The 69095-nt window shown below is 58.6% G+C and overlaps 3 protein-coding genes across 4 annotated transcripts; 1 reads left to right on the top strand and 2 right to left on the bottom strand.

The window, feature by feature from the left end:
• Nucleotides 1–17487: 17487 nt before the first annotated feature.
• Nucleotides 17488–26321, bottom strand: PLIN1 (perilipin 1; the record flags this gene model as incomplete). Its single annotated transcript, XM_084254123.1, has 8 exons — nt 17488–17793; nt 18536–18784; nt 19140–19334; nt 20630–20802; nt 21084–21348; nt 22411–22493; nt 23805–24009; nt 26277–26321. 8 exons carry the CDS (start codon nt 26319–26321, stop codon nt 17488–17490), a joined length of 1521 nt encoding a protein of 506 aa, XP_084110249.1.
• A 3991-nt stretch (nt 26322–30312) lies between these two features.
• PEX11A (peroxisomal biogenesis factor 11 alpha) lies at nt 30313–35166 on the bottom strand (the record flags this gene model as incomplete). Of its 2 annotated transcripts, none has more annotated exons than XM_084253746.1 (3): nt 35014–35166; nt 32543–32662; nt 30313–30787 (listed from the first exon to the last, which is right to left on the bottom strand). In XM_084253746.1, the coding sequence occupies exons 1-3, from the start codon at nt 35067–35069 to the stop codon at nt 30313–30315; spliced, it is 651 nt and encodes a 216-aa protein (XP_084109872.1). In that variant the 5' UTR covers nt 35070–35166. The 2 variants fall into 2 exon arrangements, with proteins under 2 accessions (XP_084109872.1, XP_084109871.1); XM_084253745.1 differs by having other exon boundaries at nt 30313–30884; nt 32547–32662.
• A 2912-nt stretch (nt 35167–38078) lies between these two features.
• On the top strand, nt 38079–63466 carry WDR93 (WD repeat domain 93; the record flags this gene model as incomplete). The annotated part of the gene is given in 16 exon segments (XM_084254122.1): nt 38079–38538; nt 39697–39891; nt 39893–39949; nt 44865–44943; nt 46559–46674; nt 47626–47664; nt 53215–53299; nt 54482–54653; nt 55388–55458; nt 55941–56027; nt 56627–56746; nt 56850–57063; nt 57937–58000; nt 59159–59315; nt 59606–59795; nt 63367–63466. Coding segments are annotated over 16 exon segments (2049 nt in total). The 5' UTR covers nt 38079–38235.
• Between the last annotated feature and the right edge of the window lie 5629 nt (nt 63467–69095).

Genomic DNA, 69095 nt, shown 5'->3' with positions numbered 1-69095 from the left:
CCTCCTCAACACTCCTTACTGCAGTATTTCTCCTCACTTTTTTCTCCTCACAGGCCTGTCTTCTCCTCAGAATCTGCTTCCCAACGTGTCATTTCTCCTCAGGTATTTCTCTTTAACACACCTCACTACAGTATTTCTCCTCAGATTGTTCTCCTCAGAGGCCTGTCTTCTCCTCAGAATCTGCTTCCCACGGGGTCATTTCTCCTCAGATATTCCTCCTCAACACTCCTTACTACAGTATTTCTCCTCAGATTGTTCTCCTCAGAGGCCTGTCTTCTCCTCAGAATCTGCTTCCCACGGGGTCATTTCTCCTCAGATATTCCTCCTCAACACTCCTTACTGCAGTATTTCTCCTCGGATTTTCTCCTCAGAGGCCTGTCTTCTCTTCAGAATCTGCTTTCCCACGTGTCATTTATTGGTTCGATTCCCAGCTAGCCAGGAAGAAACCCACATGGCGTGCAGACCTTTCCTGCCATGCCCGCTGCTCCCCTCAGCAGTGCTTTCACCAGTGCTTGTTCTGCTCCCCGCTTTATCTCTGGTGAATTCTCTCACCCTCCCACACCTCTGACTGTACCCCAGTTCTGGTATAAATAAATAAATCTTTAAAAAAAAAGATTTACCCCAAATGGGCCTTCCTAGTGGTGCAAGAGATTAAGATGCAACCTATAGGGCCTCCCCAGTGGCGCAGCAGTTGAGCGCTGGGTTGCAAAGCTGCCCGCAGCCTCTGCAGCATCGGTTCGATCCCCGGCTGCTCCCTGGCCACCAGAGGAGGGTCCCACATGGCGCGCAGACCTCTCCTGCCGCCCGCTGCTCCCCTCAGCAGTGTACTTCAATCTGCCTGCTCTGCTCCCCACTCTGGCTCTGGTGAATTCTCTCACCCTCCCGCGCTTCTGACTGTACCCAGTGCTTATATAAATAAATAAATAAATAAATAAATAAATAAATAAATAAATAAATAAATAAATAAATCTTAACAATAAAAAAAATGCTCTTTATAAAAAAAAAAGATGCAACCTATAAAGCTATCTGCAGCCACTTCAGCACAAGTTCCATCCCTGGCCAGGGAGCTAACCACATGGCACAGCAGATCCCTCCTGTCTCCCCGCCTTTCCCCTGAGAAGTGTATTTCACTCTGCCTGCTCTGTTCCCCACTCTGTCTCTGGTGAATCCTCTCACCCCCCACACCTCTGGCCTGTACCCCAGTTCTTGTATGCATAAGTAAATAAATAAATCTTTTAAAAAATAAAAGAATTATCCCCCCCCAATATGCCAGTTTGTGGATCAGGAAACGACAGGGAACTAAACAGTAGTATGGACTCACTCAAACAGGACTGACAGGAACCAGCTCATCTAGGCACGAATATTCTTCCCCAGATATGGCAACATGCAGCTCTAGCATCATGTCACTGCTCTGTTACCTCATTTTCCAGATCTGTCTGTTCCCTCTTATCTATACTTTGTCTTTCTCTTTCACTAGGTTATAGACAACCCCCCTCTTTTTCTCTGTAAGCCTTTTTTTTTTTTTTACCAAAACCTATCCCTTTGGCCCTTCGTCCCTCCCTGCTCCCTCTTAACCTCAAAAACCTGCTTTGGGTTATCAATGTTCACAGCTTTTTAATTATTTCACTTCATCACTTCATATCCACTTTGATTCCCTGTTTTACACATATAAGTAACATTGCCCAATATTTGTCTTTATAGTTCTGACTCGCTCTATTTCACCTAATTCTCTCAAGCTCCTTCCATTTTACCATAAAGGACACTCCTCTCTCCTCACACCTGAGGAGTATTCTGTGTGCTCTCTTTTTTTTTAAAGATTGATTGATTGATTGATTGATTGATTGATACAAGAACTGGGGAACAGGCCAGATGCAAGGGAGGGTGAGAGGATTCACCAGAGACAGAGTGGAGAACAGAACAGGCAGACTGACGAAATACACTAGGGCTGAGGGGAGCAGCGGGCATGATAGGAGAGGTCTGCCGCACCACGTGGGACCCTCGCTTACCGGCCGGGATTGAACTGGCGATGCCGAGGCTGTGAACAGCTTCACAGCACGGCCCTCAACTGCCTGTGCCACCAGGGGAGGCCCCATGTGCTCTTTAAGGCTTTACCCTCCTTCACAGACCTTGTTGATTGCCCAGGTAGTCTGCCTGTGTACTCTCCTTTCCTCTACGTTCATGGAGAAATCTGAGAGAAAGTGGAAGGCAAAGAGCCTTAAGACATGGGGTTCGGCCCTGGATTCATTACCCACGTAAGCCCTTTCTTTTACCTTTAGAATTCAGATGCCTTCATTATTTACAAGGGTTGTTGAAGTGTTGACTGAAGTCATCCACGTGAGAACACGTCACAAGCCCTGACTGACTAAAGAAACGAACCTTGTCTTTTCATGTGACTCTCACATTGCAGGGAATGTCCAGAGCTGCAGTAAGAAGTGAATCTAGTTTGAAGGAAATGTCAGGAACAGCCGCTTTGCTGAACACCAGTGGCTCAGAGCAGGCCCGGAGACCAGAGAACCTTCCTAAAGAGGCAAGTACTTCTGGACAGCACTCTAGACAAAAACGGGGTAAGAGAAAAGAATTGGGGTTTCATCCTCTGAGTCCTGTAGGAAGGTTAAGAATGAACTAGCTGTGTGGAGTGGACTTTGGATGTGCCCGGGCACATTCCCCCACAGCGGGAATGACAAACTCGAAAGTCAAAAGGTCAAAGAAAGGCCCAAACCTTTGCTTACAAGGATAAGGCAGAAGAACATTTCAAAGGCCTTTTCCAACCTGCCAACAGGCCAAAAGTGGAGCTCTAGGGAGCATGAGAGAGTGACGGAGAGAGAGCCAAGCCCAGGCCAGAGAGAGAATCCAAAGGACACAGGCAAATTATTCACTGGGGTAGGATTGTCAATAACTACAACAGGCGAGTATGGAGGAAGTGGGCATCCATGAGCAGTCACACCTCAGCACACACCAGAAGATACACACAGGGGAGAAGCCCTGTGTCTGCAGGGAGTGTGGGCGAGGTTTCGGCCGTAAGTCACACCTAATCACACACCAGAGGACACACAGGGGAGAAGCCCTGTGTCTACCAGGGTGAGTCGGTCATTTCCTGTGAATCACTTCCCAGCAGCCACAGAGGACAAAAGTAGCCGCCACTCGTTCTGTACTTCCCCTGGGGTTGGGGGCTTCTGAGGAAATCTACTGACCGGTCCACTCCCCAAGAGCCTAGTGGGGTCAGAAATCATCTGAACCACCCTCCACTCTCAAAACAAGAGATGAGGACAAGCAGGTACCTGAGTGGCCTGGCGGTCAGTGCCCTCCATGGTTGTGTCTGTTTTGTCTTGTTGCCTTTGCTCGAGTAAATTTTGTCTCCATACAAAGCTGACCCAGGTCACGTACCTCAGTGGTCCTTGGAAGCAGAGGGGATCGGGAGGGCCACGCAGAACTCACTCTCACCCAGGCTGCACACAAGCGCAACCCCTGGCAAGGTGTCTATCTGGAATCAGACTAAGCAGGTAACTGGAGAATCGGCTGCTGGGCCCAGGGAGAGCAATCCAGGACTGAGGCTCCCGGGGAGGGAAGTCCCTGTCCAGAGGGAAGTGGGGCCTTTTCTCTTGAAAGCGCCCTTGCCTCTGCGGACACCCTGCTCCCTCCCTCTGGGGCCTGTCCAGCTCCTGCCTCTGCAGCCTGGGGTGAAGCCCTGGTGTGTGGTGTGCTGTGCCTCCCTCCTGCCCCTCAGGGTCCGCATTGTGGGGCTCCGCACATGGACTCTGGACCCAAGCTGAGCCCTGTCCTGAGGAGGACAGGACAATCCAGCTCTGCTGTCCCGTTTGTAGCTATTCGAGGGGTGATGGCCAGTCTCTTCAACAGCACGGCCACAGCGGGTGGCTGGCAGTGCAGGCCACCCCGCCTTGTCCTCTCCCTGCAAAGCGCTCAGTGCCCACTTGCGGGCGGTCATCGCTGGTCAAGGGAGGGGCGGGGCCTGGGGGCCAAATGCATTGGGGGGTCGACACCCCACACTCTGACTCGACTCCCCTGGGGAGGAGGCGTGAGGTCAGGGATGCGCCTCCTCCCAGGCCACTGCCCTTCCACGGGGGTGCGAGGGCGACCTCACACCCCCCAACAAGGGCGGGCGGGCCGAGGAACCCCCTACGCGGACCCCCACCTGCCGCGACCGCCGGGGCGCGGGTCCTCCTGGCCGGCGGGCGCGGAGACCAACCGCGTCCACCCGGCGGAGCCCGCACGCAGCGCCCGCTCCGGAGGCTGTGGGAGGCCCCGGGGGTCCCAGCCCGCTCCCAGGGTCCCGGCGCTGCCCTCGCGGCCGCACCCCGCCCTCGGGCCGCCCTCCCGCCTCGCCGGCCTCCACGCCCCACGCGGTCACCTGCTTCCTGCGCGGGTCGGAAGGAGGGCGCCGGCGCTGCCCGCGAGGAGAGGACCCGCGCCCCGTGGCCCGCGGCTCCACAGCCGGGCCGGTGGGCGGGGCTCGAGTGGTGGGCGGGGCTCCTGTGGTGGGCGGGGCCAGGCGCTGCGGGAGGGGCGGGGCTTGGAGCATGGGGGGCCGCAGCGGCCCCGCGGGGTCCAGCCGGTTGTGGGCCCGGCGCGGGGACCCCACACTCCAGCTCCCAGGGCTGACGCGAGCCCCCGATGAAAGGCTTGCATGTGAAACCTGGCACCATAGAGAACATAGGCAAACACTCCATGACATGATGCTCAGAAACGTCTTTGAGGTAGCCTGGCTCGCACCAATCTGATATTTAGGGGTAGCGGACCCACAAGGTATTACACTCCCAGACATCAAAGAATACTACAAAGCTGTTATAATGAAAACATTATTGGAACAAAAACAGACACAGAGACCAATGGTGAACTAACCTACGACACAGGAGCTAAGATATACATTGGGACAAGAATAGCCTCTTCCATAAACGGTGCTGGGGAAACTGGATTGCAACATGCAAAAGAATGGAACTAGACCACTACCTCACACCATACACAAACCAACTCCAGTGGATGAAAGGCCTGCATGTGAAACCTGGCACCATAGAATACACAGAAGAGAACATAGGCAAACACTCCATGACATGATGCTCAGAAACGTCTTTGAGGTTTCTTCTCCAGAAGCAAGGAGACCAGGGAGAATGTACACAACTAGGGATACAGCTAGAGACGGTCATCAACACAGAGACACCCGCCGAATGGGGGAAAATAGCGGCACACCTATGACAGATTAGGGACTGAAACCAAAAGAGCTTACATGACTCAACAAAAACAAACAACCCAGTGCAAAAATGGAAATGCAAATCAAAACCACAATGATCTACCACCTCACTCCAGTGAGAAGGCTCCACGTTAAAAAGGAAAAACTGGAAACAAGAAATGCTGGAGAAGCAGAGGAGACAAAGGAGCCTCTGACAGTGCTGGTGGGAGCACAAACTGGTCCAGCCACTATGGGCAGATGTGTGGAGGGTCCTCAGAACACTGAAAACAGGTCTACATATGATCCAGCATTCCACTCCTAGGAATCTACCCAAGGACAGAAAAAAAAGGAAACCTAAACTCCTATGTTTATTGCAGCACTATTTACAGTAGCCATGATATGGAAACAACTCAAATGCCACAAAACAGATAAATGGATCAAAATGTTGTGATATAGTTACACCACGGAATATTACTCTGCAATCAAAAAGACAAATTCGGGCCTCCCCGGTGGCGCAGTGGTTGAGTGCTGGGTTGCGAGGCTGCCCGCAGCCTCTGCAGCACCAGTTCAATCCCCGGCTGCTCCCCGGCCACCGGAGGAGGGCCCCACATGGCGCGCAGACCTCTCCTGCCGCCTGCTGCTCCCCTCAGCAGTGTACTTCAGTCCTTCTGCCTGCTCTGCTCCCCGCTCTGGCTCTGGTGAGTTCTCTCACCCTCCCATGCTTCTGACTGTATCCAGTGCTTGTATGTATAAATAAATAAATAAATCTTAAAAAAAAAAAGACAAATTCATGCTGCTTGTGGTGATATGGATGGAGCTGGAAAGGATGATGCTAGCCACAATAAGGCAGGAGAAAGATAAATATCAGATTGGTGCGAGCCAGGCTACCCATGCTGTTTGACAGGGTCCAGGCAGGGGGAAAATTCCTGAAAGGTCGGGAAGCTCCGCAGCCAGTTCCAGCTACTTCCTTTCATTTGTTTATGGCAGTTTTCACAATCATGGAAATTTTCTATAAAGCTTTAAAATGACATTATAAGTATTGACGTTAATGCTTGTTTTGGTAATGCGCACTACAGCAGTACATTCCAACATGATTGGAATACATTCCAACATAATTGATATACATTCCAACATAATTGATAATGTGATGATTTCCAGTATTTCTCCATGTCCCCTGATTTGTAAATCACCTACCATGAGCAATGCTAAAATCTTCAACAAATCATGCTTGAAGGAACTATTGGAACCAAACCTGGTAGAAGTCCTCACAAGAGGAGGCACTGAGGCGCCCCAGAAACAAATTGGCCTGAAAAAAATGCACCACATACTGTTCCCACAGTAGGGGGACCCACTGTCCCAGCAAACTAGGAAGCTGCCTTCTGATCTTACAATGCCTGCTTGACCTTTATGTAGTTAACTAGCTTGGCCACATAAGTCATACTCTGTCTAGCTCTTGGTTCTAGTTCTGAGAAATTTACTTCACTTAAAGAAAAAATGTAATCAGGTTAATCATAGATGAGGAAATTTGAGTAAAGATTGTGCACTGTTAATAATTTAAAAATAACCTCTAGAGAATGTAAAAATATAATCGCATGATTGCATGACATAATGATAAAATAACAAATTTCTGATGTATAAATAAAACTCCGCTGAGGCTATCAGGAGGAGATACTAGTCACCTGATCAAGTGTCAGTGTCTCCTCATTCCCTCATTTCCGCTGCCGCCTTCCTTACCTTCGTGGACCCTGCCTTGGCTGGAGCTGGACTCCAGCATCAGATGGTTTCACTTACCTGTGAAATATAGAGAAACAGAACAAAAGGTAAAAAAAAAAGACAACCCTAGCAGGCTGACCAAGAGCTGAGGCATTCAGCAGGGAGGGGGAGGGAGGGGGTAAACAGAGGGGAGGGAAGAACACAAGGTGATGGGTCATGGGTGCTATGGTGGTGGGAGAATTATGGGGACCACCCCTGAGGGGAGAAACCAATAACTAGACAAAAATGAACTACTATGTAAGCAAAGATGAAAAGGGCCTCCTGGTGGTGCAGGCAGTTGAGTGCAGTGCTGTGAAGCTGTCTGCAGCCTCTGCAGTGGCGGTTCGATCCCCGCCAGCCACAGATGCCCACATGGCACAGCAGATCTCTCCTGTCTCCCCTGCTGCTCCCCTCAGCAGTGTATTGCAGTCAGTCTGCCTGTTCTGCTCCCTTCTCTGTCTCTGGTGACTCCTCTCACTCTCCCGCACATCTGGCCTATACCCTAGTTCTTGTATAAATAAATAAATCTTTAAAAAAAAAAAGAAGAGGGCCTCCCCGGTGGTGCAGCAGTTGAGAGCTGGGTTGCGAAGCTGCCCGCAGCCTCTGTAGTGCCAGTTCGATCCCCAGCTGCTCCCCGGCCACCGGCAAGGGTCCCACATGGCGCGCAGACCTCTCCTGCCGCCCGCTGCTCCCCTCAGCAGTGTACTTTGTCAGTCTGCCTGTTCTGTTCCCTGCTCTGGCTCTGGGAATTCTCTCACCCTCCCGCATTTCTGACTGTACCCAGTGCTTGTATAAATAAATAAATAAATCTTTTTAAAAAATAAAAATAAAAGTGAAGGTAAGTAAAGGACAGTGCACAGACACCAGTGGGCAGAAAGAGCTGCAAACACAAAAGGTTTGTGAAAAGAAACACCTGCACAGTCACAGGCAGGCAGGATAACTGCCTTGATCTCCAGGGCATTTTTTAAGTAGGACATACATCTTTACACTCAACTTTACATTCGGTCCATTGTAATGACAAAAATAATCAAAATCATTTCAGAGAATGGATGTGTGCTCTCCAATACTGAAAGAGAATTACTAAGAATTATATGCAAGAATCTAAACTTTAGAACTACATAAATAACTTTTTTTTAATCTATTCACAAAATGACACAAGTTCACTGAGAAAATTGTCAACAGAAAAAAATGAATAACAAAACAATCACCACGAATACCAACATCCTGAGGACCCTAGTCACTGCTTCTAGTATGTTTCCCACTTGTATAGATGAGATAGATCTAAACATTAACAATTAAAGGAGAGGTCTTATCCTGAATAATACTGCAGGCACTGCTGAGGCATCACTTTCTTATCAATTGTTCTAGATATTCAGGAATTCCCTCTGGTAGGTACAGCAGCTATGCCTGCTGTATGGGAATAATTACAGAAAAGTCTATTTTGAAATGCAGTGTCTTACAAGTAGCAATCCCCTTTGGGATTAGAGCTAGTTCTAAAACTATTAAGTAAATCATGTGCAACATTAAAGACAGCATCTGCATGTAACACAATGACACATTCAACTTTTGTTTCAATCTGAGGCTCCTTCCTTATGAAGGAGGAAACCCAACATCCATGGAGCTGTTCTGAGGATGGCCAGGGTCACCCACACTCCTCCCCTCCCCCTGGCCTTGAGGGGTTTACAGTTGAGCCTCATTTGACAATCTCCGACTCAGACAAAAATATGGAATCCAAAATCCCTGATCTTTCTCCATATTTGTATGATCTTAACACAAGTTCCTTGTCTCTTTTGGACCTTAGGATTTTCAACTACAGAGTAGGAATAATATCTCTATAGTGTCAACAATGAGTTCACAAAACTTAATTAATGAACTTGTTGCACAGGGTCAGGTAATGTCCAGCAGGTGCTCAACAAACATCGATTTCTTTCTCCTACCCTGAAGAGTTCAAAGAAGCATAAAAGGTTTTACAATGAAGGAGGTAATATCAGTTTAACAGATTCTAAATATTTAAAAGTAAGTAGGTTGTCCACAAAATGTCCACTTCCCAGGTGAATGAGTGATTGTGGCTTATTCACTCTCTAAAATAGGAGGGATCCTCTTAGTGCCAGGTATCAGTAAAGAAAAGATCTCAAGAGCTTAGGAAAGGGCCCTTCAGTGTCTCAGATGCTTCCCCACAGAGAAACTTTCTGTCCCCGTTGGTGATAGCACCCAGTTGACCCTGCTGTGGGAATCTCGGGTGTGTCCTTTAGTGATACAGAGATGGTCACAGGTTTCAATACACTGAATTGGTGAATACAAACCCATTTTTGAAAACCAAACATTGTACCCAAAGTGTGGCAGCCGTGTAGCTCTTGGTCATTCAAGGCTCAGGAAAGTCTGGATTCTATTCAAGGAACCTAAAGTTGCCTCCTGAGGCAGTTTCCAGGTGTCAAAGTTCCCTCTTCCAGGCTCTAAATGGACACATCGGCTGCACAACAGTAAGTGACGCCTCAGCCCTCAGATGTGGGCCCAGGACCAACATGGGCAGCCTCTCAGACCCCATGAGATATGCAGAGCCCCAGGCACCATGCAACCCACTGGGTCAGAACCTGCATCCCGGGGAGACTGGGACACGACACTGCCCTCCTGCCTGCTAGATCTGGGGAAGGGAAGAGGATGTCAGCCCCAGAAAAGTTTACAATACGTTCCCCAAATTATAAGGCTACAGAAATAAAACACACAGATCAATGGAACAGAACGGAGAACCCAGAAAACCCACCCCAGGGGTTGATCAGTTTGGGAGGGAGGAGCCAGGAGTAAACACGGGGGACACACTTTCATTCAGGGGTGCTGGGCACCCACAGGGTCACACTCAGGAATGACCTGACCCCCATGTTCCTCCAGGACACAAAATGACCCGCGCAGAGCTCTCCACAGCCAGCCCGCCCAGCCCTGGGTCCCCTGACTCACCGCTCTGCAGTCAGCCACGGGCAGGGAGATGTCCTCACCTTCCCCTCACTCTGGGGTGGTTCCTGAAGAAACCGGGTTCCCGCAGGCAAGAACTTCACCCTGAGTCCCGGGAAGCAAGTGCCAAGGCGAGCCCAGCAGCTGAAGAGGCAGGAGCCACGCGCAGGCGAGGGGCTGCAGGGCCGGGGAGCAGGGCTGCGGGTGCAGGGCCGGGAGCAGCAGCAGGTGCGTGGGGTGGGGCTGCAGGTGGTTGCAGCAGGGCTGCAGGGGCGGGGAGCAGGGCTGCAGGTGCAGGGGCGGGAGAAGCAGCAGGTGCGTGGGGTGGGGCTGCAGGTGGTTGCAGCAGGGCTGCAGAGGCGGGGAGCAGGGCTGTGGGTGCGGGGGTACAGGGTGGGGATGTGGGGGCAGAGGCCAGCGGAAAAGCCCCGGGGCGCTCACGGGCCGCGCCCGCCCGTCCTGCTGCGGCTGAAGTTTAGAAAATCAAACCAAAATGCAGGCGAATCTCCCACATCTCTGAAAATACTAACCCAAAATTTCCACAAGTCATTAAAACAGCAAATCGTGTCCACGTGCTTTAAACACATGCTCAGGAACACTGACCCGCGACCACAGAGGCCCCCAAAGCCCGCTGCTCACCCCACAGTGAGAGAAGGGGCGTCCCGCTCCGCCTGCCCGGCCTTTCCCTCCCGGCGCCTCCTCAGGACGCCCCGCGAGGCCGCACTTCCCCGCCTCGCCACCAGGCGGCGCGCGCTCCCCTCACCCCTGCGCGCTGCCCCCGGGGCTTCTCCTTCCTCAGCCTGCGGCCCGCTCCGGCGGGGCGGGCGCTCCCGGCTTCCGTCTCTGCCACTTCCGCCCCCACCGCCGCTCCGCGTCAGCGCGCAGGGGAGTGACGTCAACACGCAGGGGGCGGGGCGAGGCCGAGGAAGGAGAGGCTCGCGGGGGAATCCAGGGCCGGAGGGGCAGCGCGCGCCGCCTGGTGGCGCGGAGGGGCGGGGCGGCCGAGGCGGGGTAATGGTGGGCGGAGGCTCCAGGACCAGAGCCACGGCCGAGGGGCGGGTCAGCCGGGCCAGGGGGGACGCAGCCGCGGAGAGTGGGGGGAGGCCCTCGCAGAGGGGGAGCAAGAAGCGGGAGTGTGTGCTGGCGTGACGTCAGAGGCTTGAAGATGGGAGACAGAATGACGTGGAGGCAAGAACCCGCTGAAATCGGGATTCTCGCTCTTTTGGAGAAGAGAACAAATTGGCATCACCCTTCTGCTGGGGAACTTTGAATTGAGATATCAGAATCTGGAATATTATCTATATGTGTATGTATTAAAAGAAACAGTAATTCAGGGCCTCCCCTGGTGGCGCAGCGGTTGAGCGCTGGGCTGCGAAGCTGCCCGCGGCCTCTGCGGCGCCGGTTCGATCCCCGGCTGCTCCCCGGCCACCGGAGGAGGGTCCCGCATGGCGCGCAGACCTCTCCTGCTGCCCGCTGCTCCCCTCAGCAGTGTCCTTCGGTCCTTCTGCCTGCTCTGCTCCCCGCTCTGGCTCTGGTGAATCCTCTCACCCTCCCGCGCTTCTGACTGTACCCAGTGCTTGTATAAATAAATAAATAAATCCTTTTAAAAAAAAAAAGAAATAGTAATTCAATAGTAATTCCCAATAGTAATTGGGAAATGACCTAAGGAAATGATTTTGTTAGGGGGGAGAGGATGTCCTGAGCTAATCCCATGCCGGCTTTGTGGACTCCACCCCCACTCCAGTCCAAAGCCATCAGGACACTGGGAAAGACAAATCCCGTCACCGCCAAAGGGAGGGTGGCTGGGACCTGAGGGTGGAGTTGGGCAGCCAGGTTGGCTATAAAAACCAGACACGTGGGCCTTGGGGTGCTGCTCTCTCCCTCACCTCCTGGCTTCAAGGCTCCTGGCTGCGGCCAGCTCTCAGGTGCCATTTGGGATTCCTGATCCGCGGATCAGGTAGGACGCATTTAAAACTTTGTCTCCCACTTTTCTCCCTGAGTTGTCCATTTCCTCGTTTCCCCTTCCCTTGTCAATAAACCTTTTATTAACCTTTTGCGTGCACCTGCAGTAGAGCATTGGTAAGTCCTTTTAAGCACGCGGGTGAGGACCCACAGTCAGGCATCCCGTTTTGTATCAGGGCTGCCCTATAACATAATGACTATATAATTACCATTTAATTATTTAATAATTATTATTTAATGATTATTTAATAAGCATTTAATTGTTTAATAACCCCCTCTTCGCTCCTTGCTCTCCACCACGGCCTTTATTTTCTCAGCCCCCCGAATCAGTTGTGCCGCATAAGCATACCCACCTGGAGTCCTAGGGGTCGCCCGGCAGCCTGGACCAAGCCAGGCCCGGAAGCCTAGGGGGTCGGCCGGCAGCCCGGCCCCAGCACAGTCCGGAGGCCAAGGGGGTCGGCCGTCTGCCAGACGGACTGGGGCCGCAATGCAGCTCAAACTCCCGGCCTTCAGACCTGGCTGGTGTCACAATGCAGGTGGCCTGCCGCAATGCGGGTCCACCTGCTCAGCCCCCATGCTGGGCTGGAGCCGGCCAGCAGGTCGACCTCCTCAGCCCCCCCCCCCCCCCCCCCCGGGCTCGGCTGGGACCGGAGAGCAGGTCGACCTATTCAAATATTATTACTTGAATATTATTCAAATATTATTATATGATTCAATCATTATTATATAATTAAGTGATTATTAAATAACAATTATAAAATAATTAAACGATTAGGAAATAACTAAATGACTATTAAATGTTTATTAAATACTAATTATTAAATAATAATTGAATATTCAATTATTAAATGATTATTAAATAATATTTATTAAAGAATTTAATGATTGTTAAATGATTACTAAATAATAATTAAATGATTAAATGATTGTTGAATGTTTATTAGTAGTAATTAGTAAATAATAATTATGGTTAAATCATTAAATGATTAGTATTTAGTTGAATGATTATTAAATAATAATTATAAAATAATTGAATGCAGGTGGAAATCATCCCCCAGCTGAATTGGGGGGCTGAGATAATAAAGCCTGTGGCATAGAGCAAGGAGGGAAGAGAAACAACCGCTGGAAATAAGGTACCAGGAATGGGGAATGGCTGTAGGGGGCAGAGTGTCCAGGTGTTCGAGGGTCCAGGGGGTTTCTGGCGCGACCTACCCGCGGTTCTGAAGGTGTCGCTTTGGTGCCTGCGCAGTCGGAGGGGCGGGGTCTGGCTCGTCTGAGGCTGCACCTGGGGCTTCTCAGCTCAGCTGGGGCAGGTGCGGACTTTTCTCCATGAGGGATGCGGGGTGCCCAGGGCTTGCGTGCCTGTTGGGGTGTCTGGGGGTCTGATTTGCATTTCCTGGCCGTGGGCGTGTTCACCATCTGCCTGTGGCTAGAGGGGGGATGTCCTCCCAGAGAAGTGACCTCACCACTCTGCCTAGGGCGTGTTTGGGGCACAGGCTGCTTCTGGGGATTTGGGTGTGAGCAGAGGGTGCAGGTGACCCTCTACCCCCTGGCGAGTGTGACCAGGGCCAGGGGTGCTGAGAGCATTTGGGGAGTCCTGGGGATGCAGCAGCTGGAGATCCAGGGAGGGCGGGCGGGGTGTGTGAGCCCCTGCTCTGCTTGGAGCCACCCTGGCGTCTCAGGGTCGCAGGCCAGTTGGGGCCTTGAGGTGCACGGCCTCTGCTGAGAGTGGTCGGGCAGAGGGGCCCTGGCCTGGGGAGGCACCAGGACAGCCTGCTGGGCAGCAGCTGCCTGCGCAGGGAGGAGCTGGGGGTCAGGAGCCCCCACACCGTCCTGGGGGAAGGAGGACCCTGTCCTGAGCTCAGTCTCTCCATCGTGATCCCCATGGTGGCACCGTCTCTCCTGCAGCACAGGTCGTGCTCAGCTTCCCTGTGAGAACTGGGGACCATTTCAGGGCATGACATGGGCCTCCCGGGGGGCAGGGGGTGCAGATGGAGATCCCCAGCTCTGGAGATCCCCTGCAGGACGAGTCCACCCCCTCAGGCCAGGAGCAGCACACAGGGCGCAGCAGACCTCCCTGCTGCTCCCCTCAGCCGTTGATTTCAGTCCATCTGCCTGTTCTGCTCCCCACTCTGTCTCTGGTGAATCCTCTCACCCCTGCACCTCTGGCCTGCGCCCCAGCTCTTGTGTGCATAAAGAAAAAAATCTAAAAAAATAAAAGGGGAAGCGTGTAGCTAAAGAAGCATTTATTACGAATGTGAGGTTTTGTGTGAGCTGCTGGGGCGCATCTGATGCAGCTGCAAGTGACAGGTCCCTCAGGGAGGAGGCACAAGTTGGTCTCCCCCTCTCCGGCAGTTCCCCCCTGGTGTGACAGCCGTGTCTTCTCCCCTTCCCAGGAATTGAGGAAAGCAGCCTGGAGCTCGCCCATCCGGGCCCACCCCTCCCACTCCCCTTTGCAGACCCTCCCTCAGCCTCCTCTGTTTCCCCTTTGCATAAAGACCCTGCCCTCTGCCCAGAGCAGGACGGGGCCTGTCAGACATGAGGCTGCTGCCCTCCTCCTTTGTCCACAAATTCAACCACTTTCCTTTCCCCCAAACTCGGTTTCCTTTTATCGGTGGAGGGAAACTGAGGCCGCCGTCAGGACCAATGGGGCAGGCCAGAGACGGGAGTTGGATGCCACTTGGCTCTGCCAGCCCCAACTCTGACTTCCCAGAGATGGAGCAGTTGCCTGCAGTGCCGTGCCAGGCTACCCCCATCGCCTGGGCATCCTGGGGGTCTGCCTGACCCCCTTGCTCAAAGGGAGTGCCCTCTCTCGAGGAGGGAGAGTCCCAGCAGCTGTGGGGTGTTTCCTCTGGGGAACATGCCAAGTCCTCCCCGGGAGAGGCACAGCTCTTCTCTGCCCCCTGGATTCACCTTGGAGGAGATGGAACCGGGTAGAGAACCACGGTCCCCTGGCATTTGGTGTCAGTTCCCCGGGTGCACGCCGCGCCCCTTGCCTGCACACATTTGGGAGGAATCAGAGTCCCCGTCTGGGAGGGAGTCTAGTTCCCCTCCTTTTGGGAGGGAGTCTGTGAGTCTCCCTCAATTTGGGGCTCCCGTGGTGTGTCGGGCCTGGGGAAGTGGGAAGTGGGAAGCACTGGGTATTTCCGTTGGGTGTCTGGTATTTGGAGTCTCCTGTTCATTTCTGGAAGCCCGGGATGTGGTTAAGATGGTGAGCGGTGCCGTATTTGTCTCATCTGAAAGCCGCTTGGGGACAGTATTAACTGAGTTGGGACCTGTAGCTGCCAACCCATGTCTAGGAAGCAGCTCCTCTCCCTGTTTCCCTGCAGGAGCCCAGGAGCAGCTGACAGTGGGGACAGACAGGTGCTTTCCCAACCCTAAGGCCAGGCAGCGCTCCTTTTCCACACTGGCTGCCTCGGGCATGAGTTCCTTGGGACGATCCTCTTCTACAGTCTCACCTGACATCCAGGGCAAGCTCAGGTGCTTTGGCTCTGGGCAGCCTAGGACAACCCTGGCTCTGTGGACACTGGCAGGTGGCTGGGAGGGTTGGATTGTCCCAGGGAGAGCAGTGGGCCTGGACCGGGGCTTCTACTTCCCTTACCTGGTCCTCACTTTGTGCAAATAGCTTTGTGAATCTGAACGTTGGGCCTGTGTAAGGAATTCAAACAAGTATCTGGAATCGGGTCTTGGGTATTTAAAAGTTTGGCATTTTTCTTATTTTTACGTGTTTAGTCAGACAGCTGATGCAGTATCTACCAGTCCCTGTGAAAATGGGGTGCAGAGTCACTGAAGAGAGCGCGCTCCACTTGAAGGAGGCTCTTCTTCCTCTGACCTCGCTGGCCTCTTCGGATCACACTTGGGACCTCTGGGATCAGGCTCGCTTGGTTTTGTCAAGATTCCTTTGGACTTTCCAGTCAGCTATAAAGGAAGCTTGCCAGGCGGTTGCAAAATTTCTAAACTTCTTATTGGCCATTGGAAGTGACAGGTTTCATCAAAAATCTAAGTTTGTTATTTAAAATAGTCAATGCAGTTATCAGAAACTACAGTCGTTTTCTGTAAAGGAAAAGTAAGATCTTTTTGAAAGTGAGACCAAACTGCAAAGCGGGATCTTAATCTCTTTCCCTGCTGCTCCCCCCGGGCGGGGAGCGGGTGTCTCATCCTTCCGGGGACCGGGCAGGAGCCGGGCCTTCGCCATGGGAGTTTTCTGTGCGTGTCTTTGAGAAGCTTCCCGTCTTGGGCTCTGCAGGTTCTAAGAGAATTGGGGGCCTCCCTGGGGGCGCAAGGGGTTGAGACGCAACCTAGGAAGCTGTCCGCAGCCTCTGCAGCGCGAGTTCGATCCCCGGGGGGGGGGCTGCCCCCCCCATGGCGCCGCCGGCCTCTCCCGACCCCCGCGCCCCTCGCAGCGGGCGTCAGCCACACGCAGGGTGGGGGGACAGCGGCCCCGGGAGGGGTTCTAGGAGGGGCGCCACGAGGCAGGCCCGTCTTCCGCGGGGACTCGCGCAGGGGACCCTGGAACGGGGGCGCTACCAGGTTTGGTGACAAACCCGGCCGGCGCCGAGCGGGCTGTGGTCGGGGTCGGGGCCTCGGCCTGGCCCCGGGCTGCGGCGAAGCTGACCCCGGCGCTGGGGGGGGGGGGGGGCTGGTGCAGGGGCTGGGGGGGGGCGGGGGCGGGGCTGGGACAGGGGCTCGGGGCGGGGCGGGGACGGGGAGGGGGCGGGGCGGGACGGGGGTAGGGGCTGGGGGCGGGGCGGTGCTGGGGCAGGGGCGGGGCGGGCGGTGCTGGGACAGGGGCTGGGGCAGGGGCGGGGCGGGGGCTCGGGGGCTCGGGGGCGGGGGCGGGGCGGGGGTAGGGGCTCGGGGGCGGGGCGGTGCTGGGACAGGGGCAGGGGCGGGGCGGGGGCTCGGGGGCGGGGGCGGGGCGGGGCGGGGGCGGGGCGGGGGTAGGGGCTCGGGGGCGGGGCGGGCGGTGCTGGGACAGGGGCTGGGGCAGGGGCGGGGCGGGGGCTCGGGGGAGGGGTGGGGCGGGGGCGGGGCTGGGGTAGGGGCTCGGGGGCGGGGCGGGCGGTGCTGGGACAGGGGCTGGGGCAGGGGCGGGGCGGGGGCTCGGGGGCGGGGCGGGGCGGGGGCGGGGCTGGGGTAGGGGCTCGGGGGCGGGGCGGTGCTGGGACAGGGGCTCGGGGGCGGGGCGGGGGCTCGGGGGGCGGGGAGGGGCGGGGCTGGGGTAGGGGCTCGGGGCGGGGCGGGGGCGGGGCTGGGGCAGGGGCTCGGGGGCGGGGCGGGGCAGGGGCTCGGGGCGGGGCGGGGGCGGGGCTGGGGCAGGGGCTCGGGGGCGGGGCTGGGGCAGGGGCGCGGGGGCGGGGCGGGGCAGGGGCTCGGGGCGGGACCGGGGCGTGGCGGGGGCGGGGCTGGGGTAGGGGCTCGGGGCGGGGCTGGGCCGGGCCGGGCCGGGGGCGGGGCTGGGGTAGGGGCTCGGGGGCGGGGCGGGGCGGGGGCGGGGCGGGGGCGGGGCGGGGCCAGGGCGGGGCGGGGCCGGGGCTCGGGGCGGGGCGGGGGCTGGGGTAGGGGCTGGGGGCGGGGCGGGGCGCAGGGCGAGGCCAGGCTGCTCGGCGGCGTAAGCGCTTTATTGCGGGGCGCGGCCCGCGGGCTCAGCTCTTCTTGCGGGGCAGCGCGCGGGCCAGCACGGGCTCCAGGGCGCTCGGCCGGAAGAAGCTGTCGCTGACCCTGCGCCGCGGCTTCTCGCGGGGCGCGCCGGGCAGGCCGGGGCGCGGGGGGTCCCCGCGCTCCTCCGGGCCGAGGCTGCGGGCGCGCAGGCCGCCGCGGGGCTGGGGCGGGCGCGGCGGGGGCTCGGGGCTGGCCGGGCGCGCCCAGGACCCCCGGCGCTCGGGCTCGCGGGGCCGGTTCTCGATGTCCAGGAACTCGCTCTCGGGCTCCATCAGCGACAGCCTGGGGAGCTGCGGGGCGCGGTCAGGGGCGGCCCCCGGGCCCCGCGCCCCCGCCGGCCCACGGGAGGGCAGCCCGGCCGGGAGGGAGGTGCAGCCGCGACCCCAGAGGCTCCGCCGCCCCGGAGGTCCCGCCTTCCAGACGCCTGAAGATTCGGGTCCGGGGACCCTCCCGGGGTGCGCGGTCAGCGGCCTTTCTGACCCTCCCGTGGCCCCATGTTGCCCCAGGGAGGGTTCGGTCCCCTGCCCGGCTCTGCCCCGGCCCAGGGGTCCAGCCTGCCTGTCCGGCCCGCTGGCTGGCACTTGGGAGTGAGCCGCTGAGTAACCAGCGCCCCCACCTCCGCCTCTGGGGGGGCTCCTGTCCTGACCAGCGCCCTAGAGTCCGCCCAACCTGTCCCTTCCTCTGGGAAGAAAGGTCCAGGGACACCGCCTCTCCCCACCCAAGGGTAGTATTTGGTGTCCCTTGGGCTCTTCCCGTGGGGGACAGGTGGGGAATGACTGTGTGGCCACCTGGCAGCTTGCGGGCCTCCCTCACACCCCTGCCCAGCCTCGGCCCCTCAGATGGGCACCGAGGGTGAGGGCTGGGCCCTGGGGCCCCCAAATGGATGACAGGGGCCTCTCCTCCAGCCATTGGGCACGAGAGAGGCCTGTGGCCCAGCCCAGAGTTAGATGTTTCCGGGCCTCCGGGGATCAGAGAGGCCAGCCGGAGACGAGGTCGCAGCCACAGCCGGCCGGCTGGCCCCAGGGTACTCACCGGCACGTAATGCACCACGGTGTCCACCACGTTGTCAGTCACGCCCTTCAGTGCATCTGACAGGGACATGGCCCTGCCCTTAGGGATGGAGGCCACGGCACGGGCAGGCGTGAGATGTAGCACCCTCCCGGCAGTGCCCAGCACGGCAGCGGGCGCCCAAGTCACAACGGAGATGGTGCTCTGCAAGGCCTTCTGCAGGGTGTGTGCCACACTGCCCAGCAGGCCTCGTGGGCCAGGGCCGGCCGCCACCTGGGAGCAAACACAAGGTCAGAGTCCCTGCAGCGACCCCTGCCCGCCCCGACCTCCAAGCTGATGGGGGGAGCTTGGAGGGAGAGAGTGAGGGGAGAATGTGGGGATCAGCTCAAAACACCACAGGCCTGGCTCCACACTGGCTGTGTGATGCTGAGCGGGCCGCTCCCCTCACTGAACCCCAGCATCTTCATCTGCAAATGAGAACAGCCTGTGCCCTCCTAGCTGAGGGGCAGTCATGAGGGTCAGCTGAGAGCAGCATGGAAGGGAGCTGCTGCTAGCTGGGTGCTTGGGGGCGGGGTAAGCTTGTGCACCCCCGCCTGTCCTGAGGAACCCGTGGCTCCGGCTCCCTCACCTCACTGAGCTTGTCTTCCTCCAGCTCGGGCTCTGACTCCTCCTCCGTCTCCTCCCCCTCCGTGTCCGTGTGGTCATCGTGGTCTTCCTCCAGGGCAGCCGCCAGATTGTGCAGCCAGGGCACCCGCACCTCACTCTCCCGCCGCCGCTGCACCACCTGCATGGCAGCTGATGCACCCCACTGGGCCAGGCTGCTCTGCAGGACAGAAGGGGGACGCTGGCTTCACAGCCCTGGGAAGGCCCAGGGTAGGGCCTGGCGTGGGGCAAGGTGAGCAGGGCCTGGCCTAGCAGACTGTAATGAGAGCTCGTTATTGAGTGAGAAACACACAGGTACACGGGTCTGGGGGCAGCGTCCTGAGCTGTGTAGGCACATACCCGTGGAGCCGCTGCGGGTCACGGTACAGGACTTTGCCAACACCCCAGAGGACTCCATGTCCCCTCCCTCCCAGTCATACTCCCGAAGATGACGGCTCTCTGTCACCATGCATTGGCCTTGCCTACACTGGAACTTGGTGTAAATGGACTGAGACAACGAACAGTTTCTTTTGTGAAGAGCTTCTTTTGTTCTGCACCATCTTCTGAGATTCATTGTTACCGCATGTTGAACTTGGCCCTGCTTTTTCATTGCTGTGTAATGTTCCACTTGCAGAAGCATGCTACTGTATACCCATTCTACTTGTGGTGGACGTTTGTGTTACTTCCTGTTCTTGGCTAAGGGTCAAGCTGACAGGAACACCTGTCACCATTCTATTCTATGGGAAGGTGAAGCCTGAGGTTGGGCCCCTGCAGGCCAGGCTGGGTGCCTGGTCACTCAGCCCCCCTGGGCAACTGACCAGATACTCCCCTCTCCTATTCCCACTGGAATCACAGAGGAGGTGTTCAGCAAAATTTGCGGGATTGGAGGAGCCAGACCTAATGATGCTTTTGAAAGCATTATTTGAATGATGCCTGGAGAGCGGGTCTCTTGTTTGCTGACCTGCATGCTTTAATACTTTAATCTCCTTTTTGGCCTCAGTTTCTCACTACAGTTTTGTATGGGGTATGGCCAGCCTATCTCTGCTGAAATCCCCAGAGTGTGGGCATGCAGCGCAGAGAGTTGGTCTCACCGGGGCCTAGAAAAGGCAGATTTGTTGGGGTGCAGTGGGATGCACGTTAGAAGGCTCTAAAAGGAAACCTGGGGACAGTCAGTGACAGGCCCAGCTGGGGTGGTCTACCCAACAGAAGAGGGTCTGTGTCTTGCTTTTTAAGGCAGATGGGGTCCCTGCTCCCTCATCAGTGGGAGGGCCCACTGGGATGGGCTCAGGGGCGGGGAGAGACAGATGCCTGCCCTGGGGTGGCGGCCTGTCCTTTCTCCTCGCCTGCAACTGGGAGGGCACCCCGTCCATCCAGGCTGGAAGAAAGGATGTTCCCAGGACAGGGGCGGGGGTGGGGGGTGGGGGCAGAGGGTAAAGCCAGCAGCCCGAAGGCTACAAGGTGGGGTCAGATACGCACCAGGGGTGCCACCCCCGGGATCCACATGGCTAGGGCATGGCCCTGCTTCAGCACCCGGGCTGTGGTCTGGAAAGTGTGCTGAGAGAGGGTGTTGGCCAGGGTGCCCACCCTGCTCACGAGGCTCGGCTTGGCCTTGGGCGGCTGCTGGCCGTGCTGGTGTCCTGGAGCAGGGACTGGGCAGGGATTGGGGGACAAGAGAGAAGAGCGGATGAGAGGTGGAAAGCAGTGACCCAGTTCCCCCGCAAGCTGCCTGGTGATTTGGGCACCTCATTTTCCCACATACAGTGGGGAGAGTGGGCAAGGTGGGGCAGACCCCCCCCCAAAAGCCCCACAGGCCTTCCCTGTGCCAGAGCAGTGGTTGAGAGCACTTCGACTGCCTCTGGCTATCGCCCAGCTAGCGAGGGAAGCCAGCGCACCCCCCAGAGAGGGCCTGTCAGCCCCTGAGGGCAGGTACCTGATTCTCCCTTGGCTGGGGGGAGGAGGAACCCCACCACCTTCTCCACACCGCCCAGGGCCAGGTCAGCCCCGCCAGAGGCCAGGCGGCCAGCGCGCGTGCTGGCGGCATATTCGGCAGTGTCTCTGGCCACACCCCAGGCGAGCTCGCAACCGGCCAGGGCTGCCCCCAGGACCTTGTCGGAAGTGCTGGCAATGGGCACGCTGATGCTGTTCCTGGCGCTGCGGAGCCGGGAGGAGATGGTGTCCTTCAGCTCAGAGGCGATCTGGGGGGGGGGGGGTGGCAAGGGGTCAGGGCATGGGGCTACCCTCGGAGGGCCCCAGGCCCTGAGCCCAGCCTCTAGGAAGTCCTCGTTTAAAGATCCAGGGGACGGGGCCAATATGTGGGCACCTGGGTTAACTGGGCTCTGAAGCGAAAGGGCCCCAGCCCTCCCTGTGCCAAACACAGGACGCCTGGCTCCTTCACGCCCTGTGTCTGCCTGGTAGGGACCCAGCCAGCCCGGAGGACTCCCCAGAGGCAGCCCTGGTGATGCCTGTCCCGTCACCCTGGTTCCTCGGCCGGCCCCTTTGTCCTTCCTCTGGGACTGCCCGCATGCCTGTCCGCCCGTACAGGACCCAGGGATGCGGCGAGTGCCCTGCACGAGCTCTGCATGGAGCCATCTGTCTTTTCCGATTAGCCCCGGAGCTCATTTGTGACCACGCCATTGCACTTCCAGGAAAGTGGGGGGCGGGGAGCACAGGCCTGGAGCCAGAGCAAGTTGCTGGTCTTCTCCTCTGTAAAGTCTACTCCAGAGGCTCAGCAAGTGGGGAGCGAGAGGCTCTGGGGCCCCCGTTATGGCCCTGGTGCGGGGGCGGCCCCATGAAGGGGGTGGGTGTGGGTAGATGTGGCCAGTGAGCTGAGAGGGCGCTTCTCCGAGGCCTGGCTGGCCCCCGCCATAGCAGCTGTCGTGGCTGTGGCCAGGTGAGGGGCCTGCTCAGTCTCGTGGCCCAGAAAGGGTTGATCTTGCATACCTGGGACTGCAGTCCTGGGTCGGATGACCTTAGGGGACCGGGGTCACCAAGGGGTGCAGCATGACCCGAGAGTGCCCCGGGCCTGGCATCAGGAGCCGTGGGGTCCACCCCAGCTCCTGCTTGAGTCTGCTCTGGGCCTGTGCCCGCTGGTCCCAGGAAGCCTGGCTTCATTTGGCTCCACGGGGAGAGGAGGCAGCTTGGAGAGCTGGCAGGGAGCACCAAAGACCCCCCCCCCTTGACGCCCAAACGCCCCACTCCATCCTCCTGAGAGGCAGCGACAGCAGTGTGGGGAGCGTTCTGGAGAGGAAGGGGCTCACCTTCTCGGGAGGGTACTGCAGGGCCGGGATCTTTTCCTCCAGGTGGTCCAGGCCGCGGCAGGCCAGGTCGTTGGCAGCCGTGACTGGAAAGAAGGGGCCGGTGAGGTGCACCCCACCCCACCCCACAGTGAGCCCTCACCAGCGCCCATCCCCGGTGACTGCCAGAGACCAGGCCAGGGCCCTCTGTGGGGACATCGCACGCAGGCCCAGCACGCCCCTGGGGTGCGGCTCTGGGCTGGAGAGTCGCCAGCCCCTGAGCAGCAAACCCCTCGTTGCAACACGTGGATCGAGTGTGCGACCTTGCGGTGTTGTCAAGAGAAGTGAGGGCGTCCAACAGCAGACACTGGTCTCCCTCTTGCCGCCCCTCTCGGGGAGCCTTCTGACTCAAGTGAGGAGGGGTGCGGAGGTCTGGGGAGCCAGCTACAGGCCCTGCGCTGCTGAATCTAATCATCCCCAAGCCACCCCCGGCTGGCCGAGTCTAGGGCCTTCCCTTTGACCTCCAGGACTTAGCAGCTGACCGGGGCAGGTGGGGCGAGGGTCAGAGGAGATGCCAGGGCCGGTCCTGCCGGAGAACCCTGCTCCCAAGGACAGTCATGTCTCCTCTTCCAGACTCTCTCCAGATAGCTGCTGCTTATTATTATTACTATTATTTTCACAAAATCCTCGAGCGGCAGAAAGCCCAGATGATTTGGCATCTTGTGAGGGGGCCCAGGGGCCTCAGGAGCCTGAGGGCCGGGAGACGGCCAGCCGTGATTGTCTGGGCAGCCTCGTGGCAGGCCCTGGCCTTCTTGTTGCTGCTGGAATGACCATCAGCCCTGTTGAGGGCTGTGCCTCTGAGGCTGGTATCAGATGGGCAGAAAAGCTCTACCCCTGCAGGTGTGGTGAGGGCTCCACCGCCGTCCTCGCCTCCTGGCTCCCTGCTGCCCCTGCGGGTCATGGCCAGTACCGCTAGTTGCTGCGCCCGGAGGGCTGGCCTGCCCCCTACACCCCTCCTGGTCCTGCCAGACCAGCCCTGCAGCCCCCTGCCTCTGTGCCTGCTCTGCCAGTTCCTGCTGGGGTTTGGAGCAGAAGTGGGTGTGCCATGGGCCTCCTGCCCACCACTGCCCAGCATCCCCCTGCCAGCGCTGTGGCCCACCACTACCGTGCCCGGGAACTCCAGCAGGCTGAGTGCGGCCTCCATGGAGAGGCGAGCTCTAGGCCTAGGTCGGTCTCCACGCCTACATCTGGCTATTGCTCCAGAGAGGGGCGATGGGAGTGAGGAAGGCAGCAGGCAGACAGCAGACAGACAGACAGGCTGACAGGCAGCGAGCTCCCGGACCGACTGACAAGACGGGCAGACCGTGCAGCCGTGAGCCGAGGGCACAGGGGCCGCCTCCGAGGGCCGCGGGACTCACACTGGGTGGACAGCCTGCGGACTACGGGCTCCATGCCCCAGGCGGCCAGGCTGCTGGCACCCTGCACGCCCTTCTCGTAGGCATTGCACACCGAGGCCACCAGGGGGTGGGCGTCCTTGGTGCTGGTGTAGGTTTTCTGCAGGCACTCGCAGGTTCCGCTCACCGCCGGCAGCTGCAGCACCCGCTGAAGTACGTTCTCCTGCTCCTGGCAAAGAAGGCAGACGGGCGTTCGCTCTCACCGCCCTCTCCCGCCTCCCGGGGAGGCGGCTCAGGGGTCTCACGGCCCGTAGCGAGACCAACCTGGGCCCAAGTAACCTGGGAGGAACCCGGGCCAGAGGCCTCTGGACGCCCCATAGACACAGGCCAGCCCGTCACATCCCCTGGTCACCACCCAGGCTCTGCAGCACGTCTAAGGCAGACCCTGTCCTCAGGGGCCAAGCCAGACAGCACCCCTTCTGCCCCCTCCCCGGGGTTCCCGGAAGGAGGCACGCGTGTCGGGACTGGCCCAGATGCCAGTCCTCCTTGGCTGGGCGGCTTCAGCTATGCCTTTCCCTGTCTTTCTGGGGCACTGTGCCCCTGACTGCGCCCAGGGGCCCCCACCTAGCACCCCCTCCCCTCCTGCAGCCCTTTCTGTCTGGGGAGCTTGTCTCTTCAGACAACCTTGCGCTGCTTTTCTGCCCCCAACTCTCCTCCTCGCCTGGGGAGCTGCCGGCCCCACGCGGGGTCGTCCACGCCTCCGTCCCGTCCCCGGGAGCAGCGGGAGCTGGTCCCCTGTGGCCCCAGTCTCTCTCCCAGGACTACCCTCTCAGTGTCCCGGCAGGGCCTGGAGCCCCACGCAGAAAGGTCAGCTGAATGACCAGGTCACGGTCAGGGCTGCCCCGGTGGGCGGTGTCCCTTTAGTCCAGCTCGCAGAGTCATGAGGGCGCGGGGCTGCAGCAGCAGGAGAGTCCCGCGGCCCCCACCTGCCCCACCTGTGGCTCATGCTTGGTTGCCTCCTGGAAGGAGCTCGCTCCTCGGTGTGGCCTGTGCCCTTGTAGGACTGCACTGCTAAGCAGAACCCCTGCCCCCCCAGTCTACATGGAGGAGTCTGTCAGCATGGGGGGGCTTTGCACAGCTCAGAGTCGGCCTGAATCCCTTTAAAGGCCACTTCTCCCTGCAAAATAGCCCGTCCCCACCTTAGTTTACAAAGGGGTCCCACCCCGCCCTGCCCACATCCCCCACCCAGCTGGACGTGGCCTGGGTGAACTGACTCCATGTGTGGGCTGAGCACGCTGGGGTCGAGGACTGTCCCTGCTTGCTCCTGGGCCCCGTAGCCTGACGGGTTGTGCCTTTCAACTCTGGCTGCGTCCCCGTGAGGACACTCAGGCGTGCAGTGAGAGGAGGTGGACTCCAGGCACACTGAGGGCAGCAGACAGGGGTCCCACCTCCAGGCCCCTGTCTGGGTGCGCTGAGGACAGGCCCTGGCTGAAAGGGACAGCGGGACTCAGAGGTGACAGTGACCTACCCAGTGACACCCCTGGTTAGCGCCTGAGCCAGGAGATCCCGGGCCTGAAATGGTCTTTCAGGGATTTGCTTTGAAATGGCACCAGACAGGGAGGAGGGGGTGAGCTTGCAGCCCACCTGGACGTGCTTTATGGCTAGTGAGAGGTAGAGAGAAAACTCCTCGGGCCCACTCCAGTCTCCAGGGCACGCCACGACCCCTTGGGGGACTATGGGTGCCGCAGACGTGGGCACTGGCCGGGGAAGCTGCCATCTTTCCTCTCCTTGTCCTGCAGGCGAGTGTGAAACCTGAACTAGAAGAGGATTATGGGGCTGGTTGAGGCCGTGTCAGAGCGGGAGGGGGCCCTGGATGGAGCTCCCCCCTGCTGGGATCGCCCTTTCCTGCCTCTGTCCGCACAAGCCGTAATCACCGGCCTTCCAGGGCAGAGGCCGCGGGGGTCTGCCCCTTCGGGTTCACTCTGTGAGCTGTGACTCTGGATGCACCTGAGTCCAAGCTGACCCTGAAGGTGCCAGGAGGTGCCAAACACACCTAAGTTGTCAGACCTGCCGCAGGGCACAGTGGGCCCAGCCAGACACACAGCCCTGGGCACGCAGGCCCTCTGACCCGCTCCACGAAGGCCACGCGGGCAGGTGCACGCCACTCCCAGAGGCCTGCTCGCATAGCCCGAGCCCCCAGGGCCCGAGCCCCACGGTCCCCCCAGGCACGTGGCTGTGGGCTTGAGCAACCGCAGTTCAGAAGCCAGTGCCTCTCTCTCGTCTCCCTGCCGGCCAGTCTCTGTCCTTTGCCTGAGGTGCCTGTTTTTAAAAGGCGCCGCGTCTCCTCCCCAGAACCTCTGACGACCCCGTGCGCAGAGGTAGTGACAGGAGCGTGACCGAGACACAGGTCGTGAGCTTTGGGTACAGCGGGGGCAGGGCCTGTCCCTGTTCCGGCCTCCCTCGCTGCCAGCAGGCACCGAGACACCAGGTACTTACCGGGAACTCTCCATCCAGCAAGGCCGGGCCCTTGTTCAGCGCCATCCTGCTCTTCACGCTGCAAGCAGAGGGTGGGTCTGTCAGCAAGCCCAGCAGCAGAGGGCTAGTCCCCACCGACCCTGGCCACACACCCTGGGCAGCCTGGGAGCCTACGGGCCCAAACAGGGGTCTGGGGCGGAGGGTGAGTGTCTCCGGGGAGCAGCCTCCCCGCAGCGTTCCGTAGGGATCGGCTGCCCCGCGGCCTATCGTCGAGACTGATGTTTCCCGTGGGGCTCAGGGGAAGACAGGAAAACTGAAGGCAGCTAGAAGCGGGAAGGCTCTTAGATGAAGTCAGGAGGCCCCAGGTGAGGGTTTGAAAGAGACTGAAAGAACATTTCAGGGTTAGTTTTTGTTGATGGAAAAGGTGCGGGCCGAGTCCTGTGAATGAGCGTTTCTGCCAGTCCGTCCCCCTCGCCCCTCCGGGAGCGGCATCTGCACGGCCTCGGGAAGAGCTAGTGACCGGAGTGTCCACTCTGCCCTCCTGTCATTCGCCTTGCTCAGGGCTTTCCCTGCAGCCTCTCGGTCCTCAGTAAGGTACCCAGATATCCCCGCCCTCAACTTCTCCCCTCAAGTCTCAGAAACAAACCGGGAAAGCCGGGTGCCCAGGCCCCTGCACTCACCCTGGCTGATGCCGCCTCAGTTGCTCGGAGCCCAACCGCAGAGCGTCTCCTCCGGCCGAGACAGTGCTGGCTGCTGGGGGTAGTCTTGGGCAATGCCCCTAAGGCCTCCCAGCTGAGGCGGGCAGAGAGGAAGGGAGAGCCGGGTCCCGTTGCCCTGGCTGCTTGACCCAGGGTCCCCTGGGCATATCCTGGCTTCTGTGAGGAGATGAAGCCAAGTAGGAGGTGGATCACAGCCCTAAGGAGACACAGGCCTGGAGGAGCTACTGTCCCGGAGCCGTGAATGCCGCTGTGACGTGCCTCTGGCCCCCATCTCTCAAAAACTGTTTTCCAGGGGGTGAAGACACACCTATGAAGCGATCCGCAGCCTCTACAGCACGAGTTCAATCCCTGGCCGGCCAGGGAGCAGCCCACAGGACGCAGCAGACCTCTCCTGTCTCCCCGCTGCTCCCCTCAGCAGTGGATTTCAGTCAGTCTGCCTGCCCTGTTCCCCTCGGTCTCCAGTGAATCCTCTCACCCCCCACACCTCTGGCCTGTACCCCAGTTCTCGTATGCATAAATAAATCAATCTTTAAAAAAAAAAAAAACAAACCTGTTTTCCAGAAAGGAGGTGTTGATACGTCCCATATAATTCTGTAACCTTGGACACTTTTCTAGAAGATTCTGAGGTACTCTTTTCCAGTTTCCCTCAAGCCTTATTACTTGGAATCGAGTGAATTTCGAGCAGGAAGATTCGCCCCCACACAGGAGCAATCCCGCCTGAATGGGGCACTTAGGTACCTGGGGAGGGAGGCTGCCAGCCCCCCAACACGCTGGCCCGAGGGCCTACCCCAGCCCTGGGCAACTCCCAGAGTCCAAGACAGGGATTGTGCTTTATCTGGTCTAAGACGCCAGCGGGATGTGGAGGGGGAGGGTGTTGGGGGGGGCTCCAGGTTTTGTTCTCTCGAGTCTCTGAGTCTGAGGAAGTGCCGGTGTTGACCGGCAGCCGTCCCTGATCCACAGCGGCCTCAACTGAGGGCTGTGGCCTCCACCTCCTCAGGCGGGCCCCATGTTCTCATCCCCGGCTGCAGTGATGATGGGGACTGCGGGGTTGGCCAGTTTCCAGACTGCCTCTGCCTCTTCACTACAGCAGACAGGTGGACACCCTTATTTTCCTTGCTGTTGGCAGAACGACGCCTGCCGTTGGCGCTCCGCTAAGTGGAACCTGTGGCAACAGGAGAGGGGCAGGGCCGCCTCAGTCCTGCACCTGTGGTATAACAAAGCCAGGCGTAAAGCGGGCGTCTCCCAGGAGGAGTAAATGCACAGGCGTCTGATAGCCCCTGACCGGGCTGGCCGTTCCCGCTGCAAGGCAGCAGTGGACAGGAGCGCGTGCATTCAAAGAAGCGGCCTCTGCCCTCACTTCAAGGTTCATGACAGACAACCCAGGGGAGGCTGAGTGCCACTTGGGCCAAAGGGCGTGTGCAGAGGCTGGTGGCTCCGGGCCAGGGGGAGGACAGGGCTCCGAGCCCGAGTGCGCTGCTGACACAGCTGCTTCCAGCTGGGAGTCCAGAGCTGGGTGAGAGGTGAGCCTGGGGAGGGCCGAGCAGGGTCCCGGACGAGGCCTTCCCGGCAGCAGCTCCATGGGCTGAGTTTTCTCTCTTCTTTCCCCAGGCCTACCTGCCCCGCGCCCACCCACCTGGGCACAGGGGCCTCCCACTGGCCCTCAGGCGCTGGACCCCTCAGGCCACCCTCATCTTCAGCATCCCTGATGAATGCGGGGCTCGGCCTGGGGGTCTGGGCAGGAAGGAGATGCAGGCGTCTTCATAATTCTAGAAGAGGTGGCATTTCCCCAGCTGCCCCACCCGCCGGGCCTGGAGCACGGGACGCCGAGATGGCTATCTCCCTGACGTGCCGCTGCAAGCGCAGACCGCGGCAGGGCAGGGCTGTACAGCAGGCCTCTCCCGGGTAGTCCTGCCATCACCTCGGGCCTCTCAACCTCGCCCTCCTCGCTGGTCGCCTGGGCCAGGGCGCATTTTTGGGGCGGCCTGGGATGACCTGGACTGCCGCCTTTGACCCACCCCCCATTCCCAAACACACTGCACGACACACAGTCAATTCTGTCTAGAAATTTATTAGACATGATCATCTCTGTCTGCAGAGGATCTGGACAATGGAAAAGTAGTAGTTTTCACTTGCCCTGATCTAGCAGCTTCCATTTTGTTAAAATTTCTAAAATGTTTTCTCCGATCCCCTAATTTGATGGATCACTTTAAAAATTGAGAGCCAAGGACCTCAGGCTGTTTAAGAATTTCAGTTACATTTATGGGAACTTGATTTAGTGCACAGTCCTCTCCCCATCTCCCAAGAAATGACCCCCCAGAAGGGTTGACGAAACGGCCTCCACGCGGTGGCTTCCCATTCCTCCACCTCCCCTCCCCCACACGAGGGGATCTGTCATCAGAAATAAGAACCAGCACCCAAGACAGGACACAGGGACCTGAGCAAATGCCCTCCATGCGGGATTCTGTCTCCTTCACAGCCCCCCTTTTTCCCACCTCCCCCAGGAGCCCCACAAATATGAAGTCTGTTTTCTCAGAAAACACGTCCCTCCTGCATTCAGAGTATTCGTGAAGTTTCTCAGCTACATAAATCTTGATGAAAATTAATGTTGAAACGCAGGCCTGTTACATGACATCAAATCAACAATCTGCTTGGCACATCTCAGCGTGGTTGCACGCGTGGAGAGCGGGACAGAAGCCGCTGGCAATGAAGGCCCCGGGCTGGGCAGGAGGGGCGGGCGCTGACCTGGAGAGGCAGAGGCCAGCGGGCAGGACCAGCGCTGGTGGTGTCCTCCGGTCACAGCCCCTCCAGGTACTGCCGTTACCTCCCCCCCAGCCCCTGCTTCTGCCCAGCGCTCACCACGCTTCAGGAAGAGACCCTCGCACCCCGCGCCTGTGCCAACCGCTCCAGGTGGATGTGCTGAAGGGGCGGGCCGTGAGGCCTAAGTCTGCTCCCCTCCCTCCTGCTGCCTAGTCGGTGAGGGGGCTGGGGAGTGACAGTCGGGGACCTCCCGGACCTGAGGGGCTGGGCCTGGGACGTGGGGAGGTCGATGAGTGTGCACTGTTGGTGTGACTGGGTCTTTTTCGATTTCTTCTTTCAAGCTTTAAGTGACGCACATGCGAGGTGCTCCGCAGAAGGCAGATCAACGGGACACTGAAATGGGGAGTCACTGCAGCATGCCAGCGCTCTCCCTCAAGTCCTTCACCCCTTCTCCGGCCCGGCCCCACCTCTGCACACAGAACACTCTCACGAACAAGTCCGGCCATCAGTGGTCTGTGCTGACGCCACGTCCCCCAGCCCAGAGGCCTCTGAGAGCAGCCAGATGTCCTCGGCCTGGCCACTCAGCGGGTCTTCAGCTTCAGGTGCGGATAGGCCACGACCACCATGCCGGCCACAGAGGACACGAGCCCGCCCAGGCCGATGACGCCGGGGTTGGACCTGTAGATGCCCAGCTGGTCCAGAGGGATCAGGAGGTCGCAGACATTCTTCACCGTGTCCAGGAACAGGGGCGGGTGCCTCCTCAGAGCACGGAACAGGAGCAGGAGGAGGGACTGCAGCCACTCGGTCTCCTCCTCAGCCACGCTGCACGCAGGGGGCTCCTGCGACGCCTGCGTCCCCTTCCTCGCCCTGTCCCGGGTGACCTGCTCCATCTGCAGCAAGATCTCGTACAGGTCCCTGGCCAGGCTCAGCAGCAGGGAGAGGCAGTAGTGGCGGGCGGCACGCATGCGCCACTTGTCCTTCTCGACGCCGGAGGCCAGCCCCACGCTCGTGGCCCAGAGGACAGTGTCGCAGACAAAGTAGACAACGCGGTTCAGGCTGGCGAGGGTAAGGCAGAGGCGGGGCACCAGCTCTGCGGCTTGGAGACCCTGCTGGGTGGCCTGCACGGCGTGCACCACGTTGCCTAGTCTGAACCCTGCAAGGAGAACCCGTGGCGGTGACTGAGTGAGAGCTGGCAGGGCGGCACTGCGCAGGGAGGCAGCATCCGGATCAGCACGGCAGCCCAGCGCCCCTGCAGGCGCAGCCTTTGTTCAGGAAAGAGGCACATTCAGTATACTGCGAACCCCAAAATGACACCGGAAGGCACAAGACAGTGACCCGGGCCGCCTCACCTCCATCCAGGAGCACCCTGACCCTGACGTACAGCGCACCCCAGGCCAGTCAGTCCCGGGTGTAGGCCAGCTTTGGGTGTGGCGGCTTTAGAGGGCCACACATGTGCGCCGCTGCCAGAGTCCTTCGGCGGCCTAAGGCCTACATTGTCACTGTCCGGGCACTGTTACCATTTGTCCCTTGGCTCCCCACTGACAGGAAGATGGCAGGCGATGCCAGGAGCTAGGGGACATGGCAAACAATGCCACCATCATGCGTGACGCTTCGCTGGACTAAATCAGCTGCTGCAGGGCACGTCCTAGCGAGCAATTCCACGACTCAGGACGCTGCACTAAGGAACACACATTGTGCGCCATCTGGGGAGCTGTAGTCAAAACATTCGGGAGAGCACAGAAGGATTTTCTTAAAGGACTTCACCTTAGGGTCACTGAATGCTCAGAGGAGCTACCCTCAGGAGGCCGACGGTGTTGGGAGATGTGTGGTAGGATTTTATCAAAAATCACACAAACCAGAACATGCAATGCAATGAGCAATCCCAGGTCCTTGCAAAACTAGCCCCGTGATCTTTCTGGACCGCAGACACTACTGACCTCGGCATAACCCTTGTGCTGTAATAGCCTGAGCGCTTCTGCTCTTGCCCAGCTCACCCTCCCCGCCCTCTTCTGTCACACTGGCCTCCTCAGTGATCCTCCAACACGACAGCCTCGCAACCCAAGCCCTCGCTGCAGGAAGCCGCCCACAGGACCTCTCTAGACACACCGAAGCACCCAGGCCCCTCCCCTCTCGGCTCCTGGCCAACACGTTTGACACCAAAATCTCCTCTCACCGTTTACACCACGTGATCTCAGCTTTCCCCAAAAGCTCAGGACTGGACCCCTATGAAGATGTTCATAATAACTGGTTGGTACCCGCTGGCTTCGCTCTAACCCCTCTGGGTCTCATCAAACAACACAGCTGCCCTCCGGAGGGCGTCACCAGAGCATCCGCTACCACAGTCAGGCAAGCGGGCACGAACCTGCTTCACCTTCCGCCCCCAACATGACACGGCACTGCAAACAGCCCAAGGGGCCTGCCTGTCCCTTCTCCCCCCGGCAGCCCCTGCGGAGAAGGACAAGGGGGTAGTCGGGACCCAGTGGATCTGTTCTCCCAGCGCACACAGAGGGTGCCTGGGTGCCAGCAGCTCCTGCCAGGGAGTGCCCCAGCGCGGGTGGGCCTAAGAGCTAAAGGTGAGCTGAGGCATGTAGGCTCCACTGTTCTGACCAAGCGGGGATGGCCGTGGCACCACCTGTGTCCATGGGCTGCAGCGAGACACTCGACTACTTTGGCAGTGCCATGGGGCAGCCTTACTGGCTGACTTACTCGGTACACGTTGTTGACCAGAAAGGAAGGCCCGAGAAAGGGCTTGTGATCTACAGGTCTGCAGGTTCTAAGCCAGGAGCCACTGTCCCTCGAGAGACAGGGTACTTACATTTACGGCCAGTGCTTGCACTGGACTCCAGGTTCTTGAGCTTCGTGACCACCTTCTCTTTGCCAGCCTTAGGCTCTAACAAATACCTAAGCAACATGCATGTGTACTGAATGGCTCTGAAATGGAAAAAAAATGAGGAGAATGATTTAAAATAAAATCAAATAAAACCTGATGCAAGAAGGAAGGGGAGGAGAAACCTGTCCTGCTAAAGGCCAAGTGTCAGGGCCCGATTCTGCAACCGCCGCTCCACAGGGCCAAAGGGTAGTGCTTGTGAGAGTGACGCAAGCCAGGGCACAGTGCGGCCCCCCGGCCTCTGCTGGCACAGAGAAGTGGACACAGTCAAGCGGCACAAACCCTCCCATGAAGCCCACACAGGCCCAGGTCCCCTATTTTCTCTGGTGTGGAGCAATTTTTCAGATTCCTAAGATGAACTTCACTTAGTTAACCAACTACTTACGCGACAGGACACAAGCTCAAACCAGAACAAAGCCACCCCAATCCAAGCCCAAGCAGCGCTCACATTTCTATAAAAGGACAGCTCAGCACATACATCTGTACAGATATGTTTTCCTATTTGTCTTTCAAAACTAATTGGTATTTCATACAAAATACTAAAGGACTCGTTTAACAATAACCAACACACCAATGGCTGGGGGCCACGTCACAGCACCCCACTAACAGAGACACCCTGAGCGCCTGCCATGGAGTCTAACTCCCACCTGCACCTGCAGGCTAGTCACCAAGGGAGCCCCCAGCTCCCGCTGCCCCTTTTATGCTACATTTTCTCTCAGTGAATAGGTGGTGCATTTTCCAAGCTGGCGAGCTTGTTACTAGGGGTGAAGTGAAAAGAAAGGAGAGATGATAAATCACGTCTTTGAGCACTACTGAGCCCCCGGGCTCAGGCTGGCCTGGTGAAGTAACTGACTCCCGTGTTCTCAGATCTGGTCTACGTAGGAATGGGGTGAGCTCACGAGTACCCTGCAGAGGCATAGAGGGGACTGCAAAGGAAGACCAGTGATCTCAGATCTTGCTGGATGCGTAGATCCTAATCAAGTTTTGCATTAACCTACCTCCTTGAACATGCTTGTAGGGTATTTCTGAGTGCCCTGGCACTGCTGGGTTCTGCCCCAATGAAGCTTGCAGAGAATGCCATCATTTTGAAAATCTACCCAATAAATGTGGAAGGTGGTGTGTCTGGAGTTGAAGAGATGGGCGCTGGAGTCAGCTATGTGGATTTCAACTCTCAGCCCCACCACTAAGTAAATGACTAACCCTGGGGTTCAGTCTGCTGTGGGGTGTGGAATGTGAAATGTTTAACACTTGTGCAAATGACACCAACATCTGCCATCGAGGGGCCTTGCAAAGCCAGCTGGGGATATTCTGACATGTGCGTATTGCACTCGTACGCCCAGAGGAGGAAGCGCTGTGAAACAGAGCTGCGGCGCGCGATCAACCACGTTTCTAGAAGAACCACGGGGACAGGGCCACCACCTCTGCTCGCCAGGGTGCCACGGCATGGGCCGGGCTGCAGGTGGCTCCCCGGGCTCCTGCGGCTCTGGCTCCAGCCTGGCAGCCCCCAGACCCACCCCCAGCAGATGTCACCCCGGTGAACGGTGAAGGGCAGCGGCCGGGACAGACCCCAGCCTGTGTCCACAGGCAGTCGCCCCGAGACAGACCCCGGCCTGTGTCCACAGGCAGCCGCCCGGAGACAGACCCCGGCCTGTGTCCACGGGCAGCAGCCCCGAGACAGACCCCGGCCTGTGTCCACGGGCAGTCGCCCCGAGACAGACCCCGGCCTGTGTCCACGGGCAGTCGCCCGAGACAGACCCCGGCCTGTGTCCACAGACAGCCGCCCCACACTCCAGCCGCTGCACGGCCTGGCTTCCCAGCACGAGCGCCAAGCCGGCCCCAGTTTCTCTTAACACACCTCCCAGGGAGACGGTGGGGCCCACAGAACCCAAGGTCCTCCGTGGAGAGGGGTCATCAGGGAGCTGCGGGCTGGGGCCTGCGGGGCGCGGGGCTGGGAGGGCTAGGGTCTGCGAGCTGGGGGTGTGGGGCCGCGGGGCCGGGGTCTGGAGGATGCGGGCTGAGGCTGGGGGGACGGCGGGGCTGGGGGGCCACGGAGCCGGGGTCTGGGGGCTGCGGGCTGAGGCTGGGGGGCCGCGGGACGCGGGGCTGGGGCTGGGGGGACGGCGGGGCTGGGGGGCCGCCGAGCCGGGGTCTGGGGGCTGCGGGCTGGGGCTGGGGGGCCGCGGGACGGCGGGGCGCGGGGCTGCGGGCTGGGGGGCCGCGGGGCCGGGGTCTGGGGGCTGCGGGCTGGGGCTGGGGGGACGGCGGGGCGGGGCGCGGGGCCCCGGGCAGGACGCAGCGTCCAGGGCGAGAGGGTCGCGCGCGGAGCTCCGGAGCCGGCGGCCCCCCGCGGGCCCCCGCGGAGGCCGAGCCGCAGGCCGCGCTGCGCGCCGCTCACCTGAAGAGCCGGTCGCGGCCCCGGGTCTGGTCGGCGAAGCGCACGACGGCGTCCATGGCGGGCCCGGGCTCCCCCCCCCGCCCCCGGCCCGTGACGCGCCTCCCGCGCCCGTGACGCGCCTCCCGCGCCCGTGACGCGCCTCCCGCGCCCGTGACGCGCCTCCCGCGCCCGTGACGCGCGGCTTCCGGTCGGGGCCGGAAGCGGCGGTTGCCAAGGCGACGCCAAGCCGCGGCCCAGGTGGGCGCCGAGACCGCGCCTCCGCGCTGGGGTCCGGGCTCCCACGCGCGCCGGGGCTCGCCCGGCGGGGTCGGCGGGGTCCGCCTGCCCGACCCCCGGCGTCCGCGGGCGCCGGCCCCGGCAGATCCCCCGGGAGCCCGCGGGGTTCTCGCCAGCCCGGGGGGGGGGGGGGGGGGTGCGCCTGGCTTTCCTGTGTGGGGTCCGGGAGAGCTCTTTCCCCAGGGGTGGTCGGTTGCTGCCTGAGGAAATCCCAGAAGAGGTAACAGGAGCAAAGTGGGGGCCAAAGCCAGCTTGGCAGTGAAATTGCACCCCTGAGGTTGCTTCTGTGGTGTTTGAAGACGTGGAGCCCCACCCGTTCCATAGCAGTGATCTTACAAGTGCAAGGTCACTGCTTCGTCGTCTTCACTCCCGGACCAGGCCTGTCCCTGGCGTCGGCAGGCCCAGACACCCCATGTTTAATTATTTGAAGGACTGAATTCAAGGTAATGGATTGTCCCACACACTCTTGACAAACAGATCTACATCACGATCGGGAAGTCCAGCTTCACCTTCAAAATCCCCCGGCTTCCAGGAATACCTGGAAACAGTGCCGTGTGGTGCTGTGAGGAGAACGGACCCCCAGAGCTTTCCCATTTGCCTTCTCTCCCTATTTCTGACGCCCACCTGCATGGTGGAGAGCGGCCTTGCTTCCAGCCACATCCAGGTTCCGCCTGGACCCCTGCAAAGAGCTGGGCTGTTCAAGTCTAGGGGTGTACACGTTGGCACCTGTCTGTCCTCAGGTGTTGGGGAAGAGGCTCATGTGGTTCCTGGCAATGTTTGGGTGCTAAATTCCAGGTCAGTTCAGGCAGTGCAGTCTGTTCATCCACTGACATACATCTGCGTGGTGTCCAGCATTTATAAATAAAGCTATTATAAATTCAGTACAGATTTTCACACAAAGCATAAATTTTTGTTTTTCTTACATAAGTATGTAAGAGTGGGATTACTCCCTCATGTGGCCAGTGTATATTCCACTCTGAGAAGCTGCCCAACTGTCTTCCAAAGTGGCTGGACTATTTTTATTCCCACTGAATATAGTATGTGAATGACAGTGTGTTTATTCATTTATTGATAAACATTTGGATTGCTTTTAATCTGGGGCCCCTGCAAACTGAGCTACCTATGGACATCTGTGGGTCTGCTACACTTAAGCGGTCTGCTCGGCCGCCATTTTGGTTATGTGCAGTTCTGAATTCCAATTCAAGGTCAGAACAGCTGGGTCAATCAGTTATATGACCTAAAAGAATGTAGCGTACCAGACCCTACAAGGCTCCTTTCAAATTAAACAAGAGCAGAGGCTGGATTGCCCTGGGACAATGGGCTACATCACAAGGTATGACAGGGACCACCCTGGGGGACCATTGACTGAGTGCAGCCTCGGGGCCCAGGGACTGATCAACCGGAAGCCTTGTTGATAAGACTGGAACCATGATTGTCTTTGCCATCATGTAGAAATGCAGTAGGTCTTTGCATGTTGAATTTTCAGCCTGCAGCCTTCTGACCTCATTTATTCTAGTATATTTTGGGGGTAGATTTCGTATGTGGATAAAACTTGGTATGCCTCCCTTTGCATACCAAATGATTTTTTATTGACTCCCAGTAAAATTTTGAATTTTACTAAAGTAGATGCTGGATTTTTTGTATTCCTGTAAATGTTCCTGAGCTTTGTTCTGGGATGCAATTAAGTTAGTGATGGCTTGATATTCTGACTTCTCTCCCGAGGATGGGGGAGCTGCGCCAGAGTAGTTCATTTGGATTGGGGAGCTAAGCTGGTTCTGAGTGCCCCACCCGGGAGGCGGTGAGTGCTCCCTGCCTGCTGGTGAAGCAGGGACTATTCCTGGCCCTGTGTGAGCTCTGGGTATGTTTCCCACCAGTCACTTCATATACTGCCCCACCCCTCACCCCCATGTCAGCGAGACCTCACCTACACACAATGGAAATGTCTCGGGGTGCTGAGAAGGTGAGTGGGCCTCTGTGAGACTTTGTGGACCCAGGCACCCTGGCAGGACAAGAAGCCCTACGTCCCTGCATGTTATACATCTTCAGAGTCCCCGCTCCACGGTGACGCCACTTATTGACTGTGGCATTTGAAAGCCTTTTCATAATTTTTGTCTTGTTTAGTGCTGTAAAGTATACACTACCTGTTCTGCTGCGCCATGTGGGTCAGCTCCCTGGCCGGGGATTAAACTCGTACTGCAGTGGCTCCTATCACTTCATAGTGCTGAGACCTAATCCCTTGCACCACCATGGAGGCCCACCTGTTCTTTTCTTATAGACTTAAACTTTATATATGCATAAAGTTCAGAGTAGAGCTGACATGTTGTAAACATTTTTGTAGATACTTCATTATTTTCAAAAATGTTTTTTCCCCCCCAATATCTCAAGCATTCCTGTAGGCCCTCAGAAAGCTCACAGGCTCTGGGCACCATCTCTCCAGAACTCCGGGGGGCAGCTGTGCAAATAGGAAGGAAGGAATAATAAGGATCAGAAGTTCTTGAGCTGCATCTGATTGGAGGTGAGGAGTAGGAAGGGGACAAGGCCGTTGCTCATGCCCCGGGTGGTCGAGCACACACGACAGAGATGGGAGAACCGGGAGGAGCCTCGGCTGTCACAAAGGGTGAATTCTTTAGGGGACAGAAAGACAGTCACTTGGTCTCTTAGGTACAGACAGGAGCGGGGATGCTACTCCCCACTCCTCCCAGCACTTGCCCTCCGGCTGCCAAGTTGTGGGTACCTGCCCCTACTGGTGCCCTCGGGACAGAAGAGCAGCCCCAAGGTGTGCTGGTTAAGGGACCTGCAGCCTTGTGACTAAGGGGAGCCACAGGCATTGGGGCTAGAGCAGGAGGCGACCTGTCTTCAGACCGTCCTTGTCTCCAAAGGTCCTTCACTCACTTCCTTTCTCAACACTGCAGCGTTTCTCGGACGTTCCCAGCACCTCCTTGCGTGATGTCCTCTCCCAAAGAAACTCAGTCCCAGAAGACGAAGCTGTCCATTTCCACGCACAAGGGGCTGCTGGAGGTGCTGTCCTCGGCAGAGAAGGACTGGCCCAAGGACACGGAAGAGGATCACGTCCTCAAGGACCCAGATCAGGAGCTGGACACTCTGCCTCAGCCTTATCGAATGATCAACAAGCTGGTGAACCTCCTATTTGAGCGGTCGTGGAAAATTATTGAGGAGAGGGATGCATTGAAGACGGTGGAGCCTAGCCAGGTCCTGCCCACCCTCTACTCACCCCTCCTGGAGAGCAAGGTAGGGCCAGCCGGAGGAGTTGGCTCTCAGTCGGTCGGGAGCCTCTGACCCATGGCAGGAATTCCTGCCAGGAACTCTCATGCGCTTGGGTAGTTGAAAGATCCTAGCCCCGTGGCGATTAAAATGCATCTGGTGATTGCCTGGGGAAATTGAAGATCACACAGAAGCTATTTTCACTGCTGGCCATAGTTACTCTAACAGCTTCCTGACGTTGACCCCAGCTCTCACCTCCCCACCCCCATGGTATTTCAGAGGGTCAGGCCCAGCGGTTGTGCTCCCGGGTGGGTGCACATTTGTTCTCGCTCCTTTGTTTCCTCTGGCCCTGACCCCGCAGTGGAAGGCGGTGGCTCTCTCCTGCTGGGCAGGGTGCTTGGGCAGGCCCAGCATTTGGGGGTGACAAGACATGTCAGGATGCCCACGTGCCTTTTTGAAAAGTGAGTGCCTGGGCCTCCCTGGTGGTACAGGGGTTAAGTCTCAGCACCGTGAAGCAATCTGCAGGCACTGCAGCACGAGTTCGATCCCCAGCCGGGGAGCTGACCCACGTGGCACAGCAGACCTCTCTTATCTCCCCACTGCTTTCCTCAGCAGTGGATTTCAGTAGATCCATCTGTTCTGCTCCCCACTCCGTCTCTGGTGAGTCCTCTCCCCTGCACATCTCTGACCTACTGTAGTGGCAGGAATGGGCACAGTGGAGGATCCCTATGATCCGAGCAGATGGGTAAATGAGAAGCCCTGGAGCCCTCGGTGCCTTTTTTCAGGGCTTTGAGTTTACCAGGCACATGGCAGGCGGGGTGCCGGGAAGCCTGCAAGTCCTCATTCTTCTGGGCTCTCTGGCGTTCTCTTGTGACTTGCTTCTCTGCTTCTTTTGCCCTGCTGGCGTCCCTGTGATGCCGCCCTAATAAGCCCAGTCTCTCAGCCCAGGTATACTCACCTATGCATGCCCACACCCTACTCCAGGTGCCTGCCATCAGGCATGCATTTAATCAAATGGCAGGAGGGCAGAAAAGCCTGATACTTTACTTACCTTACACCTACACCCCAGCTCTTGTATGCATAAATAAATAAAAATAAATCTTTTAAAAAAAAAAAGAAAAGTGAACGCCTATTGCTGGAGACAGTGACAGCTGAAAATCATTTTCTTTGTTTGCTTTTTCCCAGCTCAACAAAATGCCAACTTGTATGGCTATTTCCCGAGACTACGTGTTCGTTGGCGGAGCCGGCGGATTCTCCATCTATAACTTGTACACTGCCAGGCGCGCATTCGCTTGGGAGAAGCTTAAGGTTGCCGTCACTTCCCTCTGCGTCTTGGACTTGGGGAACGAGATGCTTATTGCTCCTGTAGATGAAATGGGTACTTGTTCTTCATCTTCCTTTTGAGCCTTGTTTCAGAAACCTGTCGACTGCTGTCCAGGTCTGCACCAGGGCTGGCGGGCCAGGTGCAGCACCCCCTTGGGTCAGGTAGTAGGGCCAACACCACCACAGCGTGGGTGCCAGGTGCCAGACACTCCCCGCAGCTGCTCCAGGAGGGAGTGCGATGTGCTGCCCAGTTTCTCAGAAGAGGCCGCCCAGCCCTGAGGTTTGGTAACTCACTGAGGCGACAGGGAAAGTGGGCAGCAGGTCAGGATTGGGTCAGGCTGCGTGGCCCCAGCGTCCACCCCTCACACACGCCTGGTGCTCACACAGCCAGACTCGCTTCCCTCTCCGCCCCAGGTGGACCAGGCCCCTGGGGAGCAGGGCCCACCATGTCCAGGAGAAGGGCCTGGCCAGACTGGACTTGAGGAAGGACACCCTGGCAGGAGTTTGGAAAAGTCCGAATGAGTTGAGAGAACAATCGCCTTCACTGAGAAGAGAGTTCATGAACCCAGGCTGGGGCTGTTAAAATGAAAAGGGAAATTGTACTATAGTTATGTGAAATGGCACACGAGAGGAAGTGAGGTGAGGGACAGACAGGTGCTGAACTGTTTTCTGAAAGGCTGGAATTCATGCCGAATAGAAAGCTTTCAAAGGGCAGAGGAAAGTGGGAGGCCGTGGGCTGTCACATGTGGGGTGGGGAGCAGGGAGGCGGGCGGGGGGCAGACCCCCGTGTTCCTGGGGTGGCTCCTGCCACAGTCACGTCGGGCCACTGGGCACAGGGTGCAGCCCGCTCTACCTCGCAGTGTGGGCAGGGCGCAGAGAGGCCTCAGTGTTCACTGGGTGGAGTCAGACCCTCTCCCACCCAAAGGCCAGTCCCTGTTCCAGGCCTGTGTAATTTATGGTGTAGGGCGGGAGAGGGCGCCTGGGGGCATCTCCAGGAAGGAGGAAGTCGGTGCGTGGCAATGGTCCCTGAGCGTAGCCAGGGATTGCGGTGACAGAATCATGTGCTGTCCAATAAGTTGAAGCCACGTGAGGAGCCTGCTCGGGGCTGAGCGATGAGGCACAGAGGGGGAGACACCCGGAGGGAGGGCCCCCCAGCCGGTGGGGGAAGCGCAGCGCTGGGAAGGTGCGCTGGGTCAGGCGGCAGGTCGGAGTGGACCGCGTGGCCAGAGTGCTTAGGGGATGCAGGGGCCAGCGCGAGGATGGGAGGGGAGCACCACCAGGGGAACAGCTGGATGATAATCTCAGAAAGCCAGCTGTGGAGTTCCTGCTCTTCTCAGGCTGATCTCTCTTCCATTCTCCCTGGCTTCTGTTTCAGGTGTCGTTAGACTGCTTTACTTTTTAAAGGATGGTCTTTTCTTCATCAAAGCCATCAATGACGTGGTGAGTTCCTGCCCTTTCACCTTTCATTGGGCCAAAAGTCATCGCAGGTCAGGTGGCCCTTAAGAGGACGGCCGTGGCAGCTGTGCTCACACAGCAGGGGCCTCCTCACAGAGGGGCGTCCCGGGGTGTCCGGAGGGGGTGGCCCCGCTCGGGGACCTGTGAGAGCCCTGGATGCATTTACCCGACCACCCGGGGACGCTGGTCCAGACAGCACCAGCCAGCACATCTGATAACCCCGTACACATCCACTCGCTCTGCGTGGACACCCCTCGGCCTCCCTGCCACGGCGCCTGGGTCTCCAAGACCCGCTCAGATGCCTGCTGTATTTTCCCTGATGTGCCCGAGGGAGCTGGTCCTCCCTCCCTCGTGCGGCCACCACGGAGAGGGGAAGTGACCAGCGTCCATACCCGCCTGCCTGCTCGGCTGCTGTCTCCCTGCAGATGAGCTCCCTGGGGGTGGGGGCCGCGTTCCCCCCACTGGGCTTCTCAGAAAGTGTATTCTGAGTCAGTGGATCCAATATTGCTCAGAATAGACTTTGAATTTCAGGTTTTTTTAATTGAAAATACTACTGATGGTCACCCAAGTAATTCAGAGCGGGGGTGGGGGAGACGGTGCTTCCAGCAGGTGGTGCTGGCTCAGCCAAAGGGGGAGTCAGCCTCAACCTTCCTTCACACTGCACATAAAAATTAATTTGAGATGGGCTAGGAACCTCAATGTGAAGGCTGAAGCTATTATTGCTCTTGAAGAAAACAAAGGAAAATATTTTTGCCACCTTGGGGCGGGCAAAGACTTTTCAGGGTGTGAAAAGCTATGACCATGAAAGAAAGAAAATGATGTTAGACAATCAAAATTAAAGGCTTTTTGTTCGTCATACCATATACAAAAATTAACTCAAAATGGAACACCTACCTATATGTAAATTCTGAAACTGAAACTTCTAGAAGCAGACATAGGAGGAAGTCTTTGTGACCTTGGGTCAGGCAAAAATTTTTGGCTAAAACACCAAAATCACAATCCATACCAAAAAAAAATTGGTAAATTGGACTTCACTGTAATTTAAAACTCCTGTTCTGCAAAAGTTGTTGATAAAAGAATAGACAAGACAAAGAGAAGAAAATCATTGCAAATCAGATGTCTTGTAAAGGACTGTATCCTGAGTATATCAATATAAAGAACTCCTGGAGCTCAAAAACCGAAAAATAAGGAAATAAACAATTTCTTTAATGGACAAAGGATGTGAAAAGAAAAGACATTTTGCCAAAGAAGACCTGGGGCAGGCAGACGAGATGCTCATGGCAGGAGAGGCCGAGTAAGCCGGGAGCACAGCCCCACCCTGCAGGAGTCTGCTCTGAGACCCAGCCTCGCCAAGTGCTGGCGGAGGGGTCCCCGGAACTGTCACACAGTGCTGGGGGGTATGATGCTGCACCCGCTCTGCTGGCTTTTAAAACATGAAGCACGCGCTTACCCTAGGATGCAGCCATTTTCCTCCCAGATGCTTATTGGGAAATGAAAGGGTGTGTCGAGCGGTGAACACTCACTGCAGCTTTTATCTGTGAGGCCCGGAACTGGGCTGGTGGGTGAGTGTCCAGACCCTGGAATGCTACGGGAAGGCGCCAGGAGTGCAGGAACAGCATGGACACCTCTCAGCATCCCTTCGCTGAGTGGAAGAAGCCGGGCAGAAAACATATACCATCCGATCCCATTTCTCTGAAACTATAGAAAATAGAAACTGATCCAGGGCCTCCCTAGTGGCGCAAGGGGTAAAGATGCAACCTATGAAGCTATCTGAAGCCACTGCAGCACGAGTTCGATTCCCGGCCGGCCAGGGAGCAACCCACACGGCACAGCAGACTTCTGTCTCACCCCCTGCTCCCTTCAGCAGTGTACTTCGGTCCTCCTGCCTGTTCTGCTCCCCGCTCTGTCTCTGGTGAATTCTCTCACCCTCCAGCGCTTCTGACCTGTACCCCAGTTATTGTATAAATAAATAGATCTTTAAAAAAATAAAAAGAAAGGGCCTCCCTGGTGGCGCAAGGTTTTAAGCACTGCCCTGTGAAGCAACCCAAAGCCTCTACAGCACGAGTTCAATTACCAGCCGGCCAGGGAGCTGCCCACACGGCGAAGCAGACCTCTTCTGTCTCGCCTATTGCTCCTCAGCAGCATGTTTCATTCAGTCTGCCTGTTCTGTTCCCCGCTCTGTCTCTGGTGAGTCCTCTCACCCCCCACGCCTCTGGCCTGTGCCCCAGCTCTTGTGTGCATAAATAAATAAATCTTTCCAAAAAAAAAAAGAAAATAGCGTAAATGAAAACTAATTAGCTAGTTACTTGTGACTAGTAAGTTGCGACTGGGAAATATGGCTAGTTAAATGCATAACTCATTAGCTGAGACTAGTTAATTGACTGGTTAGTTGTGGCTAGTTAGTTCCAGCTAGTTAATCACAACCAGTTAGTTGTGCCTAGTTAATTACCTTTGGAATTTTCTAGGGTGCATACTCAATATTCTGAACACTGATAGGGGAGAGACTCAAGCATTTATCCTGACACCCGCCCCCACGCCCCCACCTCCACTCTGTTTCAGGGTAGTTAAATACCTGATAAGAGAAAGCACTTTTTTTAAGATTTATTATTTATGCATACAAGAACTGGGGTGTAGGCGAGACATGCAGGGGGTGAGAGAACTCCCCAGAGACAGAGTGGAGAACAGAACAGTCGCATCCACTGAAATACACTGCTGAGGGGAGCAGCGGGGAGACAGGCGCCGTCTGGGTACCTCCCTGGCCAGGGGTCGAACTTGCGCTGCAGTAGCTACAGATTGCTTCATAGATTGCTTAACAGATTGCTTAACCCCTTGCGCCACAGGGAGGCCCCCTATTTTGTTATTCTGAGGCACCTTCCAAAGCAGGGCGACCGAGAACAATGGCCCCAAATCTGCGCAGGTTTCCACTAGGGTCACGTTCAGTCTCTACTTGCTGCGAACAAAACATCTGTGCCCCCAACATTCAAGCTAAATCCTAAGCACCCATGTGATGATACTGGGGGCCCTTGGGGAGGGGAGAAGTCACTGGGGCACCACCCTTGTGAGAGGCCTAGGAGCACAGGTCTCCCCTCCCCTTCCACAGGCGAGGCCCAGCGGGAGGGCGGCCTTCTCTGTGGAAGCGGCCACCGGCTCTCAACAAGCCTGTCTCCCGAGCCCTTGGGGTGCTCTGGGCCTCCATCCTCCAGGGCTGTTTGTGAGCTGCGTGGTAGGAGGTGATCTGTCCCAGCACCAGGCAGGACAGCCCCCCGCAGCCCACTGGGCACCCCGGGTTGGGTAGAACCCGTTTCCACTCATTTTGGGTAACGTAATGCCGGCCTGGAGCTAGGGTCTGTACACCCGACCCCCAAATCAGATAGTAAGAAATCACCACACATCACCTGGAAACCAGGCAGTAAATCCAAAAATCATTCCCTCAAGTCGAGCCCCGCTTCTTCACGCACTCTCCGGCCGCATCCTGTGCAGAAATGGGGGGAGTGAGGCCGTCGAGGCGGGGAAGGGTCTGCTTGGGGCGCAGCCCGGGGGTCAGGCTGAGCCTGCCAGCACCTCTCTCCCTCCAGGAGGACGTCAGCAAGCAGATGGCCTGCGTGAAGGTGGCGTTCTCTTCCGGAGGGAACTTCGCGGCCTTCCTCCTCCAAGGCAAGGGCAGCCGCGGCCCCGCAGGTCCCGACGGGGGCCTCTCCCGCAGACCCTCTCCCCAGACCTTCTATGTGGGAATAATTTACAGAAGAGTCACAAAGGCTGAGTCCCCTGTACCTCCCCCAGCACCCCTGACTTCACACTTCAGTGACCGAGAAACATTTGTCACCAAGCACGTAGCACGGGTATCGCACTACTAACTAGGGCCTTTTTTTTTTCCAAATTTCACCAGTTTTTCTACTAATCTTTTTTTTGCTCCAAGGCTCAGCCCTGGGTGCCCTGAGCTGTCACTCTCCCCGGTGCCCGCCTCCCTGCGGCCATTGCTTGGTCTCGCGTAATTTTCTCTACAGTGACACCAGCCAGCTATTTGGTGCAGCGTCTCTCGGTTTCAGTTTGTCAGATGCTTTTTCTCATGATTCAACGGAGAAGGGTCTGGGGAAGAGCTCCCAGAGGTGACGGGGTTCTGTCATTGCTTGTGCGGGGCGACGGCCCCCGCCACTGTGCCTCGGGGGTGACAGGCCCTGTCACCGCTCCACATGGGGGGGTGTCCGCCGTGCGTCTGCGGGCGGTGCTGACCTGGTCATGTAGCCATGGCGGGGTCTCCGGGCTCCTTCTCTGAGAGTGGCGGTGGCCCCGGCCCCTGTGCCGTTGGAGGTAAGTCCCGGTGTCCAGACCTGGCGAGGATTTACCCGCCGCTCCCTGGGCGCAGGAAGACCAAAGAGTTCTGGAACACATGTTGAAGTCCCCACAGGGGAGATGCTTTGAGACATGCAGCTGTCCTGGGGACCCCTAGAGTTGTGCCCCCAATGTTAGCTTCATCACCGGGTCTGGCCTGCTGCGGTCGTTACTGTGGTGAGCACACGCTTCGATCCAACGATTATCAGTGTGATGTTTGACTGCTTGGTTAGTTAGATGCACGCATACTCTCGCCACGACTGCCCAGCCCCCCATGTCAGTTGTCTCCATGTCAGTCGTCCGAGAAGTCGCGCCCCCTATACAGCTTGCGCTGCCTGCAGCCGCTTCCCAGGGCTGCTGTGACAAAGCGCCTCCACCCAGCGGCTTAACACCACAGAGATTTCTCCCCCTCGGTCCCCCAGGAGTCTGAGGTCAGGGGCTCCGGTTGCATTTTTGAGGACGCATTTAGCAGAATCCTATGCCCTGGGAAAGCAAGATCAAGCCCCTCAACCGCCGCACAGCTGTTGTCTCAAACATGGTTTCAAGAGCTCCCTTGGGCCCTCACTCCCCATTCTAGGCACCCTCAGCCATTCCCTCTCAGATACTGATCCCTTACAGGCCACCTCTCTCCCAGTAACAGACAGGTGAGTGCAAATGCCCATGGTGTTTGCCACCTGGGGCCTGGAGCGCGTGGGCATGGGCGGCGCAGCAGCTTGGTTCAGGCCACTTGACACAGGTGAGGAGCACCCAGAAGCTCCTCTCAGGCACGGGTGGAGAGAGGGGCTGCCGCGCCGGGGCGGGGGGGGGTGCGGGGTGAGGGGCGCAGTGACCTGCCCCTCAGCCCTGCACTGGGCAAAGCCATCTTCTGGGCGCCAGCACTACGGGAAAAGCAAGCTGCGGACTGTGTGCCCTGCTCAGCGCGCCTCGGTGTCCCGCACAGGAGCCGGAGAGACTTGGCTGGACGTGTACAAGCTGCCCCGGGAGTCTTGGCTCAAGGAGGCCGAACACACTCAGCAGGCCGCGAATCCCAGGACAGTCGTCAGACAGCTGCTGGTGGTAGGGATGCTGCGTCCCACACGTGCCCCTCCGGGCCTCCGCCCGACCCCACCCGGCCCCAGCGACCCCAAGGCAGCCAGGCCTCCGGGAGCCCAAGCGGGAGCAGCGGGTGCCCCATTAGGACAGGGTGTCCTGTCACCAAGTAGAGCTGGCCTCCAGGCCCCCCTGGGAGCCACCTCCCCATTGACACCCCTCCCAGGCATTTCTCTGGGAGAAGGGTCCGTCCTGACCCTTACCTCAGAGGCCATTTAGTTTTCCCCTTTTGGGTTAGAAGAGTCCTTTTGTGCTTGGAGTCCCACTAAGTTTCCCAGACTGGTGTAAAGAGGTTGTTCTCGACCTGCAGGAAGACAAATAATCTTCCCGTGGTTCTTAGCAGGCAGGGACGCCGCCATTTCAGGCTAATTATAGGGGATGCCTGGGCCTCATGCTGTCTTTAAGATCCAGGCCTCAGTAAATATTATTTTAAGACTTAATTTGCTAATTACCTGCCGCACACTTACTATGTTGTCAAGCTGCTAATACCGATAGGACACGCCTTTCAAACAGAGTAGTAGGTGCTAAGTTTCACCATGAGAAGCAGCTGACTCTGCCCGTTGCAGGGTTGTCCGCGGCACCTGCAAGTTAGCGGAAGAAAACTCAACACGCCTGGGGTTTTTGTCCACCAGAAATTCCCGCTTCAATTTAGATTTCCGTGAGGGTCTCCACATGGCCCCTGGCCCTGTCCTCAGGGTCCTCAGCCGTCCAGCTGTGACCCTGATAAGGTTCCAGGTGCTGGAGAGTAGGGTCAGCTGCGAGGGGCGACAGGCCAGAGGGCCACGCTCCAGCCGTCCTCCCTGGAGTGACCGGGTTCCCCTCTCCCGGAGTAACTGGGCGAGGGAAGAGCATCTGGAAGTTTCCCCAGAGGCACACACAGCAGGCCACTCTGGACTAACTTCTCCTTTTTCCCCTTAGGACACAGTGGACCCGCTGACACCAGATGATTTAGAAATGGTAAGAAACTTTAAAGAAAACTTCCAGAGAAATTTAACTTGCATTTGAGATTCTTTTTTTTTTTTTTTTGCTTGAAATTCACTTAAATATCAACTAGTTAAAGGCTCCCCCGGACACTGTCTCCAGGGCTCTGTGGGCTCGTTTCCACCCCAGATGGCCTGTCCTCAAGGGTGGCGGTCACGGGGGTGGCGGGTTTCCCTGGAGCTCAGGGAGGCGACGGGGGGGGGGGGGGGGGTCCGGGACGCGGCTGCGTGTTGCTGTGCACGTGGGCAAGGAGCTGCTCTCGCCCACAGTCACCTGGGCGCTGTCCCTCCACCAAGCCCCCGGCCATGTGCCCCGTGCGGGCCTTGGGGGCCGTGGGCATTTGTGTCCTTTTTTCTTTCTTTTTCTTTTTTTTTTTAAAGATTTATTTATTCATGCATACAAGAACTGGGGTACAGGCCAGATGTGGGGGATGAGAGGATGCACCAGAGACAGAGCGGGGAGCAGAACAGGCAGAAGGACCGAAGACACTGCTGAGGGAGCAGCGGGCAAGACAGGAGAGGTCTGTTGCGCCACGTGTGTTGCTCCCTGGCTAGAAATTGAACTCGTGCTGCAGTGGCTGCAGCGAGCTTCATAGGTTGTGTCTTTTTTTTTTTTTTTTTTTTTTTAAGATTTTATTTTAGGGCCTCCCCTGGTGGCGCAGCGGTTGAGTGCTGGGTTGTGAGGCTGCCCACAGCCTCTGCAGCACCATTTCAATCCCCGGCCACCGGCGAGGGTCCCACAAGATTTTATTTTATTTATACAAGAACCAAGGTACAGGCCAGATGCGCGGGAGGGTGAGAGGACTCACCAGAGACAGAGCGGGGAGCAGAGCAGGCAAATCGATGAAATACACTGCTGAGGGGAGCAGCAGGTGAGTCAGGAGAGGTCTGCTCGCTGTGTGAGTTGCTCCAAGGCTGGCAGGGATCAAACCGGCGCTGCAGAGGCTGCGGACAGCTTCACAGTGCTGCGCTCAACCACCTGCACCACCAGGGAGGCCCCATAGGTTGTGCCTTAACCCCTTGCGCCACCAAGGAGAGCCTGTGTCCTTTTTCTTAAAGACGCCCCAGTTGTATTTACTTCAGGCCCCGTGAAACCCAGTCCGCCTCTGCCAAAACACCAGCCAGGCCACCGGCTGAACTCTCTGGGGGCTCCCCTTTTTGTCAAGGACACAGCCGCCTCCTGCGGCTCCTACGACCTGGCGTCCTGGCGGTTTAGACCATTGCCCACCCCCACCCCCAGCCGCCTTCCCCAGTTGGCCCAGATGGGAAGAACCAGCCCCGGGAAAGGATCAGCCGGGGAAGAAAGAGCCTGAGACACAGCTTGGGGGCTCAGACCTCCACCAGCAGCCGACCGAGGTCAGCCCCAGAGACCCCTTCGCCGCCTTCCCAGCTGCGCTGTTCGGATGTATGTCAATAGTATGTGAACGCAAACCTGCCTATTCTAAGTGGGTTCTGCCATCCGCCGCATCAACACAAAACATAGGAGACTTTAAGGGGAAGGAACTTTAATAAAACTAGGAAACAATACAGGTAAGGCAAAGAGTCTAGTTTCTAAATCAAGCACCCAAAGTGACCCGTGGGTTTTACCCTCGTGGGTAAAACTCCATCCATATGGGATCGGCCCAGAGCAAGGCCCCAAAGCCTGCCACAAGTCTAAAGCATCTTCCCGTGGGGACCCACAGAAAAGGGTCACAAACAACAGGACAAGCCCGGAAGGAAAAGAGCAAAATCAACATCAAGATAAAGGCTGCCATTGTCACCTCCCCACGGGTCTCACCCACATCCGTGTCACCCCGTCCACGACCAAAAGACAAGCGCAGTTTCTTCACGTGTCTCTAGGCTCCATGCGCCTCCTCCAGGTCTCCTGGCTCCATCCTGCTTCCTTCCTCAGTCTCTTCTGCAGTTTCTCCTCTTCCTGCTCAGCTCCACCCTCCCTTGGGTGGGGCAGGGAATCTCCCCCTTTCCTGGGGACCCCCCTGTTACAAACACACTCGTCTAGGAGAAGCTGGTCCTTCAGACGAGCCACCCTCTCCGCAGGGAACCATCGTGACTGGCTTGGTTGTGTCTTCTAGATCTCTGGTGGACACATTCTGGTGTCAGTTCATTATGAAAAATATCACTTTTCCGTGGGAATTTTTGTCTGCGTATGTGACCTCTGCTAGATGTATATGTCCTTACAAATCTGCATTTTTTTGTTTTTAGACCATTTGTTGGTGAGGTTTTTTTAATGCCAAATGAACTGTGTTGTTCTTCAGTCTTCCGTGGCTGTCCTGCCCCTTCTGGACGCGCCTCGGCGTGCCCGGCCTGGCCTGTGACAATGCTGAGCCTGTCCTGTTTGCGGCTCTTACCCAGCGTGCGGAGACCCCTAAGTTCCCCTCCCGCGCGAGCCAGCGCTCCCGGAGGGCCGTGCAATTTTAGTTTTAATGTCGATGCCACTAAATTGTGCCCCCAAACGGCATGAAGGTTTACATCGAATCAATATTTCTCCACAGCCTTGCTGACCTTCCTGGTGTCGTGTTTTTTTCCCCAAACTGACGGGAAAGAATGGCATTTTGCGTTAATTTTCATTAATCTCACCGTAGTTTACTGGTCACTGAGGCTCTCTCTTTTGCTAATTGCCAGGCTGTAGCCTGTGCACGTGACATTTTTTCCAATCAGTTGTTCCCCTTTTTACTTTCTATAGTTTTTGTTGTTGGAAAGAAGGTTTTGATATAGTCAGAATTTTTAATCTTTATCGCCATTGCACTTAAAAGGCTTTCTCTATCTCAACATCATAAACGCTCCTGTGTTTTCTTATACTTTCGTAGATTTTTCTTTTTTTGACATTTTAATCTTTAATTCATAAGGGAGCTTCTTTGGTGAATGGTACTAAGAAGGGAACAAGTTATTTATGTACTTTTTTCAAGTAGCCAGCTGGCACACCAGTATTTTTGAGTACTCCATCTTTTCCCAGTGCTTCTGAATTGTCATCTTTGTCATTCCTCGATATGTGTCCTGTATGCTTTAGCCTGTACCATCCAAATACTTTCCTGCCACACCCAGACTGTATGAACTTTGGAGCTTTGATCTTATTGTATATTTTCTGGTCTATTTTACAGATGTTTGTTGTTGCTGTTCTACCTTTGGGGAGAGCTCATCGGCTCTGCACCCCCCTCACTGAGGTTTTTGTTTTGTTGGGTTTTTTTTTAAAGATTTATGTATTTATGCACACAAGAGCTGGGGTATAGGCCAGAGGTGTGGGGGGTGAGAGGATTCACCAGAGACAGAGTGGGGAGCAGAACAGGTGGACTGACTGAAATACATCACGGAGGGGAGCAGCGGGGAGACAGGAGAGGTCTGCTGCACTCTGTGGGTCACCTCCCTGGCCGGGGATCGAAATCGAAATCATGCTGCAGTAGCTGCTGATTGCTTCATAGTACTGTGCTTAACCCTTTGCGCCACCAGGGAGGCCCCAGGTTTTCGTTGCCCTCCTCCCTCTTACTCATTTAATGTTTGCATACAGTGGCTCCTCTGAAAACACTTGTGATAACTGTTCGCTGTTGTCTTGCATGGGCTCTGTCCCCCAAGCTGTGTCTCGGGCTCTTTCTTTTCTGGCTGATCTTTTGCCGGGGCCGGTTCTTCCGCTCTCCAGCCAACTGGGGAAGGTGGCTGGGCCGGGCCAAGGCCTCAACCTCCAGTGTGTCAACTTCAACTTTATCCTGTTGGCTACGTGGAGTTAAAGAGGGAGTCCAAGACTTTCATTGCCTCATAAAGAGATTTCCAGCTACCCCTCCCATTGCCAGCCCCACCACTTCAGCTTCCAGAGACCAGCTGCCTGGAGCGGCCATTTCCTTGAGTGGACGGGGCCTGAGGCGTAAAGCAGGTGACTCCGAGGCGGTGTCCCTCCCTGGGTTCCCATCTAACTTCCCTGGGTCTGCTAAGTCACTGAGCCACTGCTTCCAGCTCTGAAATTTTCTTGTTTTTCGGTCTCCTCTTTAATCCTTTTGAATTTACTACTTAAATGAAAAATTAAAATTCCTGTCACCTTAAGGGGGCGCCAGCAGGGAGAGGGGTTAAATGCACTGTTCACTCCACCACCCACATTTTCCGACTGGTGACTGCTGGTCCACGGCTCTGCCTGTGCCCACCAGATCCTTAGTTGCGACAAAGAAACTGGAAGCACATCAAGTTCAGAACTTTGGCAGGAGCCACGCGGATGGGCAGTGAAAACGCCAACGCCAGGACTCAAATGCAGGCGTGTTTAGCACCCCCTGGGGGCTCCCGCCATGGCCCTGCCACGCGCCTCCCAGCCTGGCGGCTCCCCTGAGTCGTGGCTCCACCATCACTGGGTCCCTCTCACAGGCCTGGGCCAGGAGGGCGCGTGGTCGAGCCTCTGTCGCGTGCCCTGCCCCTTCGGTTCCCCAGAGGGAGGCCAGTTCTTTAGGATTCACACTCAGGCGCCCCTCAAAGCAGAAAAGGCCCCTGGGTCCAGGCAGCCGAACGGCGAGCCCGCCACACGCATGAGCAGTGCTAGGGCCAGGGGAGGCCTTGAGGCCGGCTCTAAGAAGACGCTCTCGGGCCATGCAGCTCCTGGTGGGCACCGCCCTGGTTTTTGCCCTCCTCCGGGACTGCTGGCCTCCTCACTGAACTCTGTCATCGTCCTGCGGGTTTGCCGGCTGATGGAGGCTGTCGGCGTCGCTGCCACTGCACCCTTCATTCCTTGAGTCATGTTTTCATTTCCAAAAATACTTCAAAATACTTTCACTTTTACTTTTTTATTTCTTTTTTGACCAGTGGATTATTTATTTATTTGTTTGTTTGTTTATTTATTTATTTTCAAATGATACTTTTTTTTTTAAAGATTTATTTATTTATTTGTTTATTTATTTATACAAGCACTGGGTACAGTCAGAAGCGCGGGAGGGTGAGAGAATTCCCCAGAGCCAGAGCGGGGAGCAGAGCAGGCAGAAGGACCGAAGGACACTGCTGAGGGGAGCAGCGGGCGGCAGGAGAGGTCTGCGCGCCATGCGGGACCCTCCTCCGGTGGCCGGGGAGCAGCTGGGGATCGGGCAGCTTCGCAACCCAGCGCTCAACCCCAGTGGATTATTTAAAAGCATGTTTTTGGTGTCCAAACCCTGGAGAGGCAGGAAATTCATTGCGCTGAGGGTCTGGGAAGTCGCGCCCTGGGGGATGAGGGCAAGCTTTCATAGGGCGGGGTCTGGCCTTGGAGGGAGGTAGAGAATGAGGAGTTGAAGCTGCTTTTCAAGAAGTTTTTCTCTCAGAACTGGTAGTTCTTTCAACGCTGCTTATCAGGGCCCCCGCAAACCGGGCAGAGCCGGCTCCCGGGAGGCAGGTGGCAGCACTTTCAAGTCGTGCCCCCCACCACCCCATCTCTGCCCCTTACAGCCACACGGCCTTTTCCTTTCTACTGCCCATCTGTTTTTCTTCCTTTTCCCTCTTCTTCAGGCTTCCTTCGGGGCGAGCGTGTTTAATGATTCTGTTGCTTCTCCACCGTTGGCTTATTAGCTGTGCCTTTTCCTTGCTGTAGGAAGCGGACATTTATTTTCGAGGTGACAGTAAGTTGACTCTGCCGGTTCACATCATGAAGATCAAACCCCCCAAACCAATCACAGGTCAGTAGGACTCAGCTCTTCCTCTGGCTGTTTGCTTCTCAGTTTCTTCCTTTGCTGCCTTTCTCCACCACCCCCAGCCCCCTGATCTACTCTATTTGATAGAAGCGACATCTCAATTCCAGGCCTGGTCTGTAGTGGCTACCCAAAAGCTCCTAGAGAGCAGGCAATGAGAGACAGGTGTTTGCTCTACAGCAACGTACTAAGATATGGTGTGTATTATGTTTCCCAATAAAGAAGAGATTTAACAATAAAAACAAACAGTGGACAATGAGGAGACCCCGTGTCGTATTGACATGGGGGCTCTCCAGGTAGTGGAATGAAAACACGCGTGTGTGACAGCAACACTCAAACCTCGGAGGCTCAGACTCATTGGAAGGCTTGTTAGAGCCCAGATTGCGGGGCCCCACCCACCCCAGAGTTTCGTGTCTCTGTGGGGCCTGAGAGTCTGCAATTCTAGCAAGTTCCTGGCAGACCTGCTGACCTGGGAACAAAGCAGCACTAGAGCGTAAGAGGCTACCCTCAGTTTATCCAAAAGGACGCGGCTTCCTTCTAGAAAAGTGTGCAAGAAACTGATAACAATTTTGCTTCTGGGGAAGGGGCACTGCAGGCAAGTTCCAAAAAGAGATGTTCTCAAAATTGGGGTGTGAACCCAGAAAACAAATCACCCAGGTTTACTGTGGATTTAGGAACAGATGAAAAAGAAGGAAATTATAGGAAAGGGGGTGATAAGAAAAGTGGCAGAGAAAGGAAACTGGTAGCTGGGTAGCTAAACGGGGGTCGGGGTGACCAGCTCCCTGACCGTGAAGGCCCAGCAGGTGGACTGCACAGAGGCAGGCAGACTTGGGGGCCCGTTGAGCTGGGGAGACAACGGCCATCATCTAAGGTCTCCGGGGACATCAGGAATATTTCCTTGGCCTCCGTTGGAGACCTGTAATCCAGAAATTGGGGCGATGATGCAGGAAGGAGGGGTGGAACTGGGAAAAGGAGAGCAGCTGCCCCATGGGAGCTCCATGGGCAGCGGGCAGGGGAGAGGCCCCAAGAAGCATGAACCCCTGGGCTGACAGGCCGCTGCAGGGCAGGGAGGGATGGCTGAGAAGGTGGGATTCTGCAGGAAACAGGGGAGTACGCAGGAGGTAGGGGGGAGCCAGACAGTCTCCCCAATGCTGGAAAGTCTCGACCTAGGCACCACGTTTAAAAGCCCCCTGGAGGTCTTCGCGAAGGTGGAGGACTGCTGTGGGCTGGGCTCCGGGCAGAACCACTTCATCAAGGACAGCCAGTGGGAGCGGCGGGCCAACGTCTTCAACGCCACCTACAAGAAGCACCTGGAAGGCGAGTGGGAGGAGGAGCCGCTCAGGTGAGCCGCGGGGCCAGCCCCAGCCTGAGCTCCCCGGGCCTCCGCGCAGCTGATTACCTGGAGGTCACGGAAGCTCCTGCGAGGGAGGCTGTCCTAACACCTGGGGTCGGCCGGGGCTCCGGTGTCCCGGGCACGGGCATCACGAACCTCATCGTCTGCCCGCTCCCCCCGCACTGCGGGAACGGAGCCGCGCCGCTGGGAGCCAGCCCCTGGCTGGGGCTCGGGGTGCTCTCCACTGCGGAAGGGGAGCCTCTCAGCTCGCTGTCCTGCTTCAGCGCACACAGCCCTGGGCTCAGCCCGGGGGACCCACCCGGGGCCGGAATCGGAACCCGGCGCGGTGTGGACGCTGAGCGAGCAAGCCGGAGGGTTGTGCTGGGCCGCCGACCGCTGTCCATGCGGGCGTGACCGCACAGCAGCAGGCCGCGGCCCTGGGACTCGGGAGATGACATTTGCACACCGCTGGTTGGGGGGCCTCGGGAGGGGGGGCGTGGCCCCTCACCCAACTAGTTTTGAAGGGGTCATCCCCAAGGACAGACCCCCGGTGGCTGTGCCCCTCAGCCTCGCCCACTCTGCCCTCACTGGCCTCCGAGGTCTGGGCCCACAGGACCCGCACATCGACTGTGCTTTGCCTGCGGCCCCGCGCCCAGGAAGGTCCAGTGTCTCCATCTGTGGCCCACACCAGCCAGTGTCTCTGCGCCGCTTGCCCGGCCCTGACTGTGCCTCTCCCTTTGCAGCGTGGCCACCGTCCACTTCCTCCTCCCCGGCTGCCTGACTGCGGTGCTGGCGGACGCCCAGAGCCCCGCAGGTAAGTGGGCAGGATACAGGGGCTGTCCTGGGCGTGTGTCCCTGGGACGCACTGCAGCACGCCCACCCAGAAGAGTACCCCAGCACCCCTGGGTGGGAGGGGCAGGCGGGTGCCAGCTACAGTGCAACAGGTCCCCTGGGGACCCATGGCCCAGGTGGGGGACCCCCGCCGGCTTCAGGGAGCGGCCGCCATGGAGGGGGGTGAGTCACGTCTGTTCGCTCGGGAGAAGGTGTTACTCCAACGCTGACGGCAGGTGGATGCAAGTCATCTAGAAGGCGTGCAAGCCAGAGTGACCCCTTGCTGGGAGGGAGGCATGGGCCCAGGGACAGCCCCCTGGTGCCCAGCCCCCCTCCCAGAACGGGAGTTTGCCCATGAGCATCAACCCCTCAGACTTCAGACTGGTTTCTCGTGGGCAGGCCCCTTGCACACCCCCCAGGGCCCCCGGGCTGCTTAGTGATGCCCTTTCCTTTCTTCCCTGCCAGGGGTAGCCTGCACCCTGGGCGTGCACTGGACCAGAAGCCACAACTTCTTCCTCTACCCTCTGAACCGCACACTCAAGGATAAAGTCGGTACTTCCTGCCCATGGGTGTGCCCCTCGGCTTGGGGACGGGAGCAGAGCGGGCAGCGTGGGCCGCCCCCAAAGGGTCATGTTTCCTAAGGACCGCAGCTCACTAGAGCCCGAGCCCAGAGCCCAGAGCCGGGGCAGCTGAGGCCCGAGGCCAGCCCAGCCCAGCCCAGCCCACTGCTCAGCGGCGGCCACTCACTTCCGGGTTTCCCTGGCCGCGGGGTGCTGTGGGCTCAGGCTCACTCCACGGGGTCCTCAGCACCAGCCTCCGAGGTCATGTCTAAAAACCCACAAAGGTCCAGCTTCCCTTGGACCCGCGGCCCCACGTCCCAGCTCAGCCATGGGCAGGCCCGTGGGGGCTCCTGCCTCAGAGCGGGGGCCCCGAGGCACTGCCTGTAGGCCCTGGGGAGGGTGATGGCTAGTCCCTGCTGGGCCCCAGGTGTCTGGGGGTAAGAACAGGTGCCTGCGGGGCAATTCTCCGGGAAGGAAGGTTGCCCGGGGGCGAGTGAGGTGCGGAGTCCAGATGCGCTCCCACCAGTCTCAGGGGTGCGGGGCGAGGGTGGGCGCGGGCGGCCTGGGAGCCGGCGCTGCTGTCCTCCCCAGAACCGGAGGGCGTGTGGCCCTGCGCCGCGCCCATCGCCACCTCCCAGCTCAGCCCCTGCTGCGCCTACCTGGTGCTGGCCTGCGAAGATGGGGTGCTCACGCTGTGGGACCTGGCCAAAGGTAAGCAGGGGGGTGGGGGGACGTGGGGCCTCCAGAGCCCGGCCTTGGGCCTGGGCTTCCCCTTAGGGCCGCCGCCTGCCTGACCCGCCCGTGGCCCCTCCAGGATCACCTCTCGGGGTCGTCGCGCTGCCAGAGGGGTGTTTCTGCCAGAGCATTCACTTCATGAGATACTTCTTGGTGCACAAAGGACGCAACACATACCCCGACAGGCCAGTGACGTCCCGGATGAAGTGTGTGGTGCTGGGCACAGACGCCTCCCTCCACCTGGTGGCGGCCCAGGGGGCCCAGGGGCCCACCATCCACAGGCTGGTGCACAGGTGGGTAGCTCGGACTGGAGGCTGGAGGGCCTGCTGGGCGGGGGCTCCGGTCACGGTGCAGGTTGGCGAGCTCTCCGGGCCAGGCCCGCTCCCCACACACCCCCGGTCGCCATCGCCGTGTCCCATGACGTGCAGAGGGGTCTTTTTTTTTTTAAGATTTATTTATTTATTTATACAAGCACTTGTATTTATTTATACAAGCACTCACGTGGGAGGGTGAGAGAATTCACCGAGCCAGAGCAGGGGGCAGAGCAGGCAGACTGACGAAGCACACTGCTGAGGGGAGCAGCGGGCGGCAGGAGAGGTCTGCGCGCCACGGATTGCAGAGGCTGCGGGCAGCTTTGCAACCCAGTGCTCAACCGCTGCGCCACCGGGGAGGTCCAGAGGGGTCATTTTTCTGACAAAACTGTCAAGGGCACATATCCCATGTGACCAGGAAGAGGGTCGTTTCTGCCAAAATAGACTTTCCTCAGTTTCCTTGAGGGTGTCTCTCTTAGTTGTGAAATATTTCACACACACCAAAAGCTCTGTTAGCTGCGTTGTGAAGCACAATGAGGTGTACCCCACCCCATGCACGCCCCCCAGCTTCCGATCACCTCCCCTTCAGTGAGACCGTCAGCTCCTCTCCCCATCTCTCCACTCCCCAAAAGTGGCCGCTTTACTCACTGTCTGCTGCTGCTCGAGTGATGCGCAGAGCGTGGCCCCAGCCTCGTGGCTGCGTGTCCCTCCGTGGAGATCTGGCGGCACCGGGTCTTTGCTGCCATGAACAGTCTGTGCACATCCAATGATTCTGTACAAGAGCCGCTGCGGGCCTGCCTGGGGAGGGCAGCCTCAGCCTCTGCAGGCGCGAATGTCTGGTCTCTCTCCCTGCAGGCCCGAGAGGCACCCCGATGATGCCATCTGCGCCGTCGCCCCAGTCCCAGCCCTGCCCGGCATGGTAGGTTCCCGCCCTTGGGCCTCCTCAGGATTGTGCCCCTTTTCCTCCAGGAAATGTTTGTTGAAGGCCTGCTATGTGCTGGGCACCGGACTAGCTTTGGAGAACCCAGACATGAGAGGGGAGGTCCCTGCCCTCAAGGAGTGCCCAGTCGACTGAGAAGACAGGTTGCCCTGCAGCTGCCTAGACTGAGGACAAGGCCGCAGGGCCTTAGGCGGTGGCTGCTGTGGAACCGAGGGCGGGCGCCTGGCTCAGCCTGCAGATAGGAAGGGGCGAGGGGCGGCTCTGGAAGAAGGAAGGAAAGAGCTGAGCCAGGGAGGCTAAGAGGGCAGCGCCTGTGGGGGTGGGGACAGGTGTGCCCCAGACGGGGGGGGGGGGGGGGGGGGGGGGGGGGGGGAGTTCAAGACTTCAAGCAAGGGCTGGATTCCCAGAGGGCGGGGAGGGAGGGCACCAGGGACAGGCAGAGAGCTAGAGGCCCAGGGCACTGGGGCACTGGGGAGGTCCGCGCTTTGTAGCCTGGAGGGCACCTAGGGGAAGTCGCTCACAGGGCGAGCCTGGCGAGGGCCTAGAGAGGCAACGACTCCCCTTCAGCCTTGTTGAGACTGAGCCCAAGGGAGGCTGTGAGGCCGACCTCGACGGGAACGGAGTGAGGGGGCGAAGCCTCGGGGACCACAGGTCAGAGAACGCAGGAGCCAGCAGCACCCCAGGACAGGGAAATGAGCTGCCAAGTGACTGAGGGGACCCAGGAAAGCCGCGAGGGTGTCCGGGAAGCTTGGGGGCTATGAAGGCGAGCATGCGTGTGGAGGCTGCAGGGGCGGTGGGCTGGGCCAGCAGGGTCTGGGGGGCGGGGGGCGAGTTTGTTCTGATCATCCAGAAAGAGGAAGCCCCAGCAGGAACCGGGCTCTCACATCTCAGGAGGGGTGGCTGGACCCAGCCGGGTCCCCGCGGAGTGGGGAAAGGGTGTCGGGAGCCCTGATGCAGAGCTGAGCTCTGTCCTGTGGGGCGGCCAAGGGGGCAGCGAGCTCACGCAGCGGCTGCATCCCCAGCAGCCCTGGGCGGGGCCGGGTGCCTGGTGCTCTGCTGCTCCTTTTCTTTGGGGGTGGGGGGGTGAGTGGCAGAGAAGTCTAGGGACGGTCCCCTCCCCCCACCTCTGTGCTCCAGGTGCTGACCTTTTCCAAGAACGGCTCCCTGCAGCTCCTGGACGTGGCCAGGTCCCAGGTGGTCTGTGCCTTTGGTCTCCCCAGGCCCTGCCCGCTGGCGACCCCCTGGAAGCCGGTGTTCGTCGTGTCTTCACACCACCCATGCTTCCTGCTCCGAGGTACGGGCGGGGCCGGCGGGGCCTGCCCGCGCTGTCCTGTGGCCTGCTGACGGTGCCCCGCCCTTCTCGGCCACTCACAAAGCACAGCGTGACCCACCCGCTCTCCGCGCCCACTCTTGGCGCCCTGTGCTGGGGCCTTCTCTCGGGAGCCCTGCTGCTCAGACCAGGAGCACCCCTGAGCCCCTGAGTGCCGGCCCCTAGAAGACAGCAGCCCCCGCCCCGCCCCGCCACCCCAACTCCATCTGCCAGAAAGTGGCCACCCAGGACACGCTGTTCTTGTTCCACCTCAGGCCACCATCCGGATGAAATCAAGACCGTCAAGGCCAGCAACTTCCAAAATTCTCTTTTCTATTTTAATTTCGAGGCCTACCCACTCCTGGAAAACACAAGATATTGCACCATGTCTCAGGCTGAGACCGACGCGGCCTTCCCCCCGGTCCTGTCCTTGGAGAAGAGGTGTGAGAGTTTCCTCCAGCAGAGGTAGCGCAGCCACAGGTGGGGGCAGCGCGTTTCGGGGAGACCCCGGCGGCCTTAACCATCTCCTTTAGGCCAAGGTCTCCCATACTGAGGCCTGGGCGCCACTCTGCCCCCCGCTGGGCTGGGAGAGGGCCCCCCCTAGGCTCCAGGCTGCTGTGGGGCCGGGGAGGCCCCCAGGTGTCCTACAGGGAGCGAGCGGTTCACCAGAGCAGACTTGAGGTCTCGGGGAGGAAGACATGAAGGGGGCGCCGTTTAATCCAGTGATTAAAGATCCCCCAGACGCTGGGTCATTTCTCGCGCGCAGGTTGGTCTGGACCCTCGTTGGCTACTTGTTCTTAGGAGGCGCAGCTGGAGAATTTAGGGGTGCAGTACCATGATGCGTCATGCTACAGCTGACTCGGGGGTCCAGGGGAAGGTGGAGAGGGGCAGGGGACAGAGGGGGCTGGCGCTCACCGCGGCGCAGGGTCACTGCACAGCTTTGAATTTTCTGGAGGTTTGAAACTTTTTTAAATAAAAATTTACCGCGTGGTGATAAGATAGTTGCTCGTAGTGTATCCTGGCGGGGAGCAGGCCAGATGCGGGCGCAGCAGCAGTTGTACTGGGGGATTCGAGGTGTGGTTTTTTCTGTTTTCCTTTTTTGTGACTTTCAACAGAAGAGAAACATCATTTTGGTAAACTTCAAAAACTGGTAAAAAAAAAAAAGTCGCAAGTAGGAGGTCAGGCCGTGACTGGCTCCAGTCCATTCTCTCGGGGTGGGGTCACAGCGTGGAACCTTCTGGACTCCTGCTGGGGGCCAGAGCCCTCCTGTGCGGAAGACCCTGTCCTTCTGTCCACCTCCTCCTGCTGCCGGGTGGGGGTGAGCCTGCCCCCCCAGGAGCCACCCTCCCCTGGGGACTGCCGGTGGCTCTGGGCGGCCTGCAGCGCAGCACGCTGCCCGCCGCAGACACCGAGACGTGCCATTTCTGGCACGTTACAGCTGCGTGGGCAGGAGTTCGAGAAACGGGATGATACCAAAAAATGTTTCGACTACCAGTGACCCATCACCAGAGACCCCAGCGCCGTAGAAAGTCTGTCTCCCTCCTGGTCTTTCCTGGCGTTTTTGCTGAGCAGAGCTCGCATCTCACGGCCACTTCTCCCCTGCTCTGCTGAGCCTTTAGACGCCCCCCGCCTGGGTCTCCTCCCATCTCTGGAACCCCAGGACCCCACAGAATGGGAGACTCTTCCGCCTGCCCCTTCCCGGCTGCCTTTCCTCCGGTCACCCCAGCAGCTCCAAGCCCCACAGCCCAGCACTCCGGGGGGCTCCTCTCTGGTGGGGTGGAGAGGTACTGAGCTTGGGGGTTCTGGGGGCCGGGTACACGGGGGCTGAAGGAGCCACGGGAGCTGGGGGATGGGAGAGCTGGGAGAAGTGGCCCCTGCCCTCTCCAGGGCCTCGCAGGAAGGAGCGGCCACTAGGACACGGTCACGCTGTGGGGCATTACCCAGGCCGGAGGCCCGTAGCTGGGGCTTTCCTGAGACTCCCCCAATATTCATGAAAATGTTCAGACATGCGGCAGACCTGAAGCAGCCGGGCGCACCCCGAGACCACAGTGAGGTCTGATCTGGCGCTTCGCGGTCGTCAGTTTGTCGCTCGCGCCCGTCTCCATCCCAGAGATTTACCGCCCCCTTTTTTAAAAAAAGTTGACTCCTTGTGTCGGGAGCTGTTTTCATTGGCCCAGAAGCTGGGTGAAACCTGGAGGCAGAGGATTCATGTGGCAATAGATTCAGAGTTTCGAGCTTGCAATCGTCCAAGTTGTTTTGACGAAACCCGCGGGGACTTCCGTGCGCCAGTGTGCGGGCAGCCGGCCCAGGGGTCCAGGGGCGGCCGCGGCCCCACCAGCTCAGCCACAGGCGGGTCCCCACTGGGCATCTGCCTCCCCCACCCCCGCCCCCGCCCCCCTCGTCCCATTCCCGTGCTCCCCTGGGAGGCAGCAACCAGACCCTTCAGGGTCTGCAGGGGCCGCCCCAGGGCCGTGTCCACACCTGCTCGCGACCCCAGCCCTCACCGTCCTCCACGTGCCCCCCAGACTCACCACGGCCACTCTGTGCCCCTCAAGCCCACACCCCTGCTCCCCCAGCGCTGGGGTCACCCTGTCCTCACCTCCCCCACTGGCCAAGAAGTGAGGGTCGACACTTGGTAGCTGACGCCATTTTCATCGGGGATGAAGGAGGGGGAGCCGCTGTCGGTGCCCCCCACAGTGTCCCTCCTTCCCTGGCGAGAGGCCTGCAGTCTCTTGCGCTGGGGGGATTCCCTTTCTTTTGATTTCAAGAGTCCTCTTACTCTGCTCAGCAGCGTTTTCCTGGTCTGTCTTGGGAAGGCGCCGTTTTGGTTGTTCAGCAGGAAGCCTCAGGTGTTGGCGAGAAAGAACCTCCCGTCTTCCCTCAGGCCCCGCTGAGGCCTGCGGCTCAGGCCCACGCTCCTTGCAATGGCCAGGGCTGGACAGGGGGCCCTGGCCGTGAGGGGCCTCGGCTCCACCCACCGCCAAGCTCCCAGGCTTGCTGCTGGAGCCCCCCAGACGTGACTCTGGGGAAATGGTTCAGTGAAAAGCGGGGGCACCGCGGGGTGCTGCCCCCTCCATCTTCCGAAGAGACCGCAGGGCTCTGCACGAGCCAGCCGGCTCCTCCAGCTGCGAGGCTTTGGGGTGAAGATAAGAAGCTGAGCGAGAGGGAGGCTTGCTGGGCCGCACCCCTCTCCGGCCGGTGGGCTGTTTTAAGCAACCTCAGGACCCTTTGGAAGTCAGATGACGTTTACAACAGGCAGGATGCGCCCCACTCTGTCCCTCGGCAGAGCCCCAAACAGACCCAACACTGCAACCGCTGTCCTTCTCCCCCAAAGCCTCCCTCCTGCTTGTCCTAAGCGAGCCGTATTGCCCCCCAGGCAGAGCCGCGGCCGGCTGGCCCCCCAGGACCTGCGTGTGCTGGTTTCCCTGTACTGAACGTGTGGGGTTTTTGTTATATATTTTTAAAACTTCTTATTTTTAAAAAGCCATTTCAGACTCTCTCTGCGAGCACCAGGCAGGCTCTGCTCTTCCTCCCCCTGCACCAGCCCCTCTGCCTTAAATGCAGCCTATAACACGGGCACTTTGCTCCTGCCGCCCTTACCAAACTGGGGATGGGGAAGGGCCCCCAGCGTGCACTGGTGCCTGTCACTAGTGGGTGCTCGGATGTGTTTTAAGTGGGGTTGTTCCTTGGCTGCAGTAAGGCTGGGTTTGCAAAGAGATGAGCCCCAGTATCTCCCTGCCCCTCTCCACGCACCCTAGGTGAAAGCAAGGCCTGTGTCTCCTTGGTGCTTCCATCACCTGCTGTGCACAGGGCTGGGTCCTGGGACTGAGAGAGAAAGCCAACGCGTCCTCTGGGGGCTTCTCACATTGGCCCAGGAGCCCGGGTCCTGGGGTGTGGAGGCCAGGATGCTGGGGTGTGGAGGCCGGGATCCTGGGGTGTGGAGGCCGGGATCCTGGGGTGTGGAGGCCGGGATCCTGGGGTGTGGAGGCCGGGGCACAGAGCAGTTTCCGCTCACCTCTAGTTGTGTGGCCTACAGGTTTGAGCAGCTGGAGAAGAACAAGGCGGAAGAGCAGGTGCACTGGTCACGGCTTCGGAAGTTCTCCATCTTCCTCCAAAGAGAAAACTTCAAGAAGTGACCAAGCCACTGCCCTGGACTCTTGGGAAAAGGCTCGGGCACGGCAGGCTCAGCCCTAGACGCCCTGTCGCGAGACACCCAGTGACAACGGCTGCAGCTCCAGAGGCCCTGGGCCTGGGCTTGCCCTCCAGGTCCGCCACAGGGCCAAGGGCACAGGTATCATCGGGGAGCTTTCGACCTCTAACCTGCCTGTCCCCCCATTAAACGGCCCTGTTTGCGGACTCCACGTGGCTGTGGTGTGTAACCCTGTGCTCCTGCCGGCTCTCCACCCAGCAGTGCCCTGCAGTGATTTGCACCAGGATCCCAGGCCTCGTGTGAAACCTTCTAGACCAGGAGAGCCCCTCGATTCACATGAGCAGACGCCAGGCCCACCCTAGCAGCTGTGGGGCCCCCCTCCCTCCCCCACATTTTTGTCCTCTGTTCTGGTCATGACGTTCACAGACTGGCTTTGGAGGGGCAGGCTCAGGTGGTTGGGTGACCCCTGAGGCCACACAGTGAGAGAAGACACGTGGGGCCAGGTAAGGTGGCTGGAGCCGGGCCACTGCTGCCCCTTGCTGGCTCGCCTGGGACCCTCGGCCAGGCTGAGGGAACTAGGGGCACAGGAGCGGGTCAGAGAGGCACCCATCTGTCCTCTAGAGACCGCGGGTGCCGGGAACACTAGGTGCAGGTCGGGGACCCTGGGTGAGGGATAATGGGTGGAGCGTCCAGGCCTGGAAGGCCCTGCCTGCCCTCTGGGGACACCGTGTGGTTCCTGTGAGAGCTGCAGGTGATGAACATGCCCCCACCCCACCAGCCCGGGGCTACCCAAGTCCCAGCAGGGAGGTTTCAGAGCCCTGGGTCCCCGTGCACCCCTCAGATGGACCTGCTCATTAGCAACGTGACCCCAGCAACTTCTGGACGCAGTCCTCCCCCAGGTGCTCCCAAGGCCGAGCCATGTCATCCCCCCTCCTTCCAGAACAGTCTGCCATGGCCAACTGCCACTGTTATAGGACAGGGAGAGGGGCAGCCCAAACCACGGATGGCTCTATCCTAAATCACGTTGGACGCCAAATCTGTTATAGGACAGGGAGAGGGGCAGCCCAAACCCCGCAGACCTGCCTATTCTACATGGGTTCTGCCATCCGCCGCATCAACACAAAACATAGGAGACTTTAATGGGAAGGAACTTTAATAAAACTAGGAAACAATACAGGTAAGGCAAAGAGTCTAGTTTCTAAATCAAGCACCCAAAGTGACCCATCCCCTCGTGGGTAAAACTCCATCCAAATGGGATCGGCCCAGAGCAAGGCCGCAAAGCCTGCCGCAAGTCTAAAGCATCTTCCAGTGGGGACCCACAGAAAAGGGTCACAAACAACAGGACAAGCCCGGAAGGAAAAGAGCAAAATCAACATCAAGATAAAGGCTGCCATGGTCACCTCCCCACGGGTCTCACCCACATCCGTGTCACCCCGTCCACGACCAAAAGACAAGCGCAGTTTCTTCACGTGTCTCTAGGCTCCACGCACCTCCTCCAGGTCTCCTGGCTCCATCCTGCTTCCTTCCTCAGTCTCTTCTGCAGCTTCTCCCCTTCCTGCTCAGCTCCACCCTCCCTTGGGTGGGGCAGGGAACCTCCCCCTTTCCTGGGGACCCCCCTGTTACACCACCTCCAGCCCCTGGGTTCACACTGTGTGCCCTTGGCGCCTCCTGAGCCATCAGCTTAGCCACCACTCCTGGAATCAGCACCAGCTGAAGGCCTGTCCAGCGGCAGCACCACAGCACGGCATCTCCCAAGGAGAAACACGTGTGGCCAGCAGCGGGGGCCCTGGGGGCCGGCGTGCCCAGGACTCACCTGCACACACATGCTAACCTGCCAGGACTGTCCCTGCCCCCACGACGCCTTGGCCTTTTCCCGGGCTTCTGTGTCCTGGTCAGCAGGGCAGGTGCACGCACAGCTGCCCAGCTGGCCTGCAGCCCACAGGTAAAATGACAGGAATCCGCCCGCGCCGGAGCCCGCCCGGCCGGCCTCCGTGGGCCCCTGCTCCTGTAGCGCAGGGCGTTGCCGGCAGCACCGTGAGCGGACCCCGGGCAGCGGCAGGCGCCATCCTCACTGCCTCCTCCTCGCAGGTGTGTGCCCAGGGCACACCAGACCAGGGCACCCTGCCAGGGAGGGGAGACAGGCTGGAGGGTGAAGGCAGTGCCCTGGGAGTGAGCACATGGGCTCTGGGGTGCATGTGCACCCCAGTTCCAACACTGCCATTGGACAGCCTTGCAGGCACATGAGCCTCATCCTTATGGCCAGCTTTGGGGGCCTCTCAGGTGCACTGAGAACTAAGAGCGCGTGGCCCACCCGGCTGAACACAGGCCCCATCCCTGCCCGTGGTGGGTTTCCTCCGGTGCGGTGCAGTGGGCTGGCCCGGGGCGGGGGGGGGTGGGGGGGGGGGGGCTCGGGACCCCTTCCCGTCTCCGACCTTGCCTTATTAGCGGGGACATGTTAATGAAAATTCACACCCAGGTGCTAATAAACAGCAGGCGCTGGGGCTGAAGAGGAGGGAGGCTCCGCAGGAGAGGGGCTGGCTCTGCGCCCACTTATCTGTGAAAAGACTTGCTAATAACTTTAATTCCCTGTCCTGGGCCGCGGGGTCTTTGCCATGCAAATAGATTGTCTAAATGGAGCAGACTCCTGGAGACAGCGCGACCCCACTTAGGGCCCTGAGGGGGACTGGGGGTGGAGGTGCAGGAAAGAGGGTGATCAGTGAAGATGTGAGGTCCCGCCCCCTGCAGGGAGCCCCACTCTCTGCAACCAAATGCTGACCAGGGTTCCCCAACTCCTCAAATGCAAAGCAGAGGCCCCCCAACACGAATTATTCCCTGTCTGGCCTGGCTGAGCGCTGGAAATGAGCTCTGAGGTGGTCTCAAAACAAACCCATCAACACCAGGGGAAGCCAGATCAGCCGCAGCTGCTGCACAGTGGGGTGCTGTGGGGAAGCCAAGGAACCCCAGTACACGAAAACACGAAAGTGCGACTCCACCACGTGAAGTGCCCAGACCTGGCTAAGGCGGAGGCAGGACAGGGAAGAGGGAGCTGGGGAGGGCGTGGGGCATGTGCCGATGACGGAGAGCCCTGCTAAGGGGTACGGGTTTCTCTAGGGGGTGACGAACATGTTTGTCCTAAGGACAGTGGGGACAGTTGCACAACCCTGTGAACACACTAAGCCCATTGAGCTGTGCTCTTTCAATGGCATAGGGTAGGAGCTAAAAGCTCAACAGGGCTCTTAAGGAAAGCAAATGCCCCAAAGACACGTGAGGGGGTGGAGGGGAGAGCCACCCACCGGTTCCTGTGGCCTGAAGAACTGGACCAGTACCAGGCCTCTCCTCCTGCCACCTCCCTCGATGGCCTCTGGGAGGTTCCCCCACCCGCCCACACCCCCTTCCCCCACTGACTTTTCCATTCTTGAAGCACGTGGGGGGAGCTGGGCAAAGGGAGATGGGGAAATCCCAGAGTCCAGGCCAGGCGGCTCCGGAGCAAAGGGAATAAGTGCGGGGGAGTCATGGCCCCTGGGAGCGGCCCCTCTGGCCCATGAGCCAACCCAGCTCTGAAGCGCCACGTGGCCTGAGGACCCTTCAGCCTTCACCTTGGCTCCTGCAAAGGGGTTATCTGGTACGGGAGGTGGGGGAGCTGCGCATAGCACAGGCACGGAGATTGCAGAGATAACGTCACTTTGACCCAGCCTTCTGTCTTTCAAAGAAAAGATGGACGGAGCTCCTTGCTGGCCCTGCTTCGGGATAGGAAGCGGCCCCCACACACCGATTTCCAGGAGGGAGCACCTAAAATAGGAGCCGGAAGCCGGGGCTGGGCGCGGTGGGAAGGTCCTGAGCCTGCCTGGCACTTTGGGGGCTGAACAAGAAACGCTAGTTTGGCAAGAACCGCTCCCCTGCCTGTGTGTTTTGGAGGCAAACAGGGAGCTGTGTCCACATGCAGGAAGAAGACATTGCTCAACTGACACCAGCACGGTTTATTCACGAATAAATAAGCAGACACCAGGCAGAGCCTGGCCCAAGACGTTACCCCGGGTGCCGCCCCACGGCAGGGCAGGGCGGGGCAGGGCTGGGCTGGGCAGGGCCAGGCAGGGCCAGGTGGACCGGCAGAGTCTGGCCCTGGCCCTCAGCAAGCTCCACGACAGGCTCCATGCCTCTTCCAGGGAGGGGATCTGCAGAGGGGCCATTGCCAAGGTGCTAAGGCCTCAGTGCCCACAAACGGGGTGCCAGGTGCCCCTTGTGGCTCAGAGTCCTCAAGCCGACAGCGACTCCAGCAAGAGGGGCATCCAAGGGGCCAGCAGGACCAGCAGGCGGCCCTGACAGGGCTGTGGGGAGACAGGGGGGAGTGCAGCACTCAGTGCTGGCTGCTGGGTGTTGGGGGTAGGGGTGTGTCCTGGCCTGAGGGGGCACTACTCCCAGGGGACGGTGGCAGGGGAAGACCCCTGTGCCCCAAATCTTCTCTCCCTCCCTCGGCAATGTGGCCTGGGCCCCTTTTTCTGTCGCCCTGGAGGGCTGGCTGGCAGGGTGCTGGGGTGGTCCCTGCCCTCCGGGGCTGAGTGTCAGGCGCAGGACAGCGAGCAGCGAGGCGCTGGGCAGGAGGCAGTAACCCGGGACAAGGAGCTCAGCGCCACAGCCTGCCCTTCCCGGCCGCTGCCGACACCCAGGTGTGGGGGGACCCTAGGCGGGCGCAGTGGGGACCCAGCGCCCGGCCGCCGTCCAGGTACAGGGGGCAGCCCCGAGCGCCGGCCGTCCCCGCCCAGGCCCAGCACGGCCGTCAGTGGCCGATGTAGCGGACGGCCAGGCGCAGCGTCTCCACCCTGGCCAGGCTCTGGCCGGCGGGTGCCAGGGACGGCGGTAGGAAGCGGCGCAGCTCGAGCAGCGCGCACCAGGGTGCGCCAGGGTGCGCAGCTTCTCGCACAGGCTGCCGCCCCAACCCCGTGCGTGGGCCACCCCACGCCTTCCCGGAGCCACGCACCACCCCGGGAGCTGGGAGCCACGAGCCTTCCCGGGAGCTGGGGCAGCGGGCCGAGGCCGAGGCCGAGGGAGGTCCCAGCCCAGGACTGGGAGGGCTGTGGGTGCAGGAGCTGGGCCATGGCCATGGGGGAGGGCTGGGTCGGGAGGCCCTTTATCCCTGGTGGGGTGCTAAGGCAGTCAGCATCAGCACATCAAAGGGGGGTGGGGTGGAGGGGTGGAGGGCAGGGCTGACCCTTTCAGCCGGCTGGAGGCCTGGGGGGCCTGGGGGCCCAGCAGTTGTGCTCCAGGTTGGCCCCACCTGGGTCCTCCAAGGTCCCAGCCCCAGGGGCTGGTGGCTTGATTGCGCCAGAGGCCCGGGTGGCCTGGGGATGTCGGGGAGACTGGGAAGCTTAAGGGGGGGATGTCAGAGAACTCCAAGTCCAGGACTTGGCTTTAGGGCTGCCCTCACATGTTGGGGACCTTACGCACCTTCTTAAATTTCCTTGCCCCTTTGTATCTGATTTATTTAATAGGATCCTGGGGTCTGTAGAACCAGGTAGGACTTAGGAGTCCCCATTCCCACTGGAGGTGAAAGGAACACTTAATCCTCAGGCGGGCTGGGGCTGGGGCCAGCGAGGGGAAGCTTTCCTGGGCAAACCCCA

Source organism: Talpa europaea (assembly GCF_964194135.1).
Source record: "Talpa europaea genome assembly, chromosome: 14".
Taxonomy (NCBI): Eukaryota; Metazoa; Chordata; class Mammalia; order Eulipotyphla; family Talpidae; genus Talpa; species Talpa europaea.
This window is presented reverse-complemented; position numbering and strand designations above follow the sequence as displayed.